The sequence below is a fragment of the Oncorhynchus clarkii genome, chromosome 9, assembly GCF_045791955.1.
Source record: "Oncorhynchus clarkii lewisi isolate Uvic-CL-2024 chromosome 9, UVic_Ocla_1.0, whole genome shotgun sequence".
NCBI lineage: Eukaryota > Metazoa > Chordata > Actinopteri > Salmoniformes > Salmonidae > Oncorhynchus > Oncorhynchus clarkii.
In genome coordinates this window covers 9,219,241-9,281,593 of record NC_092155.1, presented here as the reverse complement: position 1 = coordinate 9,281,593, position 62,353 = coordinate 9,219,241, and the positions used below count along the sequence as shown (strand labels likewise).

Sequence of the window (62,353 nt, the reverse complement as noted above, 5' to 3'; positions counted from 1 at the left end):
AGAGAGAGAGAGAGAGAATAAGGGGGAGAGAGAGAGATAAATAATGAGGGAGAGAGAGAGAATAAGGGAGAGAGAGAGCACGACCAGAAGTCTAGTAGCATAACAACCCCTAGGAACTTCATGAAGATCTGAAAGGATTGGATAGGTTTAAGCAATATGGTAGTAACTTCAACAAGCTAGGAGGAACATTCACCTCCATATTGCTTACACCTATCCAGTCCTTACAGATCTCCTGTGTGATAGAGGCTAAGTCGCTGTTTCTGTACAGGCCGTTAGTTACACCTCCACACCCAAACAGTAGTAGTTTAGGCCATAACGGAAACCGTCGCGGGCTGCGAGTTCGAACTCCATGACCCCCCCCCCCCCCCCCCCCCCCCTCCCGTCGCGCCCCTCTTCCCAAAAGCCATCTCCCCGTCGCGAGACAGATTACACCAAGACAAAGGGTTGTGGGCGGGGCTTACTGAGGGGGCCATCTGTGTGCGTGAGTGAGTGAGTGAGTGCGTGCGTGCGTGCGTGTGTTTGTGAAATAGACAGCATATAGGCCTGTATGAAACTCAACATATGGATGGGATGCCTTCCGTAAAGGGCTCGGAAAAGAATGGTCTACCCAAGAAATGGCGCACACATCATTGTCAAATGATTTGCAAATTAACATAACCAGCTATTCAACAGCAGCAGTTTCATGTTCTGTAGTCAGTATTTAAGTGTACAAATGAAAAAAACGAATATAACGATAAAATGCATGATGGACTATGGCAAGGCGCTATTTCAGTTAGATGTAATTATCCATTCTATAATGGTCATTTTGTGAAACTTTTCCGAGTAGCATCTTGTCCCATACCGCCATCTTGTGGCCAAACGTGGCAATGTAGATTCCATGAAGACCACAACCTCAAGATCAAAGATGAAAAGTTATTTTTCAGATGTACGAGATCTTACGTTTCTTGGCAATTTCCTTCATTTCTCAGATCAAGTATAGACTGACGAGTTTCAGAAGAAAGTTATTTGTTTCTGGCCATTTTGAGCCTGTAAACGCTCTCCCTTTCTTCTATCCGGAAAATGTCGACCACTTTGAACGTTTCTTCAGGTACAGTCGCAAAAAACATCAAACGCTATGATGAAACTGGCTCTCATGAGGACCGCCACATGAAAGGAAGACCCAGAGTTGCCTCTGCTGCAGAGGGTAAGTTCATTAGAGTTATTAACTGCACCTCAAATTGCAGCCAAAATAAATGCTTCAGAGTTTAAAGTAACAGACGCATCTCAACATCAACTGTCCAGAGGAGACTGCTTGAATCAGGCCTTCATGGTTGAATTGCTGCAAAGAAACCACGACTAAAGGACACCAATAAGATGAAGAGACTTGCTTGGAAATCTGTCCTTTGGTCTGATGAGTCCAAATTTGAGATTTCTGGTTCCAATCACTGTGTCTTTGATGATCTCTGCATGTGTGGTTCCAACCATGAAGCATGAAGGAGGAGGTGTGATAGTGTGGGGGTGCTTTGCTGGTGACAATGTCAGTGATTTATTTAGAATTCAAGGCACGATTAATCTGCATGGCTACCACAGCATTCTGCAGCGACACGCCATCTCATCTGGTTTGCACCTAGTGGGATTATTTTATATTTTTCAACAGGACAATGACCCAACACACCCCCAGGCTGTGTAAGAGTATTTTAACCAGAATTAGAGTGATGGAGTGCTGCATCAGATGACCTGTCCTCCACAATCCCCCGACTTCAACCCAATTGAGGTGGTTTGGGATGAGTTGGACCGCAGAATAAAGAAAAAGCAGCCGACAAGTGCTCAGCATATGTGGGAACTCCTTCAAAACTGTTGGAAAATCATTCCAGGTGAAGCTGGTTGAGAGAATGCCAAGAATGTGCAAAGCTGTCATCAAGGCAAAGGGTGGCTACTTTGGGGAATCATGGCTTATAATATACTACCTAAACGAAAGATTCTCAATAAGGAATGGTGTTGCACTAGATGGACGGAACATATAGCCTAGTGGTTCGAGTGTAGAGGCGGCAGGGTAGCCTAGTGGTTAGAGTGTAGAGGCGGCAGGGTAGCCTAGTGGTTAGAGCGTTGGACTAGTAACCGGAAGGTTGCAAGTTCAAACCCCCGCGCTGACAAGGTACAAATCTGGCGTTCTGAACCCGCTGTTCATAGCCCGTCATTGAAAATAAGAATTTGTTCTTAACTGACTTGCCTAGGTAAATAAACATATTTTGATATCCTCTTACACATTGCTGTAGGTGACATCATGAAGGTGAAGTGTAAGAGAAAAAAATTTGAAATCAGAAATGTACATTTTAGCAGCTCTGGATGATTTATAGTAAGTTTCATACTGGTCAAATCCATAACCCAGGCATTGCGAGCACCATGCTATACCAACTGAGACACTGTTGATCCAGCATAGTAGGCTTTGGACAACCATGCCTCAATAGCAGAAATCCATTTATTGTCTCCAAAAATATTGCCTACCTCAGCCCCTCTTAAATAATTACTATAATCATTATTAATATTTCTACGACAAAATAAATAAATAATAATAATAATATACAAGGTGTATTATCTGGGCGGCAGGGTAGCCTAGTGGTTAGAGCGTTGGACTAGTAACCGGAAGGTTGCGAGTTCAAACCCCCGAGCTGACAAGGTACAAATCTGTCGTTCTGCCCCTGAACAGGCAGTTAACCCACTGTTCCCAGGCCGTCATTGAAAATAAGAATTTGTTCTTAACTGACTTGCCTGGTTAAATAAAGGTAAAAAAAAAAAAAAAAAAAAAAAAAAAAAAAAAAAAAAAAAAAAATCTATCCTTTTAATTTTTAAAAATGTATTTAATCTTTTTTTAACTAGGCAAATCAGTTAAGAACTAATTCTTATTTACAATGATGGCCTACCAAAAGGCAAAAGGCCTCCTGCGGGTACGGGGCCTGAGATGATTTAAAAAAAATTAAGTACAATATAAACATAGGACAAAACACACATCACAACACTACATAAAGAGAGACCTAAAGACAACAGCATAGCAAGGCAGCAAATCCTAATGAATCAAATGGAAAAGATCAAAGATAATCAAGTTATATATTTTAGAGACAATAATAATTGACAATCATGTGTACATCCTAAATGCCTAAAGACGCGGTGTCGTCATTTCCCCAAAGCGTTACTGTTGGTCGGAGGAGGAAGAGGAAGAGTGAGGGAGGGAGGAGAGGAAGAGGGACTAGGGCCAAGACACGTAATTCACCCCCTTTCTCTTGGCGCCAATCTGGCGGAGAAAAAAATAAACTATTTTGTTTTTTTTTGTCGTTTAGTCAACTTTAGTGTAATCAATCGCGAGCATATTCTTTTGTAGCCAGTGGCGCTAGGTAGTTTGCTAAACCGCTATAGCATTTTTACATAATCTTGCCCCCTTTTTTTTCTGCCCCCCCCCCCCCCCCCCAAGAAACCACATTCACTGAGCGACTAAGTTAGCTAGCTAGCAACAGCAAGACACAACGGTCGTTTAAAAAAACAACAACAGCGATATGGGGGTGAGTTTTGACCGTCTGTGTTTTGTGAGAAAGACATGTGAACGCTTTTGCATCAAACAAAGACTGTGTCCGATAAATGATGATCCCCGGTGAGCGACGTAGAGAGGGACGGAGGGAATTGAAGGGGCGGCGGACAAAGTCCCAAGTGGCTATACAAAAGCTAGCTAGATACACAGTCCGCTAGCTAACTCAAAAATAACCCCGCTTTGTGATTGCAGTGGCTAGTTTTAACCACTATCGATTGTACCGGTTTTATTTTAGATCTTTTTTGTTGTTGTTGTAGGGGGGGATGGGGGCCCATTGGTGCATCGTTGTCCCGTGTGTGTTCATTGCTGGTGCCACCGCTAGCCTAGCTTGCTAGCCACTTCAATTAGCTAGGAATCCATTTTTTTTTAAAGAAAGGTTTCTCATCATAACTACCATAGTTAAGTTGATCCTACACCCTACTAACTAACCTCTGAAGTTGTCTCACCTGTTCAGAATATATTTTGATAATGACTAGCTCGATGTATTTTTTTTAGAACCCAAATGCATGTATTTTAGCTGGGGTGGGAAGCAATAGCATAACTAGCTAGCTAGTTTGCCAGTAAGGTATTAAACTAAGTTCCTGAAACGCACCTCCGAAGCCAATAACGAGGCACGTGTTCCCGATTTGCTTCCTGTAAACGAGTGAATGTTGAAGCTGGAGATCCGCACATTACAACATGCTGACCATACATGTGTTTGTTACTGTTGTTATCATACCAGTCCTTCATTGTCTACTTCTTTAGGGTAAGGTATAAGGCATTGCACTTTAGTCTCTGAGTGCGCCTGTCATTTAAAACCATGCATTCGGCGTTCCTGTTTTTGTCTTTGAAACACTATTGGTGTTGTTGTACACAGGTGTACTAGTCCCTGACTTCACTCGTCATGTTCAAACACATATGCCGCCTTCTGCTTGAAGATTGACCAACTGATATGCACCCCCAATTCCTCTCCATCTCTCTCTCTCTCCTCCCTCCATCTCTCTCTCCTCCCTCCATCTCTCTCTCCTCCCTCCATCTCTCTCTCCTCCCTCCATCTCTCTCCTCCCTCCATCTCTCTCCTCCCTCCATCTCTCTCCTCCCTCCATCTCTCTCTCTCTCCTCCCTCCATCTCTCTCTCTCCTCCCTCCATCTCTCTCTCTCCTCCCTCCATCTCTCTCTCTCCTCCCTCCCTCCATCTCTCTCTCTCCTCCCTCCATCTCTCTCTCTCTCCTCCCTCCATCTCTCTCTCTCTCCTCCCTCCATCTCTCTCTCTCCTCCCTCCATCTCTCTCTCCTCCCTCCATCTCTCTCTCTCCTCCCTCCATCTCTCTCTCTCCTCCCCCCATCTCTCTCTCTCCTCCCCCCATCTCTCTCTCTCCTCCCCCCATCTCTCTCCTCCCTCCCTCCATCTCTCTCTCTCCTCCCTCCATCTCTCTCCTCCCTCCATCTCTCTCTCTCCCCCCTCCATCTCTCTCTCTCCCCCCTCCATCTCTCTCTCCCCCCTCCATCCTCCCCTCCATCCCTCCCTCCATCCCTCTCTCTCTCCCCCCTCCATCCATCTCTCCATCCCCCCTCCATCCCTCTCTCCATCCCTCTCCATCCCCCTCCATCCCTCTCTCTCTCCCCCCTCTATCCATCTCTCTCTCCCCCCTCCATCCATCTCTCTCTCCCCCCTCCATCCATCTCTCTCCCCCCTCCATCCATCTCTCTCTCCCCTCCATCCCTCTCTCCATTCCCCTCATCCCTCTCTCCATCCCCCTCCATCCCTCCCCTCCACCCCTCTCTCCATCCTCCCCTCCATCATCTCTCTATCCATCCTTCTCTCCCCCTCCATCCCTCCCCCCTCCATCCCTCCCCCATCCCTCTCTCCATCCCCCTCCATCCCTCCCCTCCACCCCTCTCTCCATCCTCCCTTCCATCCATCTCTCTATCCATCCTTCTCTCCCCCTCCATCCATCCCTCCCCCATCCCTCTCTCCATCCCCCTCCATCCCTCCCCTCCACCCCTCTCTCCATCCTCCCCTCCATCCATCTCTCTATCCATCCTTCTCTCCCCCTCCATCCATCCCTCTCTCCATCCCCCTCCAGAGGAAGTCAAACAAAGCGAAGGAGAAGAAGCAGGCTCGCCTGGCGGAGAGGGCAGCCATGGATGCAGTGTGTGCCAAGGTGGACGCAGCCAATAAGGTGAGGGGACAGAGGGTAGGGGACCAATAAGGTGAGGGGACAGAGGGTAGGGGACCGATAAGGTGAGGGGACAGAGGGTAGGGGACCAATAAGGTGAGGGGAAAGAGGGTAGGGGACCAATAAGGTGAGGGGACAGAGGGTAGGGGACCAATAAGGTGAGGGGACAGAGGGTAGGGGACCAATAAGGTGAGGGGACAGAGGGTAGAGGACCAATAAGGGGAGGGGACAGAGGGTAGGGGACCAATAAGGTGAGGGGACAGAGGGTAGGGGACCAATAAGGTGAGGGGACAGAGGGTAGGGGACCAATAAGGTGAGGGGACAGAGGGTAGGGGACCAATAAGGTGAGGGGACAGAGGGTAGGGGACCAATAAGGTGAGGGGACAGAGGGTAGGGGACCAATAAGGTGAGGGGACAGAGGGTAGGGGACCAATAAGGTGAGGGGACAGAGGGTAGGGGACCAATAAGGTGAGGGGACAGAGGGTAGAGGACCAATAAGGGGAGGGGACAGAGGGTAGGGGACCAATAAGGTGAGGGGACAGAGGGTAGGGGACCAATAAGGTGAGGGGACAGAGGGTAGGGGACCAATAAGTTGACTGACTTTCAATTTGTCTTTCAATGATTACTATTTTTTTTTCACCTTTATTTAACCAGGTAGGCCAGTTGAGAACAAGTTCTCATTTACAACTGCGACCTGGCCAAGATAACGCAATGCAGTGCGACACAAACAACAACAACAGAGTTACACTTGGAATAGACAAACATGCAGTCAATAACACAGTGGGGGAAAAAACATCTATATACAATATGTACAAATGAGGTAAGATAAGGGAGGTAAAGCAATGAATAGGCCATAGTGGTGAAATAATGACAATTTAGCAATTAAATACTGGAGTGATAGATGTGCAGAAGATGATGTGCACGTAGAGATACTGGGGTGAAAAGGAGCCAAAAATAAATAAATAACAGTATGGGGATGAGGTAGTTAGATGGGCTCTTTACAGATGGGCTATGTACAGGTGCAGTGATCTGTGAGCTGCTCTGACAGCTGGTGCTTAAAGTTAGTGAGGGAGATATAAGTCTCCACCTTCAGTGATTTTTGCAATTTGTTCCAGTCATTGGCAGCAGAGAACTGGAAGTAAAGGAGGAATTGGCTTTGGAATGTACCTGCTGGAGCGTATGCTACGGGTGGGTGCTGCTATGGTGACTAGTGAGCTGAGATAAGGCGGGGCTTTACCTAGCAAAGACTTATAGATGACCTGGAGCCAGTGGGTTTAGTGATGAATATAAAGCGAGGGCCAGCCGACGAGAGCATACAGGTCGCAGTGGTGGGTAGTATATGGGGCTTTGGTGACAAAATGGATGGCACTGTGATAGACTACACGCAATTTTCTGAGTAGAGTTTTGGAGGCTATTTTGTAAATGACATCGCCGATGTCGAGGATCGGTAGGATGGTCATTTTTACGAGGGTATGTTTGGCAGCATGAGTGACGGAGGCTTTGTTGCGAAATAGGAAGCCGATTCTAGATATAATTTTGGATTGGAGATGTTTGATATGCGTCTGGAAGGAGAGTTTACATTCTAACCAGACATCTAGGTATTTGTGCTTGTCCACCTATTCAGAGCCGTCCAGAGTAGTGATGCTGGACGGGCGGGCAGGTGCGGGCAGCGATCGTTAGAAGAGCATGCATTTAGTTTTACTTGCGTTTAAGAGCAGTTGACGGCCACGGAAGGAGTGTTGTATGGCATTGAAGCTCGTCTGGAGGTTTGTTAACACAGTGTCCAAAGAAGGGCCAGATGTATACAGAATGGTGTCGTCTGCGTAGAGGTGGATCAGAGAATCACCAGCAGCAAGAGCGACATCATTGATATATACAGAGAAAAGAGTCGGCTTGAGAATTGAACCCTGTAGTACCCCCATAGAGACTGCCAGAGGTCCGGACAACAGGCCCTCCGATTTGACACACTGAACTCTATCGGAGAAGTAGTTGGGGAACCAGGCGAGGCAGTCATTTGAGAAACCAAGGCTGTTGAGTCTGCCGATAAGAATGTGGTGATTGATAGTCGAAAGCCTTGGCCATGTCAATGAATACGGCTGCACAGTATTGTCTCTTATCGATGGCGGTTATGATATCGTTTAGGACCTTGAGCGTGGCTGAGGTGCACCTGTGACCAGCTCAGAAACCAGATTGCATAGCGGAGATGGTACTGTGATCTGTTTGTTCACTTGGCTTTCAAAGACCTTAAAGGCAGGGCAGGATGGATATGGGTCTGTAGCAGTTTGGGTCTAGGGTGTCTCCCCCTTTGAAGAGGGGGATGACTGCGGCAGCTTTCCAATCTTTGGGGATCTCAGACGATACGGAAGAGAAGTTGAACAGGCTAGTAATAGGGGTTGCAACAATTTCGGCAGATAATTCTAGAAAGAGAGGGTCCAGATTGTCTAGCCCAGCTGATTTGTAGGGGTCCAGATTTAGCAGCTCTTTCAGAAATCAGTTATTTGGATTTGGGTGAAAGAGAAATGTGGGAGGCTTGGGCAAGTTTCTGTGGGGGGTGTAGGGCTGTTGACCGGGGTAGGGGTAGACGGGTCACTCCCTTCCCTCCGACCTTCTTCCCTCCCTCCTGACCGTCTACCCTACCCTCCCTCGACTGTTTACCCCCCACCCCCGACCTTTTAAGCATTTTGAAAGGGAGGTTTGGACAGGTGTGAGGAATCAAGGAAAGATATTAATTGAAAAAGAGCTCCAGTTTTTCCTGATTGTGTGACTGCGTCTGACTGTAACTCATACGTCTCTCTCTCTCTCTCTCTCTCTCTCTCTCTCTCTCTCTCTCTCTCTCTCTCTATGTCTCTCTCTATGTCTCTCTCTCTGTGTCTCTCTCTCTCTCTGTGTCTCTCTCTCTCTGTGTCTCTCTCTCTCTCTGTGTCTCTCTCTCTCTCTCTCTCTCTGTGTGTCTCTGTCTCTCTCTGTCGGTCTCTCTCCTCCCACAGCTGGACGACCCTTTGGCTGCTTTCCCAGTCTTCAAAAAGTATGACAGAAACGGGTAAGAGATTGTCCACCTCTATTACTATGGGTGTTGTCTGGCTGATAAGTGGCCACTGACTCTGGCTGATAAGTGGCCACCGACTCTGGCCGATAAGTGGCCACCGACTCTGGCCGATAAGTGGCCACCGACTCTGGCCGATAAGTGGCCACCGACTCTGGCCGATAAGTGGCCACCGACTCTGGCCGATAAGTGGCCACCGACTCTGGCTGATAAGTGGCCACCGACTCTGGCTGATAAGTGGCTAATGACTCTGGCTGATAAACATAGCATCGCTCAGCTAACTGCTCTATTGATCTTCCAGATTGAATCTCCAGATCGAGTGTAAGAGAGTGTCCACTCTCAACCCCATGTCTGTGGAGTGGGCCTACGAGCTGACCCGGACCAACATGCAAACACTGTAAGGAGGGAGGGGAGGAGTGATGTCATTGGGGTGATGGTGAAGGGCGTGGCTTACTACAGGTTTTCGGAGAGGTGTTACCATGTCTTTGGAGGAGAACGACCGCGAGGAGGTCCGTTCTCTGGTTGACTTTAGAACAGGACATTGTACTCCAAAATACAGTGACCTCCCCCTTTCCAGACATGAGGCCAATAACACACTGTCCATATGATCAGTGTTCCATTGAGCGTTAATCACCTGATGTGGCTAGAAATAAATGGGCTGAGGGTTGACCGTCTGCATGTACCCCACTGTGCTAATCATTAGCTAGATCAACTCTATCAACAAGCTAGCCTAAAGTTTAGTTAGCAACATATTGAAGACTTTGATCCCACCCCCAAAAAAAACAACAACAACAACATTCCACTGGCACTTAGCCAGCCAAGGATCCTGCACTGTGAGTATAATGTAGGCCCATCAATTATACCAGACCCTGTTCTATTTAACCCGGTCTTCACTATGCATTCAGCGCCATTGTTGAGCGCCATTGTTGAGCGCCATCATGGCATTAAATCAATGGCGCTGCTAAAAACGCTGCTTCTAAAATGTCTTGGATTTGATAAATAAGTTTAGTTTAGTAACACTAGGAAGCTCAGTGATCCTCTTTTTCAAAATGGATTTTCAAAGGAGTTTCTTGCCATGGCATTGACTGTTGTAAAATGAATATTTCTCTCCGCGTGTGGTACTGTAATTTGAATGCCCCCGGAGAGGAATATTATTTTGTCGCGTGAGGTGCGACAGGCTGAACAACTGAATTGGTAAATTATTCTGCTATGGGCTTGTCTGATTTTGTGCTGTTGATTACTTATGTTGTTGGCTCTGGAAATTCAAATAACCAAAGGTACCGGGGTCTCGGACCAGGCGGTACCCAACCCGATTTAACTCCTGCTAACAGTCTTTACCCAATCACAACAAACTACTCACATTCCATCCAATCACGTAGGCCAGTGCTTGACATCTGACCTCTATGCTGCAGGTATGAGCAAAGCGAGTGGGGATGGAAGGAGAGAGAAAAGAGGGATGAGATGAAAGACGAGAGGGCGTGGTATCTGCTGGCTCGAGACACAGACTCCTCCCCCGTGGCCTTCTCTCACTTCCGATTCGATGTCGAGTGCGGGGAGGAGGTGCTATACTGGTAAGGGGGTTGTCATGGTCTCCTTTTACAGGAAGTGGCACTGACCGTTACTATAGCCACAGAGAGAACAATGACCCAGATAGAGCAAGATGGATTTTGGACAACATTCTGCACATTTTCCCATCGATAAAACGTTTGCTCTCAATGCACTTTTTGGTTTCCAAAACTGTAATCTGTTATGAACAGTGAATAAACTTTTGTTGACTTTGTCCTTTGCCAAAGTTAATTTTATTTTATATATATATATATATATATATATATATATATATATATTTATATTTATATTAATAATATTATATATATTTATATTAATAATATTATATATATATATATATATATATTTATATTAATAATATTATATATATATATATATATATATATATATTTATATTAATAATATTATATATATATATATATATTCTTTGAGTGCAAGAGTGAATTGAGTTAATGCACACTTCAGAGTAGGTCTTCCCTAGTCGAAATATGCAAATATATGCTAGAATGTGCCAATAGGATCTCACTCGTGCTTGGCTCTGCCCACCTCCTTGCTTGTTCTGCCCACTAGGATTCATTTGCTCTCATTGGAAACAACTGGCTTTGGTCTATCTTGGGTTAGTTATTAGCATCTTTGCTATAGCTAGTAGTATTGAAATGTTATTGTATAGTTCAGTTTACTTTTTTGTAGGCTCCTGCCCTATGGTGATCTCCTGTTCTGCAGTGTGTGAGGCAGCTTGTTGTTCAAGTAAACCCCCTGAGCAGGACACTAGTCTGTCGAAAGAGCCGTATGCTTCACTACATCTTGTAAATGTGAGCACACGTGAGGGGGGAAAATCCCCCTCCAACTGGTAATTACTTGGTAACATCCCCCCTTTTTTTAGAGTCTTTGATACGACTTAATCCGGGGTTGAACCTCGGCCAGTGTTGTTGTGGTTGTTGATGTGCGTTGTGTTTTTGTAGTTATGAGGTCCAGCTGGAGAGTAGGGTGCGGAGGAAAGGACTGGGCAAGTTTCTCATCCAGATACTACAGCTCATCGCCAACAGGTACGTGTTATAGAGTACATAACAAAACTATTAATCGCAACGTGCAACAATTCACAACATTTTTTTTCCTGAGTTCATGGAAGGAAATCAGTCAATGGAAATACATTCATCAGGCCCTAATGATCTCTCGCTCTCTCTCTGCCTCTCTCTCTACCTCTCTCGCTCTCTCTCTCTGCCTCTCTCGCTCTCTCTCTACCTCTCTCGCTCTCTCTCTCTGCCTCTCTCGCTCTCTCTCTGCCTCTCTCGCTCTCTCTGCCTCTCTACCTCTCTCGCTCTCTCTCTCTCTACCTCTCTCGCTCTCTCTCTCTGCCTCTCTCGCTCTCTCTCTGCCTCTCTCTCTACCTCTCTCGCTCTCTTTTTGCCTCTCTCGCTCTCTCTCTGCCTCTCTCGCGCTCTCTCTCTGTCTCTCTCTGCCTCCAGCACACAGATGAAGAAGGTGATGTTAACAGTATTCAAACACAACCACGGGGCGTACCAGTTCTTCAGAGAAGCTTTACAGTGGGTTTCTATAGCAACATCAACAGCTGCTTCTCAGCGTGTACAAACATGATTTTGTTCTTTTAGAGATCACTGTTGGTGCTGTACTCAATCCACTCTTCCCTTCTTCTTCTTCTTTCTACCCCCCTTTTCTCCCTCGCCAGGTTCGATATCGACGACACCTCCCCCAGTATGTCTGGTTGTTGTGGCGACGACTGCACCTATGAGATCCTGTCGCGGCGGACCAAACATGCCGAGGCCCAAGCCGAGGCCCAGGGGCACAGCCACGGTGGAGGAGGGCACTGTGGAGGCTGCTGCCACTGAGGGAGCCTGTTCCTATTTCCACACTTCCTGCCCACTTCCTGGTCCCACGCTCTAGAAGCTGCCCCTCGTCCGCTTCTCTGCTCATGAGTCATTACTGTACCCAACCTCCAAACGCCCCAAAATCCCTGGCCCCCTCTATATCCCACCCTCTCTCTCGTCCATATCCCTCTCTTTCTCTCTCATCCATATCCCTCTTTCTCTCTCCATACTATTTCAGTCTTTGATAAGTTAGGAATCTGCTTGTGCTCTGTCTAGGCAGCCACCTCTTCAACAGCTTTCTGAACTGTCCCAAGGCTCCATCCCAATAATCCTAATGTGCGATGTATTAGCCATGCATTCTGAATGGTAAATTAGGATGGATTGTTGGGACAGAGCCCCACAAATGTATTTCTCTTAGTTTGATCAGGTGTTCTGTAGATAGTCTCTCTCTCTCTTCCCCAGAGCCTCTGATCCGTTTCAGTTGATCTTCTACAGTATTTTTAAATGCTGTCTCATGGCAGGAACACCCGTTGTTCCTACATTTTTGTAGAGCGACGTGAGAGATGCATATATACACATTACCAGTCAAAAGTTAGGACGCCTGATCATTTGAGCGTTTTTGTTAATTAATTAAAATAAAAAAAATAAAGTTATAAGTTGAAGAATAATAGTGAAGATATCACTACTATGAAGTAACATATGGATTCATGTAGTAACCTGATTCACGCAGTCTCCTCTGGACAGTTGATGTTGAGATGCGTCTGTTACTTGAACTCTGTGAAGCATTTATTTGGGCTGCGTGAATCAGGCTGGTAACTAATGAACTTATCCTCTGCAGCAGAGGTAACTCTGGGTCTTCCTTTCCTGTGGCGGTTCTCATGAGAGCCAGTTTCATCATAGTGCTTGATGGTTTTTGCGACTGCACTTGAAGAAACTTCCAAAGTTCCGTATTGACTGACCTTCATGTCTTAAAGTAATGATGGACTGTCGTTTCTCTTTGCTTATTTGAGCTGTTCTTGCCATAATATGGACTTGGTCTTTTAGCGCTATTTGATATCTTCTGTATACCACCCCTACCTGGTCACAACACAACTGATTGGCTCAAACGCATTAAGAAGGAAATAAATTCCACAAATTAACTTTTAACAAGGCACACCTGTTAATTGAAATGCATTCCAGGTGACTTCCTCGTGATCTGGTTGAGAGAATGCCAAGCGTATGCAAAGCTGTCATCAAGGAAAAGGATGGCTACTTTGAAGAATCTCAAATATAAAATATATTTTTTGGTTACCGTGTGTTATTTCATAGTTTTGATTTATTTTCTATAATTCAACAATGTAGAATTTTTTTTTTATATATAAATAATGAAACCCTGGACTGACTGAGGTGTCAACTTTTGACTGGTACTATATATATACACACACACACACACGCAGTACCATATATATAATATAGTGCACTACATTTGAACAGGGCCGTAGGGTAGTAATTGTTGCCATCTCTGTTATGTACAGAAACCTTCAGGGTATAGTGGCTGGCAGATCTGGGTTGCCAGATTGAGGGGTTTCACATATAGATACTAGAAACCCACCTCTCTGCTGTGTGGCTGTATCCCACATGGCATGCTAATGCCCATTAGGTCTCTGGTTAAATGTAGTGCACTAAGGAATAGGGTTATATTTGGGATGTCTCCCCAGTGACCGGGAAGAAACTCAACACTGGCATCTCACCCAGGCTCGAAGTTTAATGCTTTATTAAAACAACAAAGGAACAAAAAAAACGTTGACATTTTTTCTTGTGCATTGTATAAAAGATAAACTGTCAGGTAAGTACAATCACTCGTTTTGTTTTCTACTTTCCAACCAGATAATATTCTACAGACCATGTCTGTCTCAGGTTCAAATCCCAACTGACACTAACAACCATCTCTTCTTCGTGTTTCTTAGCAACTATGTTACGGTCAAATAGTTTGGGGGAAAGAAGACACCCCTAACCACAGATCTAGTATCAGATTTCCCAACCTCAAATTTTTACTTAGTCCTGGACAAAAAAAAAAGAATGCTTTTAAATCCAGGACAAGGCTTAATCTCGGTCTTGGAAACCGGCCCAGGGGGAGTGACAACGTTCCTCACCTGAGATCAGTGGTTAGTTAGGGCATATAAATGGAAGTCCTAAAATGGTCATAGGCTTCTTCTAGAAATCCTATATTTATAGGTCAGAGGCAACTTGTTTTAGCACCAACTCTGTTGGGATGTGGGGGCAGGGTGGTTAGGGTTCTGATCCCAGATCTGTATCCGCTACCTGGATTGGTGGCTTTGGTCCGGTGGTGCGGGGACCGCTTTTGTTTAAATTGAAAACCCATTTAGTTTAGAGAATAAACGTTTCTTCATAATTAAGAAAAAATAAATAAATCGGACTTTTATGACCTGTTTGAATATTTTTCCTCATGATCAACTCTCTTATTTGTTTCTTATCGATCATTGTCTCTTTCTGTCTGTATATAATCTGTTACAGATTCATTGGATTGGTTTCTATTTGCTTTTTACAGGTAAAACAATTGTTTAGGTTTTAAAAAACGACATTTAAACTCAATGTTGGACAATGAGTGTACCTGTCCTGTGACTGATTTCATTATTAACTGACAACGATGAAAGGAGGGGGAAAAAAACGAAACGGTCATTTCAACCTTGTCAGTGTTTTATTTGTATGTTACAAATAAATGAAACTTGTTTGACTACTGTTCCAGTTGTCCTGGTTTATTATATATTTAGTTTGATATAGTTACCATAGTTACCGGTGTGTAAATCCCAAATGCCACCCTATTCCTTAAATAGTGAACTACTTTAGACCAGATCATTGTGGGCCCTGGTCTAAAGTAGTGTAGTATTTTCTGTTTTTTATCAGTCAGTGAGACAAGGTTTTATTTAATTTTTTCACAGATGAGCCCTGAATTAACAGAAAATATACACGAAATATAAAATGCAAGCAGAAATATAAACACTCGTTCAAAAACAAATCAGGTCCTCAATCAGCTTTCTGAATTGCCGTAGAGGAACCCGAACATCAAATGTAAGATTGTGAAAATTGTTCCACAAGTAACATGCAAAAACTTGAAGCTGATTTACTCACCAAAGACCAAAGGACTTTCCAGAGTTTTCCACCCCTGAGACCGGGGTGGAGACTCGTGTCTGTAGTGATGATGTTAGGTACGGGGGAATTATTTTTTTTTAAACGGCTTTATACGGTGCATTCGGAAAGTATTCAGACTCCTAGACTTTTTCCACATTTTATTACGTTACAGCCTTATACTAAGATTAATTAAATTAATGTTTTTCCTCAATCTATACGTAATGCACCATAATGACAAAGCGAAAACAGGTTTTTGAAAATGTTTGCACACTTAAAACATTTAAGTACCTTATTTACATAAGTATTTAGACCCTTTGCTATGAGAATCGAAATTGAACTCAGGTGCATCCTGTTTCCATTGATCAATGTTGAGATTGGGCCCCCTGAGTGGCGCAGCGGCATCACTTACAGCCCCACGTTCGATGGGAGACCCATGAGGCGGCTCACAATTGGCCCAGCGTCGTCCGGGTTACGCTCTAGCAAATCACGTTCTAGCGACTCCTTGTGGAGGGCCGGGTGCCTGTAAGCTGATTTCGATTGAAAGGTGTTTCCTCCAACACATTGGTGCAGCTGGCTTCCAGGTTAAGCGAGCATCAAGAAGCAGGGTCGTGTTTTGGAGGACGCATATGGCTCTCGTCCTTCGCCTCTCCTGAGTCCGTAGGAGAGTTGCAGCGATGGGACAAGACTGTAACTATCACCAAAAAAAAGATAATCCTTGAGATGTTTCAACAACTTGATTGTGTGTGGTAAATTCAATTGATTGGACATGATTTGGAAAGATATAAGGTATAAAGTCCCACAGTTGTCAGAGCAAAAACCAAGCCACGAGGTTGAAGGAATTGTTCGTAGAGCTCCGAGACAGGATCGTGTTGAGGCACAGATCTGGGGAAGGGTACCAAAACATTTCTGCAGCATTGAAGGTCCCCAAAAACACAGTGGCCTCCATCATTCTTAAACAGAAGAAGTTTGGAACCACCAAGACTCTTCCTAGAGCTGGCCGCCTGGCCAAACTGAGCAATCGGGGGAGAAGGGCCTTGGTCAAGGAGGTGACCAAGAACCTGATGGTCACTCTCAAAGCTCCAGAGTTCCTCTGTGGAGATGAGAGAACCTTCCAGAAGGACAACCATCTCTGCAGCACTCCACCAATCAGGCCTTTATGGTAGAGTGGCCAGACGGAAGCCACTCCTCAATAAAAGGCATGTGACAGCCCGCTTGAAGTTTGCCAAAAGGCACCCAAGGACTCTCAGACCATGAGAAACAAGATTCTCCGGTCTGAAGAAACCTTGATTGAACTCTTTGGTCTGAATGCCAAGCGTCACGTCTGGAGGAACCTGGCACCATCCCTACGGTGAAGCATGGTGGTGGCAGCATCATGCTGTGGGGATGTTTTTCACCGACAGGGACTGGGAGACTATTCAGGATCAAGGTAAAGATGAGCAGAGCAAAGTACAGAGAGAGAGAGATCCTTGATGAAAACCTGCTCCAGAGCGCTCAGGACCTCAGACTAGAGCGAAGGTTCACCTTCCAGCAGAAACCTTTGTTTGCAATTACAGAGATCATACGTTTCCTGTAGTTCTTGACCAGGTTTGCACACACTGCAGCAGGGATTTTGGCCCACTCCTCCATACAGACCTTCTCCAGATCCTTCAGGTTTCGGGGCTGTCGCTGGGCAATACGGACTTTCAGCTCCCTCCAAAGATTTTCTATTGGGTTCAGGTCTGGAGACTGGTTAGGCCACTCCAGGACCTTGAGATGCTTCTTACGGAGACACTCCTTAGCTGCCCTGGCTGTGTGTTTCGGGTCGTTGTCATGCTGGAAGACCCAGCCACGACCCATCTTCAATGCTCTTACAGAGGTAAGGAGGTTGTTGGCCAATATCTTGCGATACATGGCCCCATCCATTCTCCCCTCAATACGGTGCAGTCGTACTGTCCCCTTTGCAGAAAAGCATCCCCAAATAATTATGTTTTCTCCTCCATGCTTCACGGTTGGGATGGCGTTCTTGGGGTTGTACTCATCCTTTTTCTTCCTCCAAACACGAGGAGTGGAGTTTAGACCAAAAAGCTATATTTTGTCTCATCAGACCACATGACCTTCTCCCATTCCTCCTCTGGATCATCCAGATGGTCATTGGCAAACTTCAGACGGTCCTGGACATGTGCTGGCTTGAGCAGGGGACCTTGCATGAGCTGTAGGATTTTAATCCATGACGGCGTAGTGTGTTACTAATGTTTTTTTTTTAGACTGTGGTCCCAGCTCTCTTCAGGTCATTGACCAGGTCCTGCCATGTAGTTCTGGGCTGATCCCTCACCTTCCTCATGATCATTGATGCCCCACGAGGTGAGATCTTGCATAGAGCCCCAGACCGAGGGTGATTGACCGTCATCTTGAACTTCTTCCATTTTCTAATAATTGCGCCAACAGTTGTTGCCTTCTCACCAAGCTGCTTGCCTATTGTCCTGTAGCCCACCCCAGCCTTGTGCAGGTCAACAATTTTAACCCTGATGTCCTTACACAGCACTCTGGTCTTTGTGGAGAGGTTGGAGTCTGTTTGATTGAGTGTGTGGACAGGTGTCTTTTATACAGGTAACGAGTTCAAACAGGTGCAGTTAATACAGGTAATGATTTTTTAAAAATGTTTTATTTCACCTTTATTTAACCAGGTAGGCTAGTTGAGAACAAGTTCTCATTTACAACTGCGACCTGGCCAAGATAAAGCATAGCAGTGTGAACAGACAACACAGAGTTACACATGGAGTAAACAATTAACAAGTCAATAACACAGTAAAAAGAAGAAAAAAGAGAGTCTACATTGTGTGCAAAAGGCATGAGGAGGTAGGCGAATAATGAAAATTTAGCAGATTAACACTGGAGTGATAAATGATCAGATGGTCATGTACAGGTAGAGATACTGGTGTGCAAAAGAGCAGAAAAGTAAATAAATATAAACAGTATGGGGATGAGGTATGTAAAATTGGGTGGGCTATTTACCGATAGACTATGTACAGCTGCAGCGATCGGTTAGCTGCTCAGATAGCAGATGTTTGAAGTTGGTGAGGGAGATGAAAGTCTCCAACTTCAGCGATTTTTGCAATTCGTTCCAGTCACAGGCAGCAGAGAACTGGAACGAAAGGCGTCCAAATGAGGTGTTGGCTTTAGGGATGATCAGTGAGATACACCTGCTGGAGCACGTGCTATGGGTGGGTGTTGCCATCGTGACCAGTGAACTGAGATAAGGCGGAGCTTTACCTAGCATGGACTTGTAGATGACCTGGAGCCAGTGGGTCTGGCGACAAATATGTAGCGAGGGCCAGCTGACTAGAGCATACAGGTCGCAGTGGTGGGTGGTATAAGGTGCTTTAGTGACAAAATGGATGGCACTGTGATAAACTGCATCCAGTTTGCTGAGTAGAGTATTGGAAGCTATTTTGTAGATGACATCGCCGAAGTCGAGGATCGGTAGGATAGTCAGTTTTACTAGGGTAAGTTTGGCGGCGTGAGTGAAGGAGGCTTTGTTGCGGAATAGAAAGCCGACTCCAGATTTGATTTTAGATTGGAGATGTTTGATATGCGTCTGGAATGAGAGTTTACAGTCTAGCCAGACACCTAGGTACTTATAGATGTCCACATATTCTAGGTCAGAACCATCCAGGGTGGTGATGCTAGTCGGGCGTGCTGGTGCAGGCAGCGAACGGTTGAAAAGCATCCATTTGGTTTTACTAGCGTTTAAGAGCATTTGGAGGCCACGGAAGGAGTGTTGTATGGCGTTGAAGCTCGTTTGGAGGTTAGATAGCACAGTGTCCAAGGAAGGGCCGGAAGTATACAGAATGGTGTCGTCTGCGTAGAGGTGGATCAGGGAATCGCCCGCAGCAAGAGCAACATCATTGATATATACAGAGAAAAGAGTCGGCCCGAGAATTGAACCCTGTGGCACCCCCATAGAGACTGCCAGAGGACCGGACAACATGCCTTCCGATTTGACACACTGAACTCTGTCTGCAAAGTAGTTGGTGAACCAGGCAAGGCAGTCATTAGAAAAACCGAGGCTACTGAGTCTGCCGATAAGAATATGGTGATTGACAGAGTCGAAAGCCTTGGCCAGGTCGATGAAGATGGCTGCACAGTACTGTCTTTTATCGATGGCGGTTATGATATCGTTTAGTACCTTGAGCGTGGCTGAGGTGCACCCATGACCAGCTCGGATTCGAGATGGTCAGTGACCTGTTTGTTGACTTGGCTTTCGTGGAGTGGAGAACAGGAGGGATTCTTAAAGAAAAACTAACAGGTCTGTGAGAGCCGGAATTCTTACTGGTTGGTAGGTGATCAAATACTTATGTCATGCAATAAAATGCAAATTAATTACTTAAAAATCATACAATGTGATTTTCTGGATTTTTGTTTTATATTCCGTCTCTTACAGTTGAAGTTTACCTATGATAAAAATTACAGACCTCTACATGCATTGTAAGTAGGAAAACCTGCAAAATCGGCAGTGTATCAAATACTTGTTCTGCCCACTGTACACAACTTTAACTTTAATGTATAAGAGATTCTCCTAAATTATAATATTCCAGGCATTTATATCTAAATTACAGTCGTACTTTATCCAAAACCTTTTCAAAGTCAGCTGTGAATACTGGGCCTGGTTTTCCAGATTTTTCATAGTGTTCTATTGTTTCCAGTACTTGTCTTACATTATCTCCAATGTATCATCCATGTAGAAAACCTGTCTGATTAGGATGAATAATATTGAATATGAATAATATTCAACCTTTTTCAATTCTATTTGCGCTATGCATTTTGCTAGAACGTTTACATTTGAAACATAATTGGCCTTATTTAACATTTTAATGATTAGTAGGCTGACACATGCATAACTTTCATGACATTTCCCCTAATGTTGTGCGTATTAGCCTAGCTCCTTTATTGTTGCTTCATTCATTCCTTCCTTGCGTTCAACAGCTAAATTATACGTCTCGTCCTGATCTTCATCATTTTAATGACATGCTTGAATAAGGTGTCTTTCCTTTCATGAAGATCAAACGGTTACGGGTCTGAATAAATAACTGCTATTGGAAAGGAAAGGGAAAGAGAAAGGGGGATACCAGGTCAGTCGTACAACTAAATGCCCACAGCCTACTGTCATCAGGCGTTGTCTTTTCTTTTAAACTCCCGGGCCGGTGCCGTGAATTATATTGGCTGCTGTAGGCTTTTTAACATTCAACAAACAAGAGCTTTTCATCCTTCTTTCAATAGTATATTTAGTATTAGAATTGCTAAAAAAAAAAAAAAAAATTCTTCCAGCAAGCTATTCTAGTCTAGCTTTTCCTGGGATTCCAAGAGCTAAGAAGTGTTTTTAAAAAAACATCATATTGATTAAATATTGTTGATTTAAATCAGTGCGCACGCTCTGTCATAGTTGATCTCTCTCCATTAATTCCATTAAAATTGCATCCAAAATAGATCATCCTGTTCAAAATGTATATATGTACCTGTCATATATATATATATATACACACACTACCGTTCAAAAGTTTGGGGTCACTTAGAAATGTTATTGTTTTCCATGAAAACATACATGAAATGAGTTGCAAAATGAATAGGAAATATAGCTAAGATGTTGACAAGGTTATAAATTATGATTTTTAATTTAAATAATAATTGTGTTCTTCAAACTTTGCTTTTGTCAAAGTATCCTCCATTTTCAGCAATTACAGCCTTGGCATTCTAGTTTTCAATTTGTTGAAGTGATCTGAAGAGATTTCACCCCATGCTTCCTGAAGCACCTCCCACAAGTTGGATTGGCTTGATGGGCACTTCTTACGTACCATACAGTCAAGCTGCTCCCACAACAGCTTAATAGGGTTGAGATCTGGTGACTGTGCTGGCCACTCCATTATAGACAGAATACCAGCTGACTGCTTTTTCCCTCAGTAGTTCTTGCATCGTTTGGAGCTGTGCTTTGGGTCATTGTCCTGTTGTAGGAGGAAATTGGCTCCAATTAAGCACCATCCACAGGGTATGGCATGGTGTTGCAAAATGGAGTGATAGCCTTCCTTCTTCAAGATCCCTTTTACCCTGTACAAATCTCCCACTTTACCACCACCAAAGCACCCCCAGACCATCACATTTCCTCCACCATGCTTTACAGATGGCGTCCCCCGGACAGTGAGCAACTCGTTGTGAAAATGTATTTCTTTGCAAATTTGTGAAAATGTATTTAAAAAAAAAACAGAAATACCTTATTTACATAAGTATTCAGACACTTTGCTATGAGACTCGAAGTTGAGCTCAGGTGCATCTTGGGGGTGGGGTATGGAGGGGGAGATTTTTTTCAGGGGACAATGGGGGGGGGGATCTTGGATGGTTGGCGGCCTGGTGATTTAGAGCTTGGGCCGGTGGCCCAAATTGGTTCGGGTCCCAATTTGTCGACGTGCCCTTGGGAGGGGCACTTGACCCTGTTTGCTTCTGTGGGTCTCTCTAGATGAGAGCCTGTGGGTCTCTCTAGATGGGAGTCTGTGAGTCTCTCTGGATGGGAGTCTGTGAGTCTCTCTGGATGGGAGTCTGTGGGTCTCTCAAGATGAGAGTCTGTGAGTCTCTCTAGATGAGAGTCTGTGAGTCTCTCTGGATGGGAGTGTGGGTCTCTCTAGATGAGAGTCTGTCGGTCTCTCTAGATGGGAGTCTGTGAGTCTCTCTGAATGGGAGTGTGGGTCTCTCTAGATGAGAGTCTGTCGGTCTCTCTAGATGGGAGTCTGTGAGTCTCTCTAAATGGGAGTGTGGGTCTCTCTAGATGAGAGTCTGTTGGTCTCTCTAGATCCCATCTAGAGAGACCCACAGACTCTCATCTAGAGAGACCCACACTCCCATACAGAGAGACAGTCTGTGAGTCTCTCTGGATGGGAGTCTGTGGGTCTCTCTATATGAGAGTCTGTGGGTCTCTCTAGATGGGAGTCTGTGAGTCTCTCTGAATGGGAGTGTGGGTCTCTCTAGATGAGAGTCTGTCGGTCTCTCTAGATGGGAGTCTGTGGGTCTCTCTGGATGAGATTCTGTGGGTCTCTCTGGATGGGAGTCTGTGGGTTTCTCCGGATTGGAGTCTGTGGGTCTCTCTAGATGAGAGTCTGTGGGTCTCTCTAGATGAGAGTCTGTGGGTCTCTCTAGATGGGTGTCTGTGGGTTTTTCCGGACGGGAGTCTGTGGGTCTCTCTGGATGGGAGTCTGTCGGTCTCTCTAGATGGGAGTCTATGGGTCTCTTTAGATGGGAGTCTGTGGGTCTCTCTAGATGGGAGTCTGTGAGTCTCTCTGATTGGGAGTGTGGGTCTCTCTAGATGAGATTCTGTGGGTCTCTCTGGATGAGATTCTGTGGGTCTCTCTGGATGGGAGTCTGTGGGTTTCTCTGGATTGGAGTCTGTGGGTCTCTCTAGATGAGAGTCTGTGGGTCTCTCTAGATGAGAGTCTGTGGGTCTCTCTAGATGAGAGTCTGTCGGTCTCTCTAGATGGGAGTCTGTGAGTCTCTCTAAATGGGAGTGTGGGTCTCTCTAGATGAGAGTCTGTTGGTCTCTCTAGATCCCATCTAGAGAGACCCACAGACTCTCATCTAGAGAGACCCACACTCCCATACAGAGAGACAGTCTGTGAGTCTCTCTGGATGGGAGTCTGTGGGTCTCTCTATATGAGAGTCTGTGGGTCTCTCTAGATGGGAGTCTGTGAGTCTCTCTGAATGGGAGTGTGGGTCTCTCTAGATGAGAGTCTGTCGGTCTCTCTAGATGGGAGTCTGTGGGTCTCTCTGGATGAGATTCTGTGGGTCTCTCTGGATGGGAGTCTGTGGGTTTCTCCGGATTGGAGTCTGTGGGTCTCTCTAGATGAGAGTCTGTGGGTCTCTCTAGATGAGAGTCTGTGGGTCTCTCTAGATGAGAGTCTGTGGGTCTCTCTAGATGGGAGTCTGTGGGTCTCTCTAGATGTGTGTCTGTGGGTTTTTCCGGATGGGAGTCTGTGGGTCTCTCTGGATGGGAGTCTGCTAGTTGACTGAATATAATGTATATGTTGAGCGACTTCATAGCAGGTAGATTGTATGTTTTAATATTCAATAATAAAATATTATAAATATAAACAGTAATAATAAGCTTAGATTTTATAGCCTCTGTCTCTTGCACTATATGCAAAATACACTCTGCTGGCCTCTCTCCTTAAAACTCTACAGTTGAAATAAATAACAAATAATCTTTACAGGTAAAAAATAAGGTAAACCCCTGAAAGCCAGATGGAGATATGTCAAATAGACGCGCATTTAGTCCTTATATTACTGTAGCATATGTAGGGACCACAATGGAAATAAGCCATTGACTTTACTGTGCAATCCCTGTCACTTTTAAAATTATTTGTGTATATATTTATATATTTTTTTTACTGACAAATAAAATCAATCAATCTAAACTTGTGCATTTGATGAATGGAAAGAGACAGCTGTTACAAAACAACAAAAAACGTTTAATTGACATTCGGAGATTGTCAAGCGACGCCTTCTATACCGGGTAAATCTAAAGTAGAGAGGGATGTGTTTTCAGTTTGTCGCGATTGACATAGCCTTATTTATTGTGGTGTTGAAAAATGCAAACCATGATATTGAAGTGCCCAAAGTCGATATGTTTTGTTTATTGGTTGTCTGGTGCAACCAATACATTTGTTGCATATATTTTATATAATTATGAATGTGGCATCAAAAAGTTGAAAATCTAATTTCCCCCTAGCTGATCATTGTCTGCAGGCGGCTCTGATGGTGAAGTAATGAAACAGGAAGGGGGAGTGATCTCATTTATAGCGGTCGGGAAACCCTCAACCTTCTGGCCCATAGCCCTGCGTGGCATCGACTGTGTCACAAAAGCATGCTAGTTAGCTAACGTCGTTAGTATTCTATGGGCTAAGTTTATATCCACATTTATAAATGTAACTGGGCAAGTCTGTTAAGAACAAATTATTGTTTACAATGACAGCCTACCCCGGCCAAGCCCTAAACCGGACGACGCTGTCCCAATTGTGCGCCACCCTATGAGACTCCCAAAGCACGGCCGGTTGTGAAGGCGCCTGGAATCAAACCAGGTCTGTAGTGACGCCTCTAGCACTGAGATGCAGTGCCTTAGACGGCTGTGTCACTCAGGAGCCCATGAACATAGGGTAGCTACAGTTACTGTTATTTGTGGTCATACACATTGTTTTGAGTTAATTATCTGAGTGGGGTAGGGTGTTCCATGTATATTACAGGACAAGGGGAGGGTCATGTGAAAATATTTTTTATGTTGGGGAGGGGGCTGCATTTTTTTAATGACACCTTGATTCGGACCAGCCCCTTGATAGTGGAAGTGTAGTTTAGTAGGATGGAGGATCCTATAGCTGTATGGATCTGTAACTGCTACAGTGTAGTTTAGTAGGATGGAGGATCCTATAGCTGTATGGATCTGTAACTGCTACAGTGTAGTTTAGTAGGATGGAGGCTCTATAGCTGTATGGATCTGTAACTGCTACAGTGTAGTTTAGTAGGATGGAGGATCCTATAGCTGTACGGATCTGTAACTGCTACAGTGTAGTTTAGTAGGATGGAGGCTCTATAGCTGTATGGATTCATTCGAATTTCTTGCCGCGTTCTGTGAAATGTAGTTGAGCCGGAAACTTTCTTCATGCCTACTTTATTCCGGGGGATTTTTTTGTGTGCCGTACCCTCAAGCCGGAAGTTGTTGGTATCCATCAAATATTTCATACGTAGCTAACTAACTGAATTGATGATTTATCGCCCATCTAATTGGGGTGCATTTATAACTAATGCCTTCCCCAAAAAGTCATAAATGAAGAAATTGGTGCCTCACAAGACCTAATACTAGTAACGACGTGATTCCCGGTAAGTGCCCATAGATGGCTAACAACGGTGGCTAACTACCTCTAAACCTGGCTAACGGGCTAGGTAGCTGGTTAGCAATTGCTCCCTGGCTTTCCAGAAAACAAGAATACATAGATAGTAGCTAGCTAGCTAACCGAAAATGTAACGTTAGCTAGCTAATAACACAGTGAGACATCATAGCTACCTTTCGCTTATTTCGCCGTCTCATGAGTCAGTGGCCAGTTTACTAATGACAACAAAGCAATTGGCTAAGCAGAAACAAACGAATAATTGGTTTGCGTGTCTAGTGGTTAGCTTGTGTATTTCTTCTGACAAATTGGTTTTCTGTCCAATGTTGTGTGTGTGTAGCCGGCGGGTTGCCATGGCTACTAGGATGAAGTTAAAACTGAAGACTGTGTTTGTCCTCTACTTCATGGTCTCACTTATGGGCCTCATCTACGCTCTCATGCAGCTTGGTAAGACTGTCTATCTCTCCTTTCCTTGTCTTCTCTTTCCTCGTTACCTTTACTTGTATCCTGTCCGCATCTCTCTTGGTTCCTTTCCCCTGTCTCCTCTCTGTGTCTCCTCTCCTTTGTTATCACTGACAGTCCTATGAAGTCCTTTTAGATCAGTGGTCTCACAGGAATGTATCACAAATCGTTATTGAGGCAATTGTTGTTTGGTGAACATAGTCCTAACCAGAGCAATACCTTTACAAATAAGATATATAAATATATGGCTTCGGTCCTAACTAACATTTACTTCCATGAGATGTAGTGCACTGAATAGGAGACAGGAATTGGGCTGCATTTCAATTGACTGAATGGGAGACAGGACTTGGGCAGCATTTCAATTGACTGAATGGGAGAGAGGAATTGGGCTTCATTTCAATTGCACTGAATAGGAGACAGGAATTGGGCTGCATTTCAATTGACTGAATGGGAGACAGGAATTGGGCTGCATTTCAATTGACTGAATGGGAGACAGGAATTGGGCTGCATTTCAATTGACTGAATGGGAGACAGGAATTGGGCTGCACTTCAATTGACTGAATGGGAGACAGGAATTGGGCTGCATTTCAATTGACTGAATGGGAGACAGGAATTGGGCTGCATTTCAATTGACACCTTAACTGACTGTGTAACCTGTTTCTGTCCTCAGGCCAGCGCTGTGACTGTGCAGAGCATGACATGCCCAAGGACCGTACTATCTCTCGTCTGCGGGGGGAACTGCATCGGCTGCAGGAGCAGATGAGGAAGGCTGAGCCCACCAAACTCCCCCAGAAACTAGCAGTGAAACCGGCCCAACCCACCATCTACGTCATCACACCAACCTACACCAGGTAGGAAGATGGACAGAGACACACACACTTTCTCTACCGCCTGTTGTCTCTTCCCTCTCTCTTTCCTTTCCTTGCTCCATCTCTAACATTCTCTCCATCCCTTTCTCTAGGTTTGTCCAGAAAGCAGAGTTAACCCGGCTTGCCCAGACGTTCCTCCATGTCCCTCAGCTCCACTGGATCCTGGTGGAAGACTCTCCCCATAAAACCCCTCTGGTCTCTGGGTTCCTGGCCTCCAGCGGCCTGGCCTACACACACCTCCACACCCCCACACCACGCGACCGCAAACTACAGGAGGTGGGTTCAGATCCGGTCGCTGACCAGGCACACTATTTTGCATGTCAGTCGTCTGCCAGATCTCACAATGCCTAGATATCTGCATTATATAAAGACATCTGATGCACATCCTTATTTACTCACTTCCAAACTCCTACAGGGTCTACATTTAAATTAAAACAAAGAATTAATACAATTACCATATTGATTGATGGATTTATCATTTGATTTATTGATTGGTCATTCTCCCAGGGTGACCCTAGCTGGTTGAAACCCCGCGGGGCGGAGCAGAGAAACGAGGGGCTGCGGTGGCTGAGAGAGGACAGGAGGGGGCAGCCTGGAGCAGACACACAGCTGGGGGTGGTCTACTTCGCTGACGATGACAACACATACAGCCTACAGCTCTTTGAGGAGGTAGGAGACAGACACACAGGATCTGACGTCTTCTAGCTCTTCAACCATGGGGGCTGTGCCAGCTAATTGCCCAAAATATTCTGATTTAACTTCCTCTTTTCAAGAAATAGACTTGGTATGGTATAATTGACTTGACAACCAACAAGACATTAAAGTTTAGCTTTCAAAATGAACCACAAAACATATATATATTTTTTTTACCCCTTTATTCTCCCCAATTTCGTGGTATCCAATTGGTAGTTACAGTCTTGTCTCATCGCTGCAACTCCCGTACGGGCTTTAGAGAGGCGAAGGTCGAGAGTCCTGCTTCCTCCGAAACACAACCCAACCAAGCCGCACTGCTTCTTGACACAATTCCCGTTTAACCCGCAAGAAAGCCACACCAATGTGTCGGAGGAAACACCGTACACCTGCCGACCGCGTCAGCGACAGAAGTCGCAATGGGACAAGAAACATCCCTGCCGGCCCAACCCACCCTTAACCCGGACGATGCTGGGCCAATTGTGCGGTTCGCGGCCGGCTGCGACAGAGCCTGGACTCGAACCAGGATTTCTAGTGGCCACTCGGGATGCCATGAACCACAAAATTAAGAACTATATTTAACTGTTATATATCACCCACTGGTGTATTGCATTCTTGTGACTAGTTTAAAACTTGTCTGTAACATCTCTAGATGTGTGGTACCCAGCGTGTGTCTAACATCTCTCTCTCTAGATGTGTGGTACCCAGCGTGTGTCTAACATCTCTCTCTCTAGATGTGTGGTACCCAGCGTGTGTCTAACATCTCTCTCTCTAGATGTGTGGTACCCAGCGTGTGTCTAACATCTCTCTCCCAGCGTGTGTCTAACATCTCTCTCTAGATGTGTGGTACCCAGCGTGTGTCTAACATCTCTCTCTAGATGTGTGGTACCCAGCGTGTGTCTAACATCTCTCTCTAGATGTGTGGTACCCAGCGTGTGTCTAACATCTCTCTCTCTAGATGTGTGGTACCCAGCGTGTGTCTAACATCTCTCTCTCTAGATGTGTGGTACCCAGCGTGTGTCTAACATCTCTCTCTAGATGTGTGGTACCCAGCGTGTGTCTAACATCTCTCTCTCTAGATGTGTGGTACCCAGCGTGTGTCTAACATCTCTCTCTCTCTCTAGATGTGTGGTACCCAGCGTGTGTCTAACATCTCTCTCTCTCTCTAGATGTGTGGTACCCAGCGTGTGTCTAACATCTCTCTCTCTCTCTAGATGTGTGGTACCCAGCGTGTGTCTAACATCTCTCTCTCTCTCTAGATGTGTGGTACCCAGCGTGTGTCTAACATCTCTCTCTCTAGATGTGTGGTACCCAGCGTGTGTCTAACATCTCTCTCTAGATGTGTGGTACCCAGCGTGTGTCTAACATCTCTCTCTAGATGTGTGGTACCCAGCGTGTGTCTAACATCTCTCTCTCTAGATGTGTGGTACCCAGCGTGTGTCTAACATCTCTCTCTCTAGATGTGTGGTACCCAGCATGTGTCTAACATCTCTCTCTCTAGATGTGTGGCCAGCGTGTGTCTAACATCTCTCTCTCTCTAGATGCGTGGTACCCAGCGTGTGTCTAACATCTCTCTCTCTCTAGATGTGTGGTACCCAGCGTGTGTCTAACATCTCTCTCTCTAGATGCGTGGTACCCAACGTGTGTCTAACATCTCTCTCTCTAGATGTGTGGTACCTAGCGTGTGTCTAACATCTCTCTCTCTAGATGTGTGGTACCCAGCGTGTGTCTAACATCTCTCTCTCTAGATGTGTGGTACCCAGCGTGTGTCTAACATCTCTCTCTCTAGATGTGTGGTACCCAGCGTGTGTCTAACATCTCTCTCTCTAGATGCGTGGTACCCAGCATGTGTCTAACATCTCTCTCTCTAGATGTGTGGTACCCAGCATGTGTCTAACATCTCTCTCTCTCTAGATGCGTGGTACCCAGCGTGTGTCTGTGTGGCCAGTCGGCCTGGTGGGAGGGATGAGATATGAGAGACCTGTGGTCGAGGGGGGGAAGGTTGTACGCTTCCATACTGGCTGGCGCCCCAGCCGCCCCTTCCCATTGGACATGGCTGGCTTCGCCGTGTCGCTCAAGCTGGTGATAGCCAATCAGGACGCATGTTTCGACGGCGACGCACCGATGGGGTTCTTGGAAAGCAGCTTCCTGCAGGGATTGGTTACCATGGACGAACTGGAACCTAAGGCGGAGAATTGTACAAAGGTATGTGTGTGTGTGTGTGTGTTGGGTGGGGGGTTGTGGGGGGGTGGGGGGTGGTTGCTAAAGATAGAAGAGTGGTGTTGAACCGGTGATGTTTTTAGTGTAGGGGGGTTGTTGATGGTGTAGGGGGGATGTTTAAACGTTGTGTGTGTGTGTGTGTGTGTGTGTGTGTGTGTGACAGGTGTTGGTGTGGCACACGCGGACAGAGAAGCCCAAGATGAAACGAGAGGAAGCGCTTCAGAAACAAGGCCTGGGGTCTGATACTGCTGTAGAGGTGTGAGGACAACACACACACACACACACACACACACCTACAACTACACACACCTACAACTACACACACCCACTACATCTGCTTTAAAATGTTCCATGCGTCTGAAAAAGGCTCCCTGTATAGTGCAATACTTTTGTCCAGAGCCCTATGGGTCTCTAGCTGTAAGGGTACACTTAATGGGTCTCTAGCTGTAAGGGTTCACTTAATGGGTACACTAAGGGGTACACTTAATGGGTCTCTAGCTGTAAGGGTACACTTAATGGGTCTCTAGCTGTAAGGGTACACTTAATGGGTCTCTAGCTGTAAGGGTACACTTAATGGGTCTCTAGCTGTACGGGTTCACTTAATGGGTCTCTAGCTGTACGGGTTCACTTAATGGGTCTCTAGCTGTACGGGTTCACTTAATGGGTCTCTAGCTGTAAGGGTTCACTTAATGGGTCTCTCGAGCTGTAAAGGTTAACGTAAGGATTGGCCCCTTTTTTTCAATTTTAGCCTAAAATGACATACCCAAATCTAACTGCCTGTAACTCAGGCCCTGAAGCAAGGATATGCATTTTCTTGGTACCATTTGAAAGGAAACACTTTGAAGTTTGTAGGAATGTAGGAGAATATAACACAATAGATCTGGTAAAAGAAAATACAAAGAAGGGGAAAAAAACTTTTTTTTTTTGTACCATCATCTTTGAAATGCAAGAGAAAGGCCATAATATATTATTCCAGCACAGGTGCAGTTTAGATATTGGCCACTAGATGGCAGCAGTGTATGTGCAAAGTTTAAGTCTGATTGCATTTCCGTTCAAAATGTTGTATCAAGACTGCCCAAATGTGCCTAATTTGTTTATTAATAACTTTTCATGTTCAAAACTGTGCACTCTCGTCAAAACAATAGCATGGTATTATTTCACTGTAATAGCTACTGTAAATTGGACAGTGCAGTTAGATTAACAAGAATTTAAGCTTTCTGCCAATATCAGATATGTCTATGTCCTGGGAAATGTTCTTGTTACATTAGACCTCATGCTAATCACATTAGCCTACGTTAGCTCAACCGTCCCGCAGGGGAGACCGGTCTCTCGAGCTGTAAGGGTCCCCCCCCCCCCGCCCCCACACATTTAGGATTTTGCCCTAGCAGTACGCAGCTGATTTTTAAATAACCAACTCATCACTAAGCTTTGCTTATTTGAATCAGCTGTGTAGATGTTAGGGCAAAAACCAAAAGGTGCACCCAGGGAAGGGGGTGGGTTGGGAACCCTGTTCCAGCTAGCTGTACTATGCTGATGCTGTATATGGAACTAACAAGATGTTCTTAGTGGTACCCTGTCCTCCTATATGTGTTTACAGAATAGGGTGGCATTTAGGATGCAGACACAGTGTACATAATGTAAGATATTATCTGAAGACTGTTTTTAAGACCAGTCAACCTATTTAAATGTGTCGTAACTGTGAATGTGTTTTGTTTGTGTATGTAGTTCCAGTCGAGTTTGGACACACCTACTCATTCAAGGTTTAATTTAATTATATATATATATATTTTTTTTTTTTTTTTTTTTTTTTTACAGTTTTCTACATTGTAGAATAATAGTGAAGACATCAAAACTACGAAATAACACATATGGAATCATGTAGTTAGCCAAAAAAAAAAATAATTCTAAATATATTTTAGATTCTTCAAAGTAGCCACCCTTTGCCTTGATGACAGCTTTGCAAACTCTTGGCATTCTCTCAACCAGCTTCATGAGGTAGTCACCTGGAATGCATTTCAATTAACAGGTGTGCCTTGATAAAAGTTAATTTGTGGAATTTATTTCCTTTAAAGTGTTTGAGCCAATCAGATGTGTTGTGAGAAGGGGTGGTATACAGCAGATAGCCCTATTTGGTAAAAGACCAAGTCCATATTATGGCAAGAACCGCTCAAATAAGCAAAGAGAAATGACAGTTCATCATTACTTTAAGACATGAATGTCAGTCAATCCGGAAAATTTCAATAACTTTGAAGGTTTTTTGATTCACGCAGCCAAAATAAATGCTTCAGAGTTCAAGTAACAGACACATTAACTGTTCAGAGGAGACTGTGTGAATCAGGCCTTCATGGTCAAATTGCTGCAAAGAAACCTCTACTAAAGGACACTAATAATAAGAAGAAACATGAGCAATGGACATTAGACCAGTGGAAATCTATCCTTTGGCCTGAGTCCAAATTTGAGATTTTTGGTTCCAACCGCCATGTCTTTGTGAGACGCAGAGTAGGTGAATGGATCTCTGCATGTGTGGTTCCCACCATGAAGCTTGGAGGAGGATGTGCTGAGGTGTCGGACAATTTTCTGGTGACACGGTCAGTGATTTATTTAGACTTCAAGGCACATTTAACCAGCATGGCTACCACAGCATTCTGCAGCGATATGCCATCGCATCTGGTTTGCGCTTAGTGGGACTATCGTTTGTTTTTCAACAGGACAATGACCCAACACACCTCCAGGCTTTGTAAGGGCTATTTTACCAAGAAAGAGAGTGATGGAGTGCTGCATCAGATGACCTAACCTCCACAATCACCCGACCTCAACCCAATTGAGATGGTTTGGGATGAGTTGGACGGACTGCAGAGTGAAGGAAAAGCAGCATATGTGGGAACTCCTTCAAGACTGTTGGAAAACCATTCCAGGTGAAACTGGTTGAGAGAATTCCAAGAGTGTGCAAAGCTGTCAAAGGGCGGTTACTTTGAAGAATCTCAAATATATCATATTTTGATTTGTTTAACACTTTATTTGGTTACTACATGATTCCATGTATTATTTCATAGTTTTGATGTCTTCACTATTATTCTACAATGTATAAAATAGTAAAAAATAAAGAACAACCCTTGAATGAGTAGGTGTGTCCAAGCTTTTGACTGGTACTGTGTGTGTGTGTGTGTGTGTGTGTGTGAGTACTAGGGTAGCAGAATTCTGGGAACTTTCCCCAAATCCCCAGGTTTTCTAGAAGTCCCAGTTGGAAGATAACCGAGCACGAGTCGGGAACAAGCATGAAATCTGGAATTTTCCAACCAGGATTTTCTGGAAAACCGTAGTTTAGCCACCATGTGTGTATTAGTAGAGTACTTGGCAGTAGATAATGATACTAAGTGGTTGAGTGTACTGTGCTGCCTGTTGAATCTGTCTGTAAGAACGTTATTAAGTGCAGCCCAAATGGCATCCTAGTCCCTTTTTATAGTGCACTACTTTTGACTATGGTCTATAGGGCTCTCCAAAGTAGTGCACATATATACAATATATAGGTTGTCATTTGGGAAGCATTCTCAGTATTATGTGGCCGTTGTCTTAATTGTCCCTGCCTTGAAAATAAATACATTATTTAATCAGGAAAATAAACATTTTGTTTTGTGAAATTATTCTTGCCGTTTTTGTCTTCTTCAGAGGAATTTCAGTAAATGACCGTGTCTGGCTTTTATCCAGTTTCACCGAACGGAGGCATTTTATTAGGCTAGTGTCAGCGACTTTGAAAGACACACTAACCCACACGTTCTCAGTGTGACTCCCATTTATAGAGAATAAAGGCTAGGTAGTGACAATAACGAGCTGTCACATTGAAGACTGAAGAAGCCAGTGAGAGAATCTACAGTCGTAACTTTTGTCTTTCGTAAAAATAAAAAATAAAAATGATTTTGGCGCTGAGCCGTCACCGTGGCGATGAGCTGTCTGCTGGAGGGCAACTTTCCTTGTCTGTGTGTCAACTTTGTCTCTGACTGCCTTCATTACCATGCTTGTCTCTCTTCCTGTGTCTTTGGCATAGTAAGGACCTATCTTTAACACACAGTAGTCACACAGTCTGTATGACCATGATGGTAAAACCCTGTTCCTTGAGTCCCAAATGGTGGCCCCCTATTTACTATATACAGTGAGCTCCAAAATTATTGGGACGGTGACACACGTTTGTTGTTGGTTTGGCTCTGTACTCCAGCATTTTTTTATTTGAAATGATACAATGACTGTGAGGTTAAAGTGTAGACCGTCAGTTTTAATCTGAGGGTATTTTAGTGAGTAGTGATGAGTGAGAAAGTTAGATGCACAAATATCACACCCCGAAGACATGCTAACCTCTCACCATTACAATAACAGTGGGGGTTAGCATACCCCCAAGACATGCTACATGCTAACCTCTCACCATTAAAATAACAGGGGGGGTTAGCATAGCCCCAAGACATTTTATTCTCTCACCATTACAATAATGGGGGGTTAGCACACCCCCAAGACATGCTAACCTCTCACCATTACAATAATGGGGGGTTAGCATACCCCCAAGACATGCTAACCTCTCACCATTACAATAACAGTGGAGGTTAGCATACCCCCAAGACATGCTAACCTCTCACATTACAATAACGGGGGGTTGCATATAAGTGTAACTTCATCACCTCACGTGCATCGCACAACAGAGACTGACCAATAGAATGCTATGGATTCACCAGCTCTCACTTTCTCCCGTTGTGCTGTTTACAAACAAACACCTGACTGTCTCAACTGTTCTGGGGAACTACGGTAAGCTTCATAATTTGAAATACCGTGACAGGAAAAATGCAACCTGCTTTATCTCCTAAGACAGGGCTCTCCAACCCTGATACCTGGAGAGCCACCCTGCTGTAGGTTTTCGCTCCAAGCCCAGTTGTAACTAACCTGATTCAGTTTATCAACCAGCTAATTATTAGAATCAGGTGAGCTAGATTAGGGTTGGAGCGAAAACCTACAGCAGGGTAGCTCTCCAGGAACAGGGTTGGAGAGCCCTGTCCTAAGGTACTGTATTGCACAAGTTCACTGCAGGTAATAACTTAAAAAGTAGCTACAAATATTGAAATGTATTGAAAAACTATAAAGAAATAGTTTTGACGGTATTGAAAATTGATCCCATGGATTTTTCTAAATATACGGTATACGGCCCAAGCCTAGTATGATATTTGTGCGTCAAACTTTCTCACTCATCATTATTCACAATTCATTCAGGATTATCCATAATCGTGGTAGTGTTTAGAAACACTCTCTTCTTATTTACAATAAAAGTGACTCCAATATGTTAAAATACATTATTTACCTTTAATTTAAAATGGGCACAAAATAATCTGAAACACAACAAAAACAAACAGAAAAATAGATCCCCAAAAAAATGTGTAGAATCACAATCTTGATGTCGTCATTGAGTGTATATGGAAAATATACATCAAAACTGGATGGTGTAGAGATAGATGGGAAGGGTTGAGGGTAGCTGAAGGATGCCAGTAAAAACAAGATAACTCATGTAAAATATACTGTGTCTGTAAAATGTATATAGTGTGTATAAACTGGAAGTAGAAGCCTAAGTGTTGTTCATTAGTTTACTCCATTTAGGAGAGGGGTGGCAGGGTTAGGGGAAAATAATCAAGGAAAATATATTGAAAAACAATTATATACATTATATTGAAAATTGGAAATGGTGCAGACAATGACATTGATGGAAGCCGCAATCTATTTGCTATGTTGAAACTGACCCCCCCTCCAAAAAAAGAATGCTGTAATTTCTAAACGGTCCACCCGATAACGATTAAAATACCCTAAAATTAAAGCTGACAGTCTGCACCTTAACCTCATAATCATTGTATTATTTCAGTGCTGGAGTAAAGACCCAAAACAACAAATGGAGCTAAAATGGGCCCATAGGGTTCTGGTTCAAAAGTAGTGTACTATGTAGGGTACAGGTTGCCATTTGGAACATAAACTGTAACTGGTGATTTAGTCTCTTCCTGTGTTCCGAAACCCTAATTGTCCTATAGCTTCTGAACATAGCTGGGTCTTTGATTGACAGCTGTTCCGCCCACTCCGGTGGGAGTGTATAGTGATTATGACCATATATGGAATTTCAATCCTCTCTCTCTCTCCTACTTCCCCTGAGGTGTGGGTGCATTGTCAGGTGAGTAATCAGACTAGTGGCCATGAATCAGATGACACACACACGGTTTGGTCCTGTGATTCACACACGACATGTTGGATCACAGTCAGTGGCACACCACATCCTAACAAGAGCAAGGCCATGCTGCCTCGCGTGTGTGTGGTAGATGTGGTAGAGACAAAGGGATAGGGTAATTATCTGAGTGGTAAAAAACCTGGGATGAAGAAAAACTCAGTGCTCACACCCTTGTTTACATCCCAAACACACACACACACACACACACACACACCACATTCCTTTGGAAACCAAAGGAGCGACACGCGTACTATCCAAATAACTATTGTATATGAAATTACAAGTTTGTATTGTACCCTCACAACAGACCCTCACAACTGACCCTCACAACAGACCCTCACAACAGACCCTCACAACAGACCAAACTGACCCTCACAACAGACCCTCACAACAGACCCTCACAACAGACCCTCACAACAGACCAAACTGACCCTCACAACAGACCCTCACAACAGACCCTCACAACAGACCCTCACAACAGACCCTCACAACAGACCCTCACAACAGACAAAACTGACCCTCACAACAGACAAAACGGATACTCACAACAGACCAAACTGACCCTCACACAGACTAAACTGACCCCCACAACAGACCAAACTGACCCCCACAACAGACCAAACTGACCCTCACAACAGACAAAACTGATACTCACAACAGACCAAACTGACCCTCACAACAGACCAAACTGACCCTCACACAGACTAAACTGACCCCCACAACAGACCAAACTGACCCTCACAACAGACCAAACTGACCCTCACAACAGACAAAACTGATACTCACACAGACCAAACTGACCCTCACAACAGACCAAACTGACCCTCACAACAGACCAAACTGACCCTCACAACAGACCAAACTGACCCTCACAACAGACCAAACTGACCCTCACAACAGACCAAACTGACCCTCACAACAGACCAAACTAACCCTCGCACAGACCAAACTGACCCTCACACAGACCAAACTGACCCTCACACAGACCAAACTGACCTTAACACAGACCAAACTAACCTTAACACAGACCAAACTAACCCTCGCACAGACCAAACTGACCCTCACAACAGACCAAACTGACCCTCACAACAGACCAAACTGACCCTCACAACAGACCAAACTGACCCTCACAACAGACCAAACTAACCCTCACACAGACCAAACTGACCTTAACACAGACCAAACTAACCCTCGCACAGACCAAACTGACCCTCACACAGACCAAACTGACCCTCACACAGACCAAACTGACCCTCACAACAGACCAAACTGACGCTCGCACAGACCAAACTGACCCTCACAACAGACCCTCCCAACAGACCAAACTGACCCTCACACAAACCAAACTTACCCTCACACAGACCAAACTGACCCTCACACAAACCAAACTGACCCTCACAACAGACCAAACTAACCATCACAACTGACCCTCACACAGACCAAACTGACCCTCACACAGACCAAACTGACCCTCACAACAGACAAAAATGACCCTCACAACAGACCAAACTAACTGTCACAACTGACCCACACACAGACCAAACTGACCCTCACACAGACCAAACTGACCCTCACACAAACCAAACTGACCCTCACACAGACCAAACTGACCTTCACACAAACCAAACTGACCCTCACACAGACCAAACTGACCCTCGCAACAGACCAAACTGACCCTCACAACAGACCAAACTGACCCTCGCAACAGACCCTCACACAGACCAAACTAACCCTCACAATAGACCAAACTAACTGTCACAACTGACCCTCACACAGACCAAACTAACTGTCACAACAGACCCTCACACAGACCAAACTGACCCTCACAATAGACCAAACTAACTGTCACAACTGACCCTCACAACAGACCAAACTGACCATCACAACAGACCCTCACACAGACCAAACTAACCCTCACAACAGACCAAACTGGCCATCACAGCAGACCCTCACAACAGACCAAACAGATTTCTAGTTGCTATACATCTTAATCTATTTATGTGTACACAATAGTCTCATGTGCCTGATTTTAGTTTTGAGTGCTGAGACGACCACGTGCACACGAGTAAGTTAGATATACCAATTAGTACAGTGTAACAACAGTTGCTATACCATCAATCTAGTTATGTGTGGTACTATATATCTCAAGAGAACATGTTGATTATGTAAGACATCTAGTCAGGGCGTTCCGTGTAACAGTTAGTATGATCGTCATGATTGTTCAGAACTAACAACAGTACTGGGTATCTATGTGTGTCAGTGGATACATTCCTACACAGTGCATTATTTTTTGACCAGAGGGCCCTAATGTAGTTATCTCTTATATTCCCTATCTATCTGTGTTTGTGTCAGTGTGTACGTCAACCAGTCCTCCATCAGGCTTGTGAGTGTCAGAGAGATGGTGTGGGTGTTTTTTGTTTTTTTTTGCTCTGGTGACAGCAAGTTCAGGCAGGGTGTGTGACGGAGGAGATATGAGAAGAGTTCCCAAAGCAACAGGCACTCAGAACACATAGAGAAGATCACCCAGGAACACAGAGACACGGCAGGTAAGAGAGAGAGCGCTCTCTCATCTCTCCTTCTCTCTTTCTGTCTTTCTTTCCATCATTCTCTCTTTCTTTCATCTCTCTCACTCTGTACTTTCCAGTATTCACTAAAGTATGTTAGTTATGTATAAATGCTGTTATGTTGTCTGACTGAGTAATGCGTTGGAGTCCTGATTTACCTCCATGTTAAAACCAATATTAGCGAATTTGACAAAAATCCAAAGAAGATTTTCTAACCAGACAAGCATTTGTAAATCTCTAACCAATCACATGGTCCGTATATCTATGTCAATGTTAATAACCAATCACATGGTTCACATGTTACAGTTAGTGAGACAGAAGGAAACGTTTAGATAGTGTTTTACATGTCTATGAGTTTTCATGTGAAATGGTTTGACAACAGTCTGAGTTAATTAACATTGACATAGATATACAGACAGATATATACAGATATATACAGACATATATATACTGACATAGATATACAGACAGATATATACAGACAGATATATACGGACAGATATATACGAACAGATATATACAGACAGATATATACAGACAGATATATACGGACAGATATATACAGACAGATATATACGGACAGATATATACGGACAGATATATACAGACAGATATATACAGACAGATATATACAGACAGATATATACGGACAAATATATACAGACAGATATATACAGACAGATATATACAGACAGATATATACAGACAGACATACAGTTATAACCTGCTGTAATGGAGATAGTCATGATGTGACTCATAGGTCTACGTTCCAAATGGCACCAGATTCCCTATTTAGTGCATTACTTTTGAGCAGGGCCCATTAAAAGCAGTGCACTACCTAGGAAATAGGGTGCGTGGAAGCTGGCAGTGTTTGAGGCTCCAACTCGAGAGCGAAGAGTCAAAGTCTGAGTGAGTCTGGAACCAGGAGTCCCTGTTATCTCCGTCATAAATTGAACACACAGAGGCGGCACACAGACACACACAGTGAACTCTCTGTCACCCAGATGAGATGATGTGACAGAGAGAGATGGAGTGACAGATAAACACACAGATAAATATTATCTGGCACATTACTGTTGTATCTCATCCAGCACAATGCTTCTTTCTGTCTTATTTCATACTGAATCAAAAACCACCCCATCCACAACCTCTGGTGTGTGTGTGTGTGTGTGTGTGTGTGTGTGTGTGTGTGTGTGTGTGTGTGTGTGTGTGTGTGTGTGTGTGTGTGTGTGTGTGTGTGTGTGTGTGTGTGTGTGTGTGTGTAAACTGTCTATGCAATTCTATAGTACAGAGAATGAGATCATCTATCTGGAAGAGCTACATTAAGACATGAATCCCTTTCTCTCTCCCCCCTTTCTCTCTCCCCCCTTTCTCTCTCCCCCCTTTCTCTCACCCACCTTTCTCTCTCCCCCCTTTCTCTCTCCCCCCTTTCTCTCACCCCCCTTTCTCTCCCCCCCCTTTCTCTCTCCCCCCTTTCTCTCTCCCCCCTTTCTCTCCCCCCCCTTTCTCTCACCCCCCTTTCTCTCTCCCCCTTTCTCTCACCCAGCTTTAAAGACATAAAAACAACAGAGACATTGCATCGCAAAGGAGAAGAGAAGGAGAGAGACAAAAGAAAAGATGGCGATCGGAAAGAGTCCCAGAAACGGTTCCGTCAGGTCTCCAAAGTACCTGGACAAGAGTTCTGGGTTCTACGGTCGCCTGGATGAGCCCGAGATGGGAAGAGAGGAGGAGGAGCGGGGGAGAGAGGGGGACTGGGGGGGATCGTGCCCAGCCACAGAGCTCTCTACGGGGGGAGAGACAGACCGGGGAGAGCCTGGGGTGTTTGACTTCAACGAGGGAATGATGGAAGATGACGACACCACTCTCCTCCGAAGGAAACCCAGCCGGCTCAGCTCCCGCTGGAGAAGAAGCTCCAGGAAGGCCAAACCCCAGGCGATCTCCCCTAGGCAGGGGGACCAGATCCTGGGTACGGAGATGGAGGCCCCTGTCCTGGAGGTCACTGCGGTGGAAGTGAGAAGGAGCCGCTGGGGGAGGAGCACCGGGAAGAAACAGGGGGCCGAGCCCCTGACGGTCTCCCCCAGGGAGGAGGGCCCGATCCTGGGTACGGAGATGGAGACGCAGACCCCTGTCCTGGAGGTCCTGGAGGTGGAGGTGAGGGTAGAGACTGAAGAAGGACAGAGGGAGAAAGAGAGAACAGAAGAGGAGAGGACGCTGGTCCACTTTGCGAGCAGAGAAGAAGCAGATGACCAGGTTCTGATAAAGGACAATAAGAGAGGGAGGGAAGAAGAGGAGGAGGAGATGAAGAGACAGGAGGAGATGAAGGTGATGAGGAAGAGGAGCACGCTGAAGAACTACCGCAAGGTGAGAGAACGAGAGAGGATGGTAGTGTGTGTTTTGCCTTCCAGGTACCCTTGGAAAACCTCCACCTGTTAATGTTGTAGCAGCAGCAGTAATATCCAGGTTTACCCTTCTTACCTAGTTCCATTTTAACAGAGGACAGGACACGGATTACTTAACACATTCTCCCCTCCCCTCCCTGTGGAATTCTCCTAGAGGGAGGAACAATGGGTTAAAGTTCCAGGTTCCACGTTCCACAGTTACATTCCAAGAATAGCAGCCAGTAATGAGTTATTTATGGAAACATTTATATGACCCTCTATACCCATATCATTAACGGTCTGGTCAGAGTCCAATGGCTGATCTGTTTACGTCAACCACCCCATGAGCCCAAATGCTAAATTAACTCTGTAGGCCATTTTGAAAATCTATTTCAATGTTTTCTTGGTCACCTGTATTGATTATTCATTCTATCCCCTTCAAGACTTTCGACCGAGCGTTCCGTCGAGGGTGGGAGACCTTCGTCACTAACCTGTACAGCGTGACGCTCACACCTGACTCATCATCATCACCACCACCATCAAGGGAGATGCACCATTCCTCAGCATTAGCAGAATACAGATAGGATTCACAAACCTGTTCATCTAATCTGTAAACTGCAATTGTTCCAATCAGGTTATGTAACGCCCATATTGTAATTTGAGATTGAGGCTGGCTTGGACAGAGCGTTCCGTTTGTGTTCTCAATGCAAATGACCTGTGTTCACCTCAATGTATGGTTCAGTTGATTAATCAATCAGTGATATTGATCTAGTACATACGGGTTTATCAATGATCAATATGAACAGCACCTGATTAACACCAGGAAGTACACAAAGTTTAACTCATTCTTATTCTGAATTCCAAAATAGCACACCATTGTACTAGTGCACTAAATAGGGAATGGGTTTAACACTTCCTCACAGGGTGAAGTTCATACCTCTCTGGAGGACCGTCTGCAGGGTGGTTTCAGTGTTGTGCAACCTGAGGGAGACATATGTTTCACTATCCATGTGTCTAATGAAAGTAGCCCAAGATGAGACCTGATAACGTATGTTTCACTATCCATGTACCTATTGAATGTACCCCAAGTGTGTTATGTTTGTTTCATAAAAGGAGAACGTTTTCATACCATGAAATTAACTAACTATGGGGGACATGAGGGTACGAAAAAACGGTCTCAAACTTTGGTCCTCTGACTTGGTCTAAAAGGAGGTTGCACACAACACACATTTAATACATTATTTATTCATGTTAATTTATTTACTATATGATCACTTTTCACACTTTTCTGTGTAATCTCTCTCAATAATATCTTACCAAAGAGTTTATTTATTTTTAATTATTGGCTTAAATCACAACATAAAATCTCTCTCTTGCAGCATTGAAGTCAAGCTCAGAATTATATGAGAGCTATACTGAGCTGCTGGATAATTTTTTTTTTCTGTGTTGCACTTGAATGACTAAATTGTTATATTTTGTTTAAAAATCAATGCTTTGTATTACTTGTGCCATCTTTGTAGCCTTTGTCCTTAAATAAAATAACATTTCTCAAATATATTTTGTTCTTCATCCTCCTAAGAAAATTACATTTTTGGTCAGATGTATACTGCCCTACAGAGGCAAAAGGCGGTAACTGCTCATTAGCTTTAGCCTCTGGCTCTCCAGGGTGAATTAACGATGTATGGGTGCGTTCGTTAATAGCCTCTGGCTATCGATCGTGTGTGTGGTGTAACGTTATAGATTCAAATAACACATTGAATGTCTGAGTAAAATGTCTGAATACAATTATAGGGATTATATTCATTATAGGGATAATAGATTGAAGCTAGTATACATTGATGATCGCCTTTTGTGGGAGCAGGTAGCACAAATATATTGCTAATTTAGGTAGGTTGTTTTACATTTTGGTCAGCTCCAGCTAGATGGCTGTCACTGGCTGTGTGTGTGGTGTACTGATTCAAAGAAACCATAAAATTACATTTCAGGATATAGTTCATTGTTGGGCTAATAGATTGCAGATCAATTGCAGATCTCCTTTTATGGGAGCCGGTGGCATTGTTAGTCTATGGTCGCTAGCTAATTAATTGTGTTTTCAGATATACTTAGCTAGCTAGTTGTTACCAGTGTCTGGATGTCTGCGTTTCAGTGCAAATTCAACCATCCTTTCCACCCGGCAATGCTGTGCCATGATGTTGTATCCCTAGATTAGCAATGTAGGTGTGTGTAACTGTCAGTCAGTGTCATACAGGTTTGATTGTATCAATACATTAACTACAGCCAAGGGCCGGTTAAAACCAAGTTATAAAGCAGTATGTTAAATTACTGCAATTTACCTTAGTTTCATAATAACTTTTTGCAGTTACTGCTAATATGAAACCCCCATTTTCTCCCAAACACAATACACTAGACTAAGTGTCATTAACTCATTTTCGACCAAATTAGAAGTTATCAAAGATGCCAAAGGAAGTAAATGACGCCAGTGTACCAGCCATGTCGCGACAGACAGAACGTTTGTCGACAGCGCCTAGCGACTGTTACTACAGTATTTAGAATCTTTTGAAGTAACCAATAAAAATGCACAATGTTATATTTCTTTGACCTCATTGGTATATTCAAATAAAAAGTATTTTCATTCGAGAAAATGATGCAGTAGCTAAACTGTTTCAGTTGATAATTATTATTATTTAATTTTTTTACAAATTCTGCTAATAATAATATCTCTGTTGATTTGAACCAGCGATGAGGAGTTGCCGTCGTCATTTGATACTCTGTGTCCTCTTATTGCTATTTGATGAAGGTAAATAACTTGGTTAATAATTAATTGGCTAGCAACATTTGCTAATGTAAAGTTAGCATAGCTAATGGTTCTTTGATAGCTATAGCTAGCCAAGTGTCACTCTCAGGCTAGCAAGGACGAACGCGTAACTTTAGCTGTGATTGTTTGAAAAAGAGAGCTGTCAGATTAGCTCGAAGACAATACCAGTTATTATTGCAATTGAATTGTGTGTAAATTATGATGCTTCAACTGGCCATAAAATATTACACAAACACCGCTCTATAAAGAATCACTCAAACACAATATAGCTGATAATATATCGTGTGTCAACACTCACAAACAATAGTCTATGGTGTGTCAATGGTGTAACGTTAACGTTGTCTACTATATTAGATGTAGATCATTGTCATTGATGTTTCTTTTTTTTATATATATATATTTTTTAAATTATTAATCCCAGCCCCGTCCCCGCAGGATGCCTTTTGACTTTTGGTAGGCAGTCATTGTAAATAAGAATTTGTTCTTAACTGACTTACCTAGTTAAATAAAGGTTCAATAAAACGTGTTGTAGTTGCTAAGCATGTAGCCATGCTTAGCCACAATTTAGCCATGCTTAGCCACTACTTAGCCACAATTTAGCCAGATATTCTGTATTCTTGCCTAGTCAGAGAATGGTTCTCAAGATTATGATTCTCAGTCACATCCAAACCAGCCCACTACAGTACAGTCATTGTTTCTCCCCTCCTCTCCTGTAGGGTCACTGAGGTACATCCCATTCCCAGCAGCACCCCTCATCCCTGCTGCCTACACATTGGAGCCACAGGGAGACCTCTCAACAAGCCAAGATGTCCTCACTCCTTCCCCATCAAATCTTCTGAACCAAATTCACCACAATCCTACACCAGCATTCAAAGATCAGCACAACACACCATCCCATCAAGATATTATTGATCTATCTGGATTTTCAACCATTAGCAATACTGACCACTTTGACTCAATATCCACAACTTCTCCAAGTGGTGGTCTCAAATTCAATGCCAGCCGGAATGCCAGTCAACTTATCAATGGTCAATCATCATCATCAGCTCACAATATTGGCTACACTGAACGGATAGACAACGAAACTAAAATGGCGACCGCTAGTGGTTGGAATAACAGCAGTGATGTTACACTTTCCTCTTCTTCTGCTATTTCTTATTCTGAGCTAAACAACTCTCTTGATGGAACCAACATTAGCCAGAGCAACGCTAGTGGCCACACTGAAGATCTCTCTGTAACTTTGGAGGACTATCCTCATCCGAATGGATCTATGGTGGTGCTGGAAACAAGTGATCCGTTAGCTGATCTAAACGTTGATCCCATGTCAGCCCCTGACGTCATTGACTTCTACACTCATCGGACAGATTCTGTCTCGGTTACCGATGACCTTGGCAACACTAGTCTTAGTTTACATCGTAACAACACTAACGTTACTGTCACAGTAGATACTAGTGCAGTAGTTACTGAGATGGCAGCGCAGGCTGAACCGAACACAGACTTGATGCTGGGCCTGGAGGAGAAGGAAGAGCGGGAAGAAGAGGAGGAGGTAGAGCAGGAAGAGGAGGAGGAGTTAGAGCGGGAAGAAGAGGAGGAAGAAGCCAGTGGCTATCTTAATACTACTCAGGATGCTTCACTCTCAGACCCCCTGATCGACGATATTAATCATGCTTATGTGATAACAGGTGACTATAATGTTAGCGCTGATCCTAATGGCTCTGTGATAACAGGTCACTATAATGTTAGTGCTGAGGCTAATGTCTCTGTGATAACAGGTCACTATAATGTTAGCGCTGATCCTAATGGCTCTGTGATAACAGGTGACTATAATGTTAGCGCTGATCCTAATGGCTCTGTGATAACAGGTCACTATAATGTTAGTGCTGAGGCTAATGTCTCTGTGATAACAGGTCACTATAATGTTAGTGCTGAGGCTAATGGCTCTGTGATAACAGGTCACTATAATGTTAGCGCTGAGGCTAATGGCTCTGTGATAACAGGTCACTATAATGTTAGCGCTGAGGCCAACTACTCATCCTCAGTTGCTATTAGTGGCTTCAGCGACAAATTGTACTTTATAAAAGAAGAAACTCACAATGAAAGTCAGGAAGCCGTTACCCTTTCCTCTTCTGCCATTGGCTACACTGAATATGAAGATTCCATCGAAGCGACCAATGACTACCAGAGTACTGTTACCAGCGGAGACGAAGGAACAACATCACCTGCGCTTACTAGTACCAGCGTGGAGCAGAGTGGCGAGAATGAGAACAAGGAAGTGCTTCCTATTGCGGCTCCTATGATTGGCTATCCTTCCTTGGAGTCTGTGGATCCTAATGAAAGCACCACAAAGTCAACTGTTGTGCTGAACTACATTGACTATATTGACTCTGAACCTAGTTACTCTAACTATGTGAATGTAGCCAGCAGTGAAAAATCTGCCCACTCTTCATCCTCCTCCTCTCCTCTTGAACCTGACAGTGACCACCTCCAATCTGCTGATGATGCTGAACTAGAGGTACTAGGCTCTGGGTTGGAGAAAGAGGAGGAGAATAGGAGCGGAGAGAACAACTGTAGCAGCTGTAGCTGTGGTAACACCACCTCCAGTGCCAGTCACCATCCCACCACCACCACCATTGACAACACTGACTATGATTGGGGCTCGGCTGAAGTCAGTACGACAGGTAACCAGGGTAACAGCACAGCAGACATTGAAGTCCCAACTGAAGTTAGTAGGATTGTTCAGGGAAACAGCAGCAGCATCTCCATGGTACCTTCTGCTGAAAGCAGCTCTGTCCATGGTAACTCCACAGTCATTGTTCTATCTGACTACAGTGACAACATCACCACCACTACTCTGACCCCCACCAACCGTACCAGAGAAGGGGTTGTTGTGAGTACCACCCCCACCGCCGTGCTTGAGGAACCCACAGGAGAGAGCCGATGTGGGACTGACTGCATGTTCTCCCAGCAAGGCCCTACCCTCCACCACCAGCAGTCTGGAAGCCAAAGAGGAAGAGAAGGACCAGAAAGCGTCTGATGCTGCAAAGAAGCCCGTGTCATTGTGGAACAGGGGCCGCTCGTTGTGGCCTCGGTTTCCATGGATGCGCAGGTATTAGAACTACGGATCTCTGGGACCGGGAACATTTTTTGAGGGGAACCAAATCTGAGGGGAACATTTTTGAGGGGGAACAGTTCTGAGGGGAACATTTTTGAGGGGGAACAGTTCTGAGGGGGAACATTTTTGAGGGGGAACAGTTCTGAGGGGAACATTTTTGAGGGGGAACAGTTCTGAGGGGAACATTTTTGAGGGGGAACAGTTCTGAGGGGAACATTTTTGAGGGGGAACAGTTCTGAGGGGATTAATGAAAGATAAGAGATATTAATATTTGTATTGTTTTTTTAGATGTTGACATGGATGCAGTAGTTTGGGGGTTTAATGTTCGTGCATGTCCACTATGTTGTTGTACACTACAAGATGTATATTTTAAATAAATAGTCCTCAATAGTGTTGTGTTGGGTCTTTGTCTGAACTGTGTAGTGCAGCATGCCTGCTGCTCCCATTGATTAAACAGAACAAGCATAGAGTCTCTACCACCATCTACTGGATATATGTAGGAAGTGTTTAAATTAAATGTCCTGTATTGGTCATCAGGTTTACAACAACACACACATACCACAGGGAGAAGTTATGCCATTGTATTTAGCCTTAATTTATTCAGGAGATCATATTGAGATGAGCACTCCTTTCCCACTATATAATGAAAAGCAATGAATGCTCACCGAAACATGAGAAGTAATTAATTTAACAGTATACACCACAGTTATACATTGTATATGGCTAGACGTAGGCCTATATATACTGTAGAACAAATCTTTAGCTACAATGTGTTAGCCTGGTCCCGGACCGGTTTGTGCTATCCTGTTTGGCAAGGCAAGGAGTCGTTGACCTGACAGCATAAACAGATCTGGGAACAGGCAGGCTAACAATCTGACCTGTAGCCTCTGAAACCACACTGAATGACTGGGCCTACGAATAATTTCAGTTGTCAGATTACAGACGAAGACAAACCACATCAACATCGGACGTCTGAGACAAGTAAAAAATATCTGGCAGTAATACCGGACAACAAAAAGGAAATGTCATGTATAAGTTATATTTTAACAGGAGTTGTCCTTGGGAAATCAAAAAAACATTAAGGAATGCTATAGTCCTGTGCCTTTCTCCAACTAAGATAGTAGAAGCCATGTATCCATGTTCACAGCGCCTCTCCAGCAGATGAAGTATGGTATTGCAGTCTCCCTCCATCCCAATTCTCCTGTATGGTATTGTAGTGACCCTCCATCCCAATTCTCCTGTATGGTATTGTAGTGACCCTCCATCCCAATTCTCCTGTATGGTATTGTGACCCTCCATCCCAATTCTCCTATTTGGTATTGCAGTCTCCCTCCATCCCAATTCTCCTGTATGGTATTGCAGTGTCCCTCCATCCCAATTATTCATGATAAAGTCCCCTCAAAATCATTGTAGGGTTGAAGGATAGGCAGCCCACAATTACTTAATTACTTAAGAGACTCAGATTTTCCAATCAAAAATGATTGATTTCAAAGTTTAAAAAGCCATACAACGCAATGCACAATGACTACTTTTAATAATTTACACTGAACATTTTACATAAACAGCCCTTAGCCGTGATATATTGGCCATATACCACACCCCCCAGGACTTATTGCTAAAATATCTCCTAAAAGCCCATTTACACTAAAAATAAAAACTACTTTTTTAAATTTATTTTAAATCAGCACCACATGATGTAATGCAGAACAAGTCCAGGATTAAACAGTATGCAAGGTTAACAGTAAACACCTACTACAAACTACCCCATAGTGGTAAACACCTACTACCCCATAGTGGTAAACACCTACTACCCCATAGTGGTAAACACCTACTACCCCATAGTGGTAAACACCTACTACCCCATAGTGGTAAACACCTACTACCCCATAGTGGTAAACACCTACTACATGACTGGACATGCTACACACTATAACATCCTTTAAAAAAAACAAATCAAAGCCGTAAAATAATTGAAGTCAGTCAACTTTCTATGTTTCAAACCACCTAGAATAACTACATAAAGATGTGAAATGACAGGAAATGTCACATTGTTCAGTATTGAATTCAGAACACCAAATGGTTAATTCAAAATGGCCAAATACAACAAGTCTGATTTACTACCACCAAGAAAGAAACAAGACAAGCATTAATATGTAGATTTATTCATACATCAAAACACAGTCCTGGGGTTGAATTGACTTGGCCTGGTTTCCCCCCAGTTCCAACGAGACATCTCACTTCCTTGCTGACCAATCAGGAGTGTACGAGGGCTTGCAGGTGTAAAACAGGAGAGCTAGAGGGGAAAATAGTGTAAGAATTAAACCCTGGTGATACTGTAGGGACTAATACACAAGGTATGAGATGACTTGATCAGAGAGTAACCAATCAGTCAGCCTTACATCAGACTGGGGCGGTAATGATGACTCATCACGTCAGAGTATGTAGCGTAGAACACATTGCATGGGTCAGTGTGATGATCCAAGAGGAACATTCAACAGAACATAAACATCTTCCTAATATTGATCTGCCCCCTTTCCCATTACAACACATATCCACTGAGTGGTCAATACATTAACCTGACCAGGTGAAAGCGAGCCCTTATTGAAGTGATGGTTAAATCAGTGTAGATGAACAGACAGGTTAAAAGGGTTTTTAAACCACAATACAAGGATTGTGTACCACTCAGAGGGTGAATGGGCAAGACAAAGGACTTACGATCCTTTGAATGAGGTATGACAGGTGCCAGGCACACCAGTTTGTATCAACTGAAACACTGCTGGGTTTGTCAAGCTCAGTTTCTCATGTGTATCAACACTGGTCCACCACCCAAAAGGACATCCAGCTAACTAGAGTCCAATGCCGACCCACAGTTGTGTCACGGGCCAACATCCCTGTGGAACGCTTAGACCCCTTGTAGACAACAGGAGGGCCAACAGGAGGGTAAACTCAATATTAGGAAGGTGTTAATGTCCTCTATACTCAGTGTATTATAATAACACTACACACCTTCACACTCCACCAGCACAGCAACACTTCAGCAGCCAACCAGATCTAAAGAAACAGAACAGTTTTAAAAACAAACAATCCCCATTTTAGATTACTAGACTACATCCAGAACATTCTGAAACCAGATCAGAACACTAGTTCAGTCATTGTAGCCATCGAGCTGCGTTCCAGGGTCTGGGGTCAAGCCCCCACCCAGACACCCTCCCTCCAGGCAGGCAGCCCACCTTACCCCTGCCCCCTCGACAAGAGCAGGCTTGTCAGTGTCTGCCCAACCCACAGGAGGACCGATGGGAGGCCAGACCTTGATCCAGCCCCAGAACACAGGACAGGACTGCCACCAGACTGGAGGAAGGAAATTCATCATTTACAACATTCCAGAATGCTTCATGTGGAAGGAGCGTTAAGATTCCGTCTAAAGTCACACACCTTTCCAAACCCTGCAGACACCAGGACCTCAACCAGAGGGGCAGAAACCTAGAGGGAGAAAGTAGGAAAGCATGAAGTGACATTGTAGTCAGACATGAGATCAGTCTATAGCAGTGAATTCTAATCCTGGGGACCCAAAACTGTCAACAAGTGTTTCCCCCCCAAGAACTAGGCTTAGGTGGTATATCCCAGAGTATTTCAGAAACAACAGAGTTTCACCAACAACATTAGGGACTGATTATTCAAGACTAATTAGTGAAAGATCAGAATTGAGCTGTAAATCTAAACGAAGCCTTACATCTCGGTCCCAAGAACCAGGATTGTGAAACACTGCATAGATCAGTTCAGTAACCAATCAGTCAGCTTAACATCAGACTGGGGCGGTAACCGTAAATCATCACTTCTACATTATAGAGGACAGAAGTCAAGTCGATCACACACACCTTGAGGTAGTTCAGTAACAGGCATCTTCTAGTGACTTGTCTGGTACCACCATCAGGACCTGAAGGAGAGGAGTCTAAATAAACATGCTGAACAGCACTACATTAAAGATGGCTTTATTGTCTGATAGATCAGAGGGGTAACCAATCAGCTGGGGAGGGAACACGACTAACTAAAAGACCACTGATCCTAGACCAGCACAAATCACCCGAGAGACTAAATACGGGGAAAGTGTTGACAAGGGCCCCGTACATCAAGACAAGAATGTAGTTTATTTGGAAGACCGTATTCTAACTTCAATCCTGCTTAAACGATTGATGGTAACGCAAGACAATATAAATTAACTGACGACATCCTGAGTGGCCCATCCACCCCAGTGATTTGTGCTGCTACTGGCGTTTCATACTTCTTCATATTAAACCAAATGGCAGCCATTTTGGATCAACAATGCAAAGCCAACAGCCATTTTGGATCAACAATGCAAAGCCAACAGCCATTTTTGATCAACAATGCAAAGCCAACAGCCATTTTGGATCAACAATGCAAAGCCAACAGCCATTTTGTGTGAGTCTCCGGTCCCCATCAGACAGTTGGTAACCCCAACCAGCTGTCCCGTTGTTGCCCTGGCAACGCCAGTGGGTCCACCTTTGCAGGTTCTGTCGTCGACGGTGCGTGTGTCATCAATAAGAGCCAGAGTCACCACGACTACCAAACATCAACTGTTCCCTCTCGTTTGCAGTGAGTTATAGCACTAGACTGGTTATAGCTTGTGGCTAAGGCAGAGGCTCTGGTTAAGAAACAATGACTAGAGATTCATTTCCCATGACAATTACCGAACGTACTCATTAACCAAAACTCACCAGTCTAGTTGGCATCACGGCTTCCTGTTCAGCCACATAGAGGAAACCCAAGACAAAAGCTTCAAGATAAGGTCTTGGTGGGGACCAGATACGAGGAGGGCACAAGGAGGGGGGGGTTAGACATAACATATGTAGCCTTTATGACAGGTTACGTAGCCCTCTGCTGAAGTCAGCTATTCCTTTTCTCAACAGGAGTTCAGACGAACGAGATTCCAAAGAGAATATTCATCATGTTCAGCAGAAGGTTGGGAGAGCTCAAACGTGTCATGTTCAGCAGAAGGCTGGGAGAGCTCAAACGTGTCATGTTCAGCAGAAGGTTGGGAGAGCTAAAACGTGTCATGTTCAGCAGAAGGTTGGGAGAGCTAAAACATGTCATGTTCAGCAGAAGGTTGGGAGAGCTAAAACGTGTCATGTTCAGCAGAAGGTTGGGAGAGCTAAAACGTGTCATGTTCAGCTAAACAAGTAAAAGTTAACAATGCTGTGTCAATATCAAACTGAAAACTGTAAACAGCTGAACCTGCCAAGTAAGAAAGCTTGTATAGAAACATTCTGTACATACCAATAAAAACATATTTCAAAAAAAATCAATGAACTACCCCTTTAAGGACAAATGAAAGACTGGTGTTAGAACATCCATTTAGACTGGAGGGATCCATACCTGCATTAGGTAAGGATCCATCTCAATTTCCACCTAAAATGACACCCAAATCTAACTGCCTGTAGCTCAGGACATGCGGGAGTCGTGACACAATTTGAAATTAAAAACACTTTGAAGTTTGTGGAGGGGTGAGAATAATGCAGGAGAATATAACACCATAGTAAAAGATCAAATCAAATAAGAAAATACATAGAAAACCATTTCTTGTTGTCCGCAAAAGGGTAACAATGTGTGTGCAAAGTTTACATTCAAGAATGAGAGAGCTACATAATATTTGTTATGCAGTTTCCCCAGGTGTCCCTCACGAGTTTGACCAAATTGGTCCATTTTAAAGTACATACGTATAGAGGACATACTAAAAATGCTTTAACAATAACGTTTACACACTCCCAGGAATGTCAAACGTAATGGATCATTAGCATCCCTACATAAAAGTTACTAAACAGGAGACGCAACGAGAACGCCGATCCAATGCCTCCCAAAACACAGAAGTGAACGATTTAAGATAAAAACGGCCAAGTTAGCAGCCAACACTGATCTAATGTCAGAAGTGTTCACACCACAAACAAAGGGAGAAAAAAAATAACTACTTACAATTAGAGTATTTAGAACACCCACAGTTCTCTACACCAGATTGAGCTGCTGATGCCAAAGCCCATAGCAGTTTCTCTCTGTTGTAAAGCAGAGGGTTACAGCACAAGTAGTGCAGGTGATGGGAGATTTCCTGTGGCACACAGTACAACGACGCCTCCCTACTGTGCCCTTTTGGCCCTGAGGCACATTCAGGTCTGCACTGATGTATTTTGGCAGGTGAACATTACTGGAGGCAGGAGAAGAGGGGACAGAGGTAGAGGGGACAGAAGGTGCTGCAGTGGTCTTTGTGCCATAGTCAGCAAGCTCCTGGATGAGCAGCTCTCTGAAGGCTAGCTGTGTCATGGGGGTCTTTCCACAGCTCTTAGCCATTTCCTTGTGGAGGATGAATGCATTCACCACAGCAATGTCGATGAAGTGATAGAACAATGTCTTGTACCACTTCATTGTCTTGTGGAGAACATTATAGTAGCCTATCAGCGCGTCTGACAGGTCCACACCTCCCATGCTCTTGTTGTAATCCTTAACAGCAGCTGGAACGGGGACATCTTTCTTGGTCCATGTCTCATTAGCGTCCTTCGCACGCCTGCGGATGTGATCGCCGCTGTACGATTTGTGGATACTGGAGCACATGATCACCTCTCTGGCATCCATCCACTTTACAAAGAGCAGGTCATCTTTCCGAATCCATCGTATGGTCCCCCTTTCTGCCCTCTTAGGCATGTCGTTTACTTTTGTTTTGGGAAAACCCACTCCGTTGGGACGAATGGTGCCACAAGACCATACATTCAGCTTCCTCAGGTCTATAAACAGAGTCGGGCTTGTGTAAAAGTTATCCACGAATAGTTTATAGCCCTTCCCCAGCAGTGGAAAATCCAATAATTTCATAACGGAATCATAACCAAGTCCCATACCGGTGGCTGAGATAGACTTCCCCTCATAAACAAAGAAATTCCAAGTGTAGGCACACGCAGAATCTGCCAAAACAAACAGTTTGTAACCCCATCTTGTTGGCTTGTTAGGCATATATTGTTTGATGCCAATTCTGGCCTTTGAGGCTACCATCCTCTCATCTATGGACAGGTTCTGGGAAGGCTGAAAATGGGTCTTGCAGGCCTCAACAATGCTGGAGTAGAGAGGGTTGATTTTGAAGAGCCTATCAAAGCCTGCTGTGCCCTTCTTCCTGTCATTGTTGTCGTCAGCTTGTGGGTCACTGATATGAAGCGCTCGCGAGACAGTCAGAAACCTCTTACAAGACATGATAGTGGTGGGGAAAGGCAGTTGGTAGAGTCTTGAGCTTCTCCAGTAGTCCTTCAGTGTTTTCAACTTAACTAGCCCCATATAAATGACCAGTGAGATGTAACAGTACAGGTCTTGGATGGAAATGGGCTTCCAGGCCTCTTTCTTTCCTGCTTGCTTCTTAGCCCCATACTTGTTGGTGTTAGACACAAGCGAATCAAGAACTGACAAGGAGAAAAACATCTGGAAAAGATGAAGGGGGCTGTACTTTCCAGTCATGTCCAGCTGAGGTCCCGGCTGCCTTTTAGGTCGAAATATTGGTCGACGTGGCTCCACATCATCCTCTAGCACAGTGCGCCAACGGTCCTCTCCCTCGGTTGTAGTTGCCGCTGGTACACCAGCCCTCCTCCGCTTCTGGTCTGGACTCATAACACCTCTAGATGGCCGGGTGGGGGTGGGTGTGGAGCCAGAGACAGCAGCAGGGGTCAGACTGGAGGAACCCGTTCCTACGTTTGAACGAGTGTGGGATGGACTTGAATGTGGTATCTTTGGAGATGGCTCCCAGAGGTCATCGGAGTCTCTACCTCTATTGAGGATGAAAAAATAAATAAACATGTTTAGAACTCAAGTTTCCTATGACTTATTTTATTTAACCTTTATTTTATCAGGGAGTGAGCACTGAATCAACACATCAAATGCACAACACAATCACTAATGAAACATGTGGACCAATAGGCAATAAGACATTGAAAAACAATAGCATGTCATAGCCAGCAGAAAATACACGTAGGCTATGCTAATACATTGTATGCCTCAGATCTATATAGAAATATCTCAAATGAATATGCAACCATTTAAACAGCTGCATTAGCATGAGACGGGAAAACCTATTTTACTCACCGATCCAAAAGGGGATCCTCTCCTTCCAAAAACATTTCTTCCTCACTGGAATCACAACTGGACTCACTCGTGGAGTCCTCATCCATTAGTTCTGTGTCACTCTCCCAGTCAACTTCCACAATGTTCTCATCCAAATTTGTAAACTTGGACTTCGATGTAGCTTTCCCACTAGTAGTAGCCATGTTCTTTTTTAGTTTAGTTTTGAGGAAAGTTTGTAGAAGAGAACGAACCACTGAGTATCATTAACTACCGTGAGTCCTGTTTGCTTTCACCAGAGAATGAACACTGTTGCAGTACAAAAGGCGTTCACATTCCGCTGGAAAGCCCAGTTCATTGGCTATCTAGCTAGACCGCTTTCAAAATGATAGGTGGTCCATGGACCAAGACTCTGTCAATCAAGTGAACACCGCTGGTCTCATTGGTGCCTAACGACGGCTTACCTTCATTAGGCTAATTGACATGTTGTATAGCCAATATGTCAGAGGGGAATGTATCAAAACAAGTTGCATTTATAAGTGTTTTGTTGTTGTGCGCTATCCCCAAACAATAGCATGGTATTTTGTCCCGCTGTAATAGCTACTGTAAAATTAGACACTGCAGTTAGATGAACAAACATTTAAGCTTTCTGACGATATAAGACATGTCGATGTCCCGGAAAAGTTGGCTGTTGTTTCGAAAGCCTTTCTAGTCGCATACTGAGCAGCAGCTGTCCAGGTTTCAGGACACTGATCCTGTAGAGGTTTAAAAGCAGCCCAGAACAGCCATCTTGTTTCAGGACAGTCAACTGTGAAAAATAAAATAAGAGGACACGTAACTAGCCTGCAACAAGAAAGTCAAGTGAAGGTTCTTTACTCAGCAGGGTGTCAGGTCATTTAACATCAACAGGAATTCAGACAAATGAGATTCTAAGAAGGTTTATCATGTTGCAGAGAACGATTGTTATTCTGGGAAAAACCTCCCTTTCTAGTGCACTACAACTGACTAGGGCCCTTAAAGCTCTGGTCAAAATAGTGCACTATAAAGTACCACGTGGGACAGTTTCAGAACCACAACTTACAAGTATGTTGGAGTCCACACTGCAATTCCACTGACCACAGCACCCAAACCCTGAAGAACGAAAGGCAAACATTTTATTAGCGTGATGATTGAGGAATCGATGACTAACTGCAGCACTATATACAGTCACTCAGTAGTTAATGTCGTTTCACATCGGTTCAAAGGGAGCTAAGATTGTCATCATTGGGACTGTAGCATGTCACGGTAGCCATAGAAACTAAACAGTCATTCCAAGAAGCCATCTTGTACAGTTGGCCAGCCAAAAGGTGAAAGTGTCTACATCCCAAGTCACCCCCTATTCCCTTTATAGTACATGGGTCCTGGTCTAAGATAGTGCACTATAGAGGGAAGTGGGGTACTATTTCAAATGATGTCAGTGTCTTAACATTTCACCAACCTGGATTTTCACAAAGCGCATCAGTCTCGTGGTCTGGAATCAGGTATTCTATAGGAGAGAATCATAAAATAACGTTAGTTATAGTTTGGCTTCTATGAGAGGATAGAAGGTTCTTAAATAGAGCCCACCAGATCAAAGATCACCGTCACAAAAAAATATATATATTTATCCAACATATTCTTGTCTTTGAGGATCATCATTTACAGACAGTCACTTATGAGTCAGTTACCACATGCTGAACGTCCACCTCAAAGGGCACTTCCCAATTTAGTTGTAAATCCATGACCATTTGCCAAGTGCACACAAAGACATACTTAGGGATTTTGGGCAGAGGACCTTATGTCAGAGTCCAGTATGAGGTAAGTTAAATGTAGTTTTGCAAGCCAATGCTAACTAAAGCTAGCATAATGACTGGAAGTCTATAGGTAGGTATGTTCTAGCATGCTAGCTGACAACCACATACTTCATAGCTGCGCTAATGCTCGTTAATATTCGCTTATGAAACTACCTTTAACTTCTCTCATAAACGGACACATAAATTGTATCCACTGATTTGGGAAGTAGATTAAGGCCTCTGCCAAAATCCTGAAGTATCCCTTTAAGGTGAAGGGCTGAGAAGCAGGACACAGCCAGGAGGAAAATTACAGAGGTCCATTTATGAACAGGCAACGTGCGGGCATATAGAACCCGATATTGGTACCGTCGCTAACGGAACCTTATTTCCAATACCGTGTAACGAACGCTAACCTCATTACGTACAAACGTGCGCAACCGCGACATTCAAACGAGGCTGCAAAGAAAACGAATGTGACTGTGTTGACATCACAATCTGGGTTGTGAACTAAGTTTCTATTCAAGAGTTGATTGACATGGTACTGGCTCTATAGTATTGGAGAAAATATGGGGGGGGGAATTGACCCCCCTCAGACGATGTATGTTACATCGTGACGTGTCATGGCGTAACGTACAGCACGCAAAAAGCAACTCATTCTGTCTTACAGCCTCTCTCAACCCTCACCATTTAAAAACAAGAAAGGGGCAGGATAAGGGGGGGATACCTAGTCTTTTTTTGCATCATCACTGCAAGCTAGCATGACTCTCAAAAGACGCTGTTTACTTCTGAAGATCACTTTAGCACCGCCGTAAAAAAACTGATTCAAATTCGACAAACCTTCAAATAGGCATGTAATGACACATTATTTAAACTCTTTATAGGGATTTAATTACATTTTAAAGGCGATAAGATGATAAAAGTTGGACAGGTCGAAAAAAACAAGTTCCCCCACATGACATCTCTCCTCACCATCATACCCTGACTACACCGCGTGTTGCAAAATACATTTTGGAGTCTGTTATTCAATTATTGTACCCACACTGCTCACGCACGTCAATGAGCTTCTGCGTTGCCAAGGGCTCAAATAGATGTCATTCCTATTTCTGACCCAGACACGCTGCAAGTCCCGCCTCTCCCATTTCCTCATTGGTTTATAGAAGCAGGTACCTACGTGCCATCTCCTCATTGGTTAAACCCACGTGGGTGATTGAATGACAAGCTGTGTTGCTGGTTGTCGTGGTAATATTATGGAAGTTTAGATGCCAATCACCATATAAGTTCAAATATGAAAAACCCTGGAAGGAGGAGAGGTGACTTGAAACAATTCAGTTGACCGTTTTGTGTGGATTAATTGTCGGAGTAGAGGACCTTGTGCATTTCAGGTACAACAACAACTCAATGTTTATATCCCAGGACAAATGGGTTAGCAACAGCAAGCTAGTTAAAAAAGAACAAATTAGCTAGCAAGTGCAAGCTAGCTAGCTAAATTGTCCTACATGTTTCATGCTTTTCGACCTGTCCCCAAATTAATGTAATTGGTTCAGTTTGTTTTGATATTTTAATCTGCGTGTAGTGATCACGTTTGGTGTGGAGGGACAAAATACATGTATGCACGATGGCGCAGCCGGTTTAGCTTCCCCACCTGCTATTTTTAAAAAGACCCGACGGAGCTCATTGCCTTCTTGAATCAAGCAGAGATGGGCATCGTGAAGCGCTCATCATTTTGTTGGAAAGGGGAGAAATTGCGCTTTACAAATGGTATTGATAATACAGCTCATTGACACCACACACACCCAGTGATAACAACCAAGCAATTTTGTTGCTAGATTTAGCAACTTTTTTCCCCCAATCATCACCTAGCAACACATTTAGCTACTTTTTAAAATGTATTTGAAACTTTTAGCAACTTTTGAAAAGTGACTCAAAGCTAAAATGCACACATTTTCCCTCTAAATGTCACAAAAACGATTCTCTCAGTCACAACACACGCGCCTGGCTGCTGAAGTGCATTGTGAGTGACGTCACCAGCAGGCGTTCAGCTCGTGCATAAGCAGCATTGTTGGCTGACTGCAGCATCAGTAGTACGGGTTCGACGAGACAAACCCAATGAATATAGTTGGTCACGAATGTTTGATCTTGAACAGAACTAACATCAATCAACATGTCTCAATCAAAATTGTACAGCCAATTAGTACAGGAAAGAGTGGGAGTCTGTACCTGAACAAATGTCAAATCAATTTCATTAAGGTTGTGTATTCTGCGTCACATGAACCTGCCTCTAGCAACTTACCCTGAAAATTAGTTGGCAACACTGGCCACACCACTACATAAAGAGAGACCTAAAACAAGAGCATGGTAGCAACACCACATGGCAGCAGTACAAAACATGGTACAAACATTGGGCACAGACAACGTGCAGGCATATACAACCCGATATCGGTAGCGTCGTAAATGGAACCTGATTTCCAATACCGTTTGACATTACTACTTCTGACCAGATCAACGTTAATAAGTAGTGCATTATTGAGAATAGGGTGTCATTAGCGCAGCAACGACAGTCGAATCAGGGGCCAAATGCTACTCAGAATCTGGTACGTTCCTTCTTCAAAGGCTGATTCGTTGAGAGTGATGGTGCAGTCACTAATAACTGGGGAGCTAGCCTACTAGCTAACACCAACATGACACGTGGTAAACCAGGTGATAACAAAAAAAACACCAAACTGGCCAGTTGGCAAACTAACGCTCGCCTGCATCGTTTTACTGCCGCAAATGTGAGTCATTGTACCATGCATGGCAGACATTTCAGTAATATGCAGCTTACCTGAGATGCATATTCTCTACCGAGTCATCGGCATCTTGAAAAGAGTACATGAAAGTTTAAACACACGGAGGAGAAACTCCAACAACTCTCTCTCACCTGAATGAAAACCCATGAATGATCAGCTGTTGATGACGCTGCTCCTCTGTCTTCTTCTATGGTATACTGGCGTTCGCAACAATTAAATGTGCATTCCGCCATCTACTGTGCGGGTGGATAATACGGATCCCAAAAAAGTAAAACATTTGGGTAAAAATAAAATATCATACAAACTACCAACAAAGAAATTAACTAAATAAAATCAACCTGCTTTTCTGTAAAAACCTCATTCTAATCAGGTCCAACACAGCCTCAGAAGCCTCCTGTGAGGGTAGGACATTTCCACTGCAGATTAACAGCCTGGGTGTTGCATTAATAAAACACATCTGAAGAAGCTTCAGTGTTTCTCAACCTCCGCTCTGTGGGATGTTGTTAGCTGACAACATAATCAGTTCTATAATGCTAGTTCTAGCGGGAAGTTTCCCAGACAAATGCTTTCCAGTCCAGGACTAGGGGTTAATTGGTTTCCAGTCCAGGACTAGGGTAATTGGTTTCCAGTCTGGGTACCAGGACTAGGGTTAATTGGTTTCCAGTCTAGGACTAGGGTTAATTGGTTTCCAGTCCAGGACTAGGGGTTAATTGGTTTCCAGTCCAGGACTAGGGTTAATTGGTTTCCAGTCTGGGTACCAGGACTAGGGTTAATTGGTTTCCAGTCTGGGTACCAGTGTGTTTGTGACATCATGCCCCTGTACTGCTTGTCATGTCAAACAACAAGGAGGGGGATGACATCACAAAGCAGGAACACATTTTTAGAAAGATACCGGTAAGCTTGAAATGTCCGTGGTCTAATTGACTCAACGACCAAAACGCACATCAGCGTTTTGATTGAACTCAAACCAATTAATTTGCGGTTGTTTATGAAAATGAGTTGGCTGACTCAGTGATGCTGCTGTGTCGTACACCTGTCAGATCTGTTAGGCTGCTACTAGACAATAGCATCATACTGAGTGATGTTTACAGCGGTTGGTTGGTTTTCTGCCAACCAGTGCCTCACTTCAATGCATCTGTTATTAAAATTCACTCCCCCCACCATGGTTAGTGTTGGTGTATAACTGTATATTAAATTCAGTCACCCCACCATGGTTAGTGTTGGTATATAACTATATTAAAATCAGTCACCCCACCATGGTTAGTGTTGGTGTATAACTGTATATTAAATTCAGTCACCCCACCATGGTTAGTGTTGGTGTATAACTGTATATTAAATTCAGTCACCCCACCATGGTTAGTGTTGGTGTATAACTGTATATTAAATTCAGTCACCCCACCATGGTTAGTGTTGGTGTATAACTGTATATTAAATTCACTCCCCCCACCATGGTTAGTGTTGGTGTATAACTGTATATTAAATTCAGTCACCCCACCATGGTTAGTGTTGGTGTATAACTGTATATTAAATTCAGTCACCCCACCATGGTTAGTGTTGGTGTATAACTGTATATTAAATTCAGTCACCCCACCATGGTTAGTGTTGGTGTATAACTGTATATTAAATTCAGTCACCCCACCATGGTTAGTGTTGGTGTATAACTGTATATTAAATTCACTCCCCCCACCATGGTTAGTGTTGGTGTATAACTGTATATTAAATTCAGTCACCCCACCATGGTTAGTGTTGGTGTATAACTGTATATTAAATTCAGTCACTCCACCATGGTTAGTGTTGGTGTATAACTGTATATTAAATTCAGTCACCCCACCATGGTTAGTGTTGGTGTATAACTGTATATTAAATTCAGTCACCCCACCATGGTTAGTGTTGGTGTATAACTAAATTAAATTCAGTCACCCCACCATGGTTAGTGTTGGTGTATAACTGTATATTAAATTCAGTCACCCCACCATGGTTAGTGTTGGTGTATAACTGTATATTAAATTCAGTCACTCCACCATGGTTAGTGTTGGTGTGTAACTAAATTAAATTCAGTCACCCCACCATGGTTAGTGTTGGTGTATAACTGTATATTAAATTCAGTCACTCCACCATGGTTAGTGTTGGTGTATAACTAAATTAAATTCAGTCACCCCACCATGGTTAGTGTTGGTGTGTAACTGTATATTAAATTCAGTCACCCCACCATGGTTAGTGTTGGTGTATAACTGTATATTAAATTCAGTCACCCCACCATGGTTAGTGTTGGTGTATAACTGTATATTAAATTCAGTCACCCCACCATGGTTAGTGTTGGTGTATAACTGTATATTAAATTCAGTCACCCCACCATGGTTAGTGTTGGTGCATAACTGTATATTAAATTCAGTCACTCCACCATGGTTAGTGTTGGTGCATAACTGTATATTAAATTCAGTCACTCCACCATGGTTAGTGTTGGTGCATAACTGTATATTAAATTCAGTCACTCCACCATGGTTAGTATTGGTGTGTAACTGTATATTAAATTCAGTCACTCCACCATGGTTCGACTTCATGTCTTGAAAAGGTTTTAATTTCATGACTACAGAATAACAGCATAACATTTTCCAGGGAACTTCCAGGGAGTTCTAGAAACCAGTTAAAGTACAACGCCGTCCAAAAACCATCTTCTGGTATTTGCTTCATTAGTCCATTGTGACATCGTCCCAAAATGGTTTGCTTATCAACAATCAGGTTCTAAAGATATGGAACTTTCAAAATACATGAATCCCCATATGATGCATTTGGCAAATACCAAAAGATCGTTTTTTGGGTGGAATTTTCCTTTAAGGAAAGCATGCATCAGTCAGGTGAAAGTCAGGTTTGACACCATGTCCAATGTCAGACGAAGACCTTTTGAATGCCACAGAAAATACCATCCATCTGAGTGATTAAAGGAATTTTATACCAATAATCCAATTTGAATCCCCCAAAAACATTTCCAATGCATTTCAGCCCTGCCACAAAATGGCCAAAGCTGACATCATGTCAGTGATTCTCTCATTAACACAGCTGTGTTGACAAGGACAAGGCCTGAGATCACTCTGTCATGCTGATTGAGTTCCAATAACAGACTGGAAGCTTCAAAA

General features: G+C 43.9%; 4 protein-coding genes and 3 non-coding genes across 9 annotated transcripts; 3 read left to right on the top strand and 4 right to left on the bottom strand.

Moving 5' to 3' along the window:
- Nucleotides 1-3,162: 3,162 nt before the first annotated feature.
- LOC139415850 (N-alpha-acetyltransferase 40, NatD catalytic subunit) lies at nt 3,163-14,894 on the top strand. Its single transcript, XM_071163985.1, has 8 exons — nt 3,163-3,533; nt 5,625-5,720; nt 8,705-8,757; nt 9,062-9,157; nt 10,173-10,331; nt 11,289-11,372; nt 11,793-11,870; nt 12,014-14,894. Exons 1-8 carry the CDS (start codon nt 3,528-3,530, stop codon nt 12,171-12,173), a joined length of 732 nt encoding a protein of 243 aa, XP_071020086.1. The 5' UTR covers nt 3,163-3,527; the 3' UTR covers nt 12,174-14,894.
- Nucleotides 14,895-24,970: 10,076 nt separating this feature from the next.
- LOC139415839 (beta-1,3-glucuronyltransferase 3 (glucuronosyltransferase I)) lies at nt 24,971-33,036 on the top strand. Of its 3 annotated transcripts, XR_011635021.1 has the most exons (8): nt 24,971-25,166; nt 25,515-25,621; nt 26,307-26,487; nt 26,598-26,781; nt 27,013-27,174; nt 29,110-29,400; nt 29,579-31,132; nt 32,541-33,036. XR_011635021.1 is itself a non-coding variant. In XM_071163969.1 (7 exons), the coding sequence occupies exons 2-7, from the start codon at nt 25,528-25,530 to the stop codon at nt 29,675-29,677; spliced, it is 1,011 nt and encodes a 336-aa protein (XP_071020070.1). In that variant the 5' UTR covers nt 24,971-25,166; nt 25,515-25,527; the 3' UTR covers nt 29,678-31,170. The 3 variants fall into 3 exon arrangements, 2 of the variants coding, with proteins under 2 accessions (XP_071020070.1, XP_071020071.1); XM_071163969.1 differs by lacking the exon at nt 32,541-33,036 and having other exon boundaries at nt 29,579-31,170; XM_071163970.1 differs by lacking the exons at nt 25,515-25,621; nt 32,541-33,036 and having other exon boundaries at nt 25,004-25,166; nt 29,579-31,170.
- A 5,105-nt stretch (nt 33,037-38,141) lies between these two features.
- Nucleotides 38,142-42,080, top strand: LOC139417034 (uncharacterized). Its single transcript, XM_071166269.1, has 3 exons — nt 38,142-38,202; nt 39,767-40,581; nt 41,042-42,080. Exons 2-3 carry the CDS (start codon nt 39,838-39,840, stop codon nt 41,180-41,182), a joined length of 885 nt encoding a protein of 294 aa, XP_071022370.1. The 5' UTR covers nt 38,142-38,202; nt 39,767-39,837; the 3' UTR covers nt 41,183-42,080.
- A 6,809-nt stretch (nt 42,081-48,889) lies between these two features.
- LOC139417692 (small nucleolar RNA SNORD31) lies at nt 48,890-48,963 on the bottom strand. Its single transcript, XR_011635238.1, has one exon. It is a non-coding gene; the product is annotated as a small nucleolar RNA SNORD31 (small nucleolar RNA).
- Nucleotides 48,964-50,295: 1,332 nt separating this feature from the next.
- Nucleotides 50,296-50,365, bottom strand: LOC139417694 (small nucleolar RNA SNORD31). Its single transcript, XR_011635240.1, has one exon. It is a non-coding gene; the product is annotated as a small nucleolar RNA SNORD31 (small nucleolar RNA).
- Nucleotides 50,366-51,422: 1,057 nt separating this feature from the next.
- On the bottom strand, nt 51,423-51,494 carry LOC139417676 (small nucleolar RNA SNORD30). The gene has a single exon (XR_011635222.1). It is a non-coding gene; the product is annotated as a small nucleolar RNA SNORD30 (small nucleolar RNA).
- A 161-nt stretch (nt 51,495-51,655) lies between these two features.
- Nucleotides 51,656-55,416, bottom strand: LOC139415815 (piggyBac transposable element-derived protein 4-like). Its single transcript, XM_071163930.1, has 2 exons — nt 54,647-55,416; nt 51,656-54,332 (listed from the first exon to the last, which is right to left on the bottom strand). The coding sequence occupies exons 1-2, from the start codon at nt 54,826-54,828 to the stop codon at nt 52,541-52,543; spliced, it is 1,974 nt and encodes a 657-aa protein (XP_071020031.1). The 5' UTR covers nt 54,829-55,416; the 3' UTR covers nt 51,656-52,540.
- Nucleotides 55,417-62,353: the final 6,937 nt, after the last annotated feature.

What these genes read in the sequence shown, in the direction of transcription:
- LOC139415850 (XM_071163985.1), top strand. An exon ending in CGGACCAACATGCAAACACT is followed by an intron (nt 9,158 to 10,172) that starts GTAAGGAGGGAG and finishes TCTATGCTGCAG; the next exon opens with GTATGAGCAAAGCGAGTGGG. An exon ending in CTACAGCTCATCGCCAACAG is followed by an intron (nt 11,373 to 11,792) that starts GTACGTGTTATA and finishes CTCTGCCTCCAG; the next exon opens with CACACAGATGAAGAAGGTGA.
- LOC139415839 (XM_071163969.1), top strand. Translation starts at nt 25,528, where the DNA reads ATGGCTACTAGGATGAAGTTAAAACTGAAGACTGTGTTTGTCCTCTAC. An exon ending in ATCACACCAACCTACACCAG is followed by an intron (nt 26,488 to 26,597) that starts GTAGGAAGATGG and finishes CCCTTTCTCTAG; the next exon opens with GTTTGTCCAGAAAGCAGAGT. An exon ending in GCGACCGCAAACTACAGGAG is followed by an intron (nt 26,782 to 27,012) that starts GTGGGTTCAGAT and finishes TCATTCTCCCAG; the next exon opens with GGTGACCCTAGCTGGTTGAA.
- LOC139417034 (XM_071166269.1), top strand. Translation starts at nt 39,838, where the DNA reads ATGGCGATCGGAAAGAGTCCCAGAAACGGTTCCGTCAGGTCTCCAAAG. An exon ending in CGCTGAAGAACTACCGCAAG is followed by an intron (nt 40,582 to 41,041) that starts GTGAGAGAACGA and finishes ATCCCCTTCAAG; the next exon opens with ACTTTCGACCGAGCGTTCCG.
- LOC139415815 (XM_071163930.1), bottom strand. Translation starts at nt 54,828, where the DNA reads ATGGCTACTACTAGTGGGAAAGCTACATCGAAGTCCAAGTTTACAAAT. An exon ending in GAGGATCCCCTTTTGGATCG is followed by an intron (nt 54,333 to 54,646) that starts GTGAGTAAAATA and finishes CATCCTCAATAG; the next exon opens with AGGTAGAGACTCCGATGACC.